The sequence below is a fragment of the Mytilus galloprovincialis genome, chromosome 10, assembly GCF_965363235.1.
Source record: "Mytilus galloprovincialis chromosome 10, xbMytGall1.hap1.1, whole genome shotgun sequence".
NCBI lineage: Eukaryota > Metazoa > Mollusca > Bivalvia > Mytilida > Mytilidae > Mytilus > Mytilus galloprovincialis.
Genome location: NC_134847.1, coordinates 73,307,278 through 73,379,366, shown reverse-complemented (window position 1 = coordinate 73,379,366; position 72,089 = coordinate 73,307,278). Strand labels below are relative to the sequence as shown.

General features: G+C 31.8%; 4 protein-coding genes across 7 annotated transcripts in view; 2 read left to right on the top strand and 2 right to left on the bottom strand.

The window, feature by feature from the left end:
- Nucleotides 1-863, top strand: part of LOC143049331 (cornifelin homolog B-like) — a 3,025-nt gene extending 2,162 nt beyond the window's left edge. Inside the window, exon 3 of the mRNA XM_076223002.1 lies at nucleotides 597-863. Coding sequence (XP_076079117.1) covers nucleotides 597-689 — 93 coding nt within the window. The 3' untranslated portion in view covers nucleotides 690-863. The remainder of the gene's footprint in view (nucleotides 1-596) is intronic.
- Nucleotides 864-24,093: 23,230 nt separating this feature from the next.
- LOC143049330 (placenta-specific gene 8 protein-like) lies at nucleotides 24,094-31,901 on the top strand. Its single transcript, XM_076223000.1, has 4 exons — nucleotides 24,094-24,166; nucleotides 26,532-26,801; nucleotides 28,959-29,098; nucleotides 31,610-31,901. The coding sequence occupies exons 2-4, from the start codon at nucleotides 26,546-26,548 to the stop codon at nucleotides 31,700-31,702; spliced, it is 489 nt and encodes a 162-aa protein (XP_076079115.1). The 5' UTR covers nucleotides 24,094-24,166; nucleotides 26,532-26,545; the 3' UTR covers nucleotides 31,703-31,901.
- A 2,126-nt stretch (nucleotides 31,902-34,027) lies between these two features.
- On the bottom strand, nucleotides 34,028-44,733 carry LOC143048341 (putative glutamate receptor). Of its 4 annotated transcripts, none has more exons than XM_076221983.1 (4): nucleotides 44,585-44,732; nucleotides 44,141-44,173; nucleotides 41,805-41,996; nucleotides 34,028-34,192 (listed from the first exon to the last, which is right to left on the bottom strand). In XM_076221983.1, exons 1-4 carry the CDS (start codon nucleotides 44,648-44,650, stop codon nucleotides 34,175-34,177), a joined length of 309 nt encoding a protein of 102 aa, XP_076078098.1. In that variant the 5' UTR covers nucleotides 44,651-44,732; the 3' UTR covers nucleotides 34,028-34,174. The 4 variants fall into 4 exon arrangements, 3 of the variants coding, with proteins under 3 accessions (XP_076078098.1, XP_076078097.1, XP_076078099.1); XM_076221982.1 differs by lacking the exon at nucleotides 34,028-34,192 and adding an exon at nucleotides 37,177-37,301 and having other exon boundaries at nucleotides 44,585-44,733; XM_076221984.1 differs by lacking the exon at nucleotides 34,028-34,192 and adding an exon at nucleotides 40,545-40,664.
- Nucleotides 44,734-58,979: 14,246 nt separating this feature from the next.
- The window catches only part of LOC143049329 (perlucin-like protein), a 19,217-nt gene continuing 6,107 nt past the window's right edge, over nucleotides 58,980-72,089 (bottom strand). The window contains exons 3-5 of the mRNA XM_076222999.1: nucleotides 69,504-69,583; nucleotides 67,265-67,346; nucleotides 58,980-62,154 (exon numbers count right to left, since the gene is read on the bottom strand). Coding sequence (XP_076079114.1) covers nucleotides 61,928-62,154; nucleotides 67,265-67,346; nucleotides 69,504-69,583 — 389 coding nt within the window. The 3' untranslated portion in view covers nucleotides 58,980-61,927. The remainder of the gene's footprint in view (nucleotides 62,155-67,264; nucleotides 67,347-69,503; nucleotides 69,584-72,089) is intronic.

Sequence of the window (72,089 nt, the reverse complement as noted above, 5' to 3'; positions counted from 1 at the left end):
CTTCGTTGAGAGTTCACGACAGTCTATTTATTCCTTTTCTAATAACATGTTGATACGACTATTTGCTTTTTGTCGTCGATAAGGAAAGGCTTTAAAAATACAATTTTAGTTACAATCAAAAGTGAATAATGTTTGTTATAAAAAGGACATAGTTCAAGTAAAATCAACAATAGTATAACGATGTTCAAAACGCATAAATCGATAGAAAAAAACAAATCCGGGTCACAAACCAAAACCGAGGGAAACGCATTAAATATAAGAGGAGAATGACGACACAACATTAAAATGTAACACACACAGAAACGAACTAAGCATTAGACAAAATTCGATGAGAATAACAAATATAACATCAAAACTAAATACATGAATTTGGGATCTTTTCTCTAATGATTGGATAGAAAAAATGGAGATATGATTCAAAAGAGATCTGACAGGTTAACCAAAATCATCGTGTGGTGTATGATGACGTTGTCGTTTTCGTCAATTTGAGGGTAATACTTTTATCAACTTTTTTGGTTTTATCAAAAATAGATCTTTCATGCAGTTTAACAAGTGCAGATATTACTTGATATATACTTATGTAATGTACTTTGTAGGGCGACATGTGTAATGATTGTTTGACAGTTTCGTGCTGTTATATGTGTGCAGCATGTCAAGAAGCCAGGGAACTGAAGAATATGGGATTATAAGAAATGTTTTAGAAGTGTTGTTTTTTAAGCAGAATACTATTGTATTACATTCAAAAATTTAAACTCGTTTATTTGTTGCTTTATTATTTAAGTCTTTACCTACATAGATGTATTTTTTGCTAAGGTTTTTTTTTATCTAATGATCAATTTGAAATAAAATAAGATTTGTTATAATTGTCAAAAAAATATTTACAAAACACCGAATTCCTGACAAAATCAAATATTGCACTATATCCGCCCAAAGAAAATATGGAAAACCCCCTTTATATTTCTGACTTGTTATATACATTTTCAGGTTTTATAGCTGGCGAAAGCTCGAAACACAATTGTTGATCGTTTTCTTATATTGACAAAATTAAAAACAGACAGAATTGTACAAAATTCAAATCCTGCAACTAAAAGAAATGTATATATACAAAGACAACTGACTTCAGACACACATATAAATCAACCTGACAAGATGCCAACCAAGAAACGTTTTTGTAGCTGATATTACATACAATGTACAGTACAGTAAAAACATTTTTATATACATATTCCCGATATTAATGATTAAGTAAATAAAGGCAACTTATAGTTATCAAAGGTATCAGGATTATGATTTAGTACGCCAGACGCGTGTTTCGTCTAAATAAGACTCATCAGTGACGCTCATATTAAAATATTTATAACGCCAAATAAGTACAAAGTTGAAGAGCATTTAGGATTCAAAATTCCAAAAAAACAATAGTTTATCGGTGTTCAAATGTCATAAATCGATTGATAGAAAACAAACGAGGGAAACACATTAAATATAAGTCGACACAACATGCAACCTGTAGGACAACAACAAACATATTCCACCACGGACAAATACTACAGAATATTAAAAACCAGTGACGTGCTAACGTAATTAACATGCAGCCTCGAACGTTATACAATTATTTTCACAATATAAAACTTTAGATATTTTTTAATTCAAAATTGAAGTCAGTTTATAAGCTATAAAAGGCACCATGTAATAAGATATAAATCAATATAAAAGAGAAAAATTAGCGGCCTTGTTGATGAATTAAACAATAAACGAAAGCAAATTGATATACAACGATTAACGAAAACAAGTAAATTACAGCCTCCTAACTATAAATAGCCATATGCAGAATGTTATGAGATTAAAGATATCTGCGAGCATTCAATGTATAATAAGAAACACAAATTGTCGATATAAGAGTACGTGCAATTACTGAAAGCTAGTTGAAAGTCAATTTTAAATAATAATCGTACATAGTTTTTACGCGATGGTGAAACATTCGGCCAGTAATTTTACTTGGGCATCGACAGTTATTGTAATAGCTCATCAAAAATACAAAGCTTATTCTTTTGTAATTCAGCTATGCGTAAATATTGTTGCTTCTAGGACCAAAACATTGTGCCAAATACTGTTAAGACAATCTATGGAGGGGAATAGAAAACCTAAGTGTTTGAATAATCGAACCAATGAACTAAAATGAACAACGTTATAAACTTTTAATATCCTAAATGAGCACGTTGCATTACACATTTGAGATCAATTTCTGTTGATATAGAGTTCAGGTATGATGATGGGAATGCTTTACGACCTTTACTGGTAGTACAGCTCATGCACGGTCGGTAAATTTCAGGTATAATGATGAACGATTTTAACGTACTTGACTGGCTATGCAGCTCTTGCATGGTCGGTAATTTTAGGTAGATTAGCTGTATACCACTATCCTTGTTTCAAAAATAAAAATACACATCAGTGTAGTTTTACGTTAAAATCTGCAAAATTTGAGATAGCAATTTAAATATAAAACTGTTTATTCAAATAAGACAATACGGGATTTATTGAATAATGTAAAGATTGTTTTTCCAAATACCAAATATAAGAGTTGTTATGTTAAAAATTGCAACTTAGCAATATACTAAAAGACAACTCTTATAGTAACATTTTTATAAAGAAATGTGAATGAATTTTTATTTTTCTACTTGTATCAAGAACACAAGTTAGGTGACACCACTTTTTCTTTTAATTTCTAAAAGCATACTGGGAAACATATCTCTCACATTTTATTTTGATGTTATATCTGATAGATTTCCTTCTATTCACAAAAAGTATTTTTTTAAAGAATAATCTATAAAAATGGTGAATTCTGCAAAACGTTTAGCTTGAAAATACAGCACGTTAACCCAGATTTGTTTTTAAATATTTTGGTGAAAAGAAGCACGGTGAAATTTTCATTTTTACAAAATGAACGATTTATGTCAGAGGAAACATTTAGCGATTATCCACCTTAATTAAGATAGTTGGTAAGTTGCCACTAGCTGAAAACGACAGACAGTAAATGGATATAAGAAGATGTGGTATGAGTGCAAAAGAGTCAAGTCTCCATCTAAGTCACAATTTGTAGAAGAAAATCATTTAATTTCAAATGCAGTCTTCAACACGGAGCATGTGCTCACACCGAACAGCAAGCTGTAAAGATCCCCAAAATGATATGTGTACAACAGTTCAAACGAGGAAAAAAACGGCCCAATTTACATAAACTAGAGGCTCTAAAGAGCCTGTATCGCTCACCTGATTCTAATATGGGTGCCAATGAGACAACCCTCCATCCAAGTCACAATTTATAAGACATGCATTTGTGTTGGAGGCCGTATTTCGACATTAAATGTTTTACTTTTACAAATTGTGACTTGAATGGAGAATTGTCTCAGTGGAATCCATACCACATTTTTTATAGATATTTTTATAGATATATTTTACTTTAACTGTCTTTTAGATATTTTAAGTAAAAACGTTTTGTTGCATTAACTTGAACATTCCTTAAAATACAGAAACCAAATGATTTGAGCGACTTACTGACGGATAGTACAAATGCTATCGTAGATATCTTAGATAGCTAGAATGCTAGTTACATTACTAGTTGCCAACTTTATAGGGCTTATATCGGCACATGAATTATTTTGTCAAAAATGAAAATAAAACTAATCCAATTTTTTAAACTTCTTTGTCATGCTCGGAAGTATACATTTGTTAAAGTATTTCTTCTCTCAATAATTTCGAAAACGTTCAAATTATATACGACACAATTGTCTAAGTGATCATGACATTAACAACTGTTAATGAAACAATGGTATTTTTGTTGAATGATTAAATCATCAAGGAATTCCTTATTAAATAGAAAAAGGAAGGCATTCCATGCATCACTTTTCGGAATCTTTTCGTCAATTTTGACATAACAGAATATCTCTTATCACCATATAACGTATCTGCAAGTACATCAGGAACACAGTACTATTCCGGAGCACTCGAGTTAACCAGGGAACTTATTGGGTTCTTGTTACTCAATCTTTTTTCTCTCCCTTTTTAATATGCATGTTTTGTAATTGTTTTGTCTCTTTATAACAATTTTCGTTTTTGGCTTTTTTTAATCGCATTATCAATATGTGTTTCCATCTTCTGATCTTTTCATATCGATCACTAATTTGATTACATAAGATTATGCCACGAGATTCAAACATATCACACTGTCGATAAATTTATCGAAAACGATAATATAATCGACGAAACACAACATTGAAACGACTTACGTCAGCGGTAACTAATTTCAGGAGAACCGATTAATATAAAAATGGAGCAGAAACTACAAATGGAACAGTTCAACTTTTTGCTGAAGATGCACAGAAAACAACATTGAAAAAACGACCATAAAAACAAATACATCAAACTAGATTTCGAAGGGTTGACTTTAACTTTACACTAGGATCTTAAGTTTATTAGCATGATTGTAGGTACTAACTCTCTCTCTCTCTGGGGGAAATAGTGCATGGGAAGAAATGCAAACTATAGAATATCGTATCAAATTGGATTATTAATCTCCATATGCAAAAGCTGCCGGAATATTGTTGTAAGAAATTGTAAGTTACAAAATGGGACATTGAAATCATCCCTTTGTCGTAAAGGTTTTTCCTGACCTGACATTCATGGTAAACTTTTAGATTTAAGTTAAGATATGAGGTTTACCTTAGGATCGCTAATAGTTTAGTAAAAGAATCATTTGAAAGTTCAGTGGATGCCGTTATGTTTCACTTTGCCGTTGTAGAATATTGTTAATCGAGAATATGTACAAATAGTTGCAAATTCCGTGGACTTTCAATTACAAACAATAAAACGTTAAAAATTGATGTTTTGCAAAAATCCATATGAAGTTGGCGAATGATAATGTAGTAAAACGTATATGTTTTTTGTATTACTATCTCTATTTTTCAAAAGGTTGCTCATAACCATCAAATGTGATTGATAAAAGCTATTTCTTTTGACATGATCAATTCGATAGATGCTCCTAGAGGGACATCAGCTGCTTACCCATTTGTATCACCTGATTATATCTCTAGTTTTGAAAGTTCTCTAAAGCTAGCATTTCAAGAAAACATCGATGATGAAATCGCATATGATAATTAAACATCAAATCATATACCAGTTAACTAAAACCTGATTGTATCCGTATAATTTTTAAATGTATGACGTCAACCAAACTTTTGACAATCCTTAAGTGCATATGTTGTATCTATTATTCCAATTTCAAGGGGATTGATGCTTTCAACAAAGTAACAAAACTTTGAACTGCTAGCATCGATATAACTTAACCAAATACATATATAAAAAAAGAAGATGGGGTATGATTGCCAATGAGTCACTTTCTGTAGGAGAACAAAATGACACAGAAATTAACAACTATAGGTCACCGTACGGCCTTCAACAATATGCAAAGTTCATACCGCACAGTCAGCTATAAAAGGCCCGAAATGACAATGTAAAACAATTCAAACGAGATTTTGTTTTGTTTATACCATTTGAAATGGTTTACATTAAGAATTATTTTAAGTGAAATCGTGATATGCAGTTATAAATGTCTCACACAATTAAGATGATAATGAACATCATTATATCTTGTTTTGCTCGTTTGTTTTTTTGTTCTTTTTGGTCTAAAAATTACATTTATATACTGTCATTCATAGGTATTATTTATACCAATTAACGAGTTCTTGTCATTCATAGGTATTATCTATACCTGTTAAAGAGTTCTTGATCGAAATTACCTTACATTTTATTGGTTGCTTTAAAAATACGTCTGTTAAAACTTAACTTGAACATTTATATCTATATATGGATCAGAAACAGCATAATTGCGTTTAGAATATTGAGTTGTTATAGCGGGTATGTCATTTGAAGGCTAAGTTCTTTGCATATTTTGTTTATAATGTTGGCTTGCAAATAATTTTGGTTTTAGAAATATTTACATTGGGAAATATATGAAGATCCGTTATAAATCATCTTACATTATTTAACTTTTAAAGAAGAAAAAAGAGTGCAACTTGTAACTCAATGTTTAAATTTGTTTTTGCATTTGACCTGTAGCAATCAAAGTGCTACTAACGAGTCTTATGTATATTGAACGCGGGTCTAGCTTACAAAATTATATTTTTAATATCTTAATTAGTTTTTAAAGCTTTTTGTTTTTATTATCGAATACATTTTTTGCTTGTCTTTTGGAATTGAAGAATACATATTCAATTGTGATAAGTTGTTTCATTGCATACGAGTTTTGATTAAAATCCTTATAAGATGTAGCAGAAGTCATTAATGCTTGTATGCAAACGTTCTGATAATGGTTATCGGTACAACAAAATACTGATATATCGCTCATATTGATACGTATATTTAAGGATGTTTGCATGTCATGTTTTTTATTTATTTTTTTTTTTAAATTTATCATATTTTATTGAAATCTGTACATTTGTTAGTTTAAAACATCAAGTACCGGTATCTTATCCCGGCCTCGTTAATATTAGTAAATAAAGATATTTATACAGTTGTTAGTTTTTGTTAGTATTTAACTACAATAATAATCAAGTATAACAAATGCACATGTTTTGAAAAAGTATATATATATAGTTTTTTTTATATTAAATTTCATTTTTTTTTCTTTTTTACACATGAACATAATGAGTTATACACACTTGTATGCATAATAGTTTTATACTCTAAACAGAAGATATATAATATATGTCATAGACACAGCTGTTTGATACATTGCACAAAATGAGTTTAAGACATAGGCTGTTTGGATATGAAATGTATATACATTATATGTAGAGTCTATTTGGTTTTTTTTTTGTTTTTATGAAAGTAAAGGAGTCCAGGGGTTCTAGCAGTTTTCTGCCCTACTGAGTAATTTATTTTTATAGAATTATTTTTTTTCTATTAATAAGTTTTCTTTTAAATATTTTTTTAGTGCTATTATATTGGTTTGTTTCATAGATAGTTTGCTTCTATAAATGTAGAATTTTGTTAACAGAAGTATTAAGTTTCTTATATCATTTTTAACTGTTTTTGTTAGAATACCAAATAAAATCAAATCAATATTTAAAGTTAGTTCTATTTCTGTCTTCTCAAATATCCAGGAGTTAAGGTCTTCCCATAGTTTAAACATATATGGACAGGTCCAGAATATATGTTCTATTGTTTCAACCCCGCCGCACCCAATCTTTATCTTTAATTTTTATTTTAAGGAGAAGTTCATTCGTGCCTATATTTGGAAATTTTGTCAGAATTTCGTAATTCTCTGGTTTTATTCATTTGAATGCGTGAACAAATTTTGCCCATGGACCCCCATTTTTCTTATTATAAATCTTTTACATGTATAATTATAAGCCATTTGTAAATAAATAAAGGCAACAGTAGTATACCGCTGTTCAAAACTCATAAATACATGGACAAAAAACAAAATCGGGGTAACAAACCAAAACCGAGGGAAACGCATTAAATATAAGAGGAGAACAACGACACAACACTAAAATGTAACACACACAGAAACGGACCAAGCATCAGACAAAATCCCATGAGAATAACAAATATAACATCTTATAAAGTCTTATAAAATCTTATTTATTTTTCATATATAATATAAATTTTTTTCTGAACTTTAACCGGTCAATGATAAAGCTATAAAAATTCAAGAAAGAACATTTTCCCGCCACAATTTCAATGGCTAATATTTCGAAAACAAGCACATTGACCCCTATACTCTTTTTGCTTTTTTGATTCCTCAATTAATCCCCTATCAATATATACTAGTGTTATGGAAAGCTATTAATTTTGAAACTAAGCAGCGAACTTCCTTAATGCATGCACTTGGTGAACTATTATTTTTTAATAGCCACCTTAAAGAATTACTTTTAACAATTTCCTGTGCGTATTGGCGTTGCAGTAGGGTTGTACAAATATAAGTGATCAGTTTCTGGATCCATTTAAGATAAAGATGGATTTTTTCTATACAGTGCTAAAAACCAAATCTGTGATAACTAGACGCCTTTCTATCCTCAAAAGAAACGCACAAAAAAGAACGAATGCATATACAATCAACAATATATCTTTGGCAGACAGTTATAATCTAATTTACAATAAAAGTGATTTAGAAGAAAAAGAAAATTCATCTATGACTTTCATATTCTAACATATTTCGAAATAGTTATCAAAGGTACCAAGATTATAATTTAGTACGCCTTTACGCGCGTTTCGTCTACATAACACTCATCATTGAAGTTCATATCAAAATATTAATAAAGCCAAACAAATATAAAGTTGAAGAGCATAGAAGATCCAAAATTCCGAAAGGTTGTGCCAAATACGTCTAAGGTAATCTATGCCTGGGATAAAAAAAAAAATCCTTAGTTTTTCGAAAAAAATTCAAAGTTTTGTAAACAGAAAATTTATAAAAATGACCACATTATTGATATTCATGTCAACACCGAAGTGTTGACTCCTGGGCTGGTGATACTCTCGGGGACGTAACGTCCACCAGCAGTGGCATCGACCCAGTGGTGTAAATAGTTATCAAAGGTACCAGGATTATAATTAAGTATGCCAGATGCGCGTTTCGTCTACATAAGACTCATCAGTGACGCTCATATCAAAATATTTGTAAAGCCAAACAAGTATAAAGTTGAAGAGCATTGAGGATCCAAACTGCCAAATACGTCTTAGGTAATGCCTGGGATAAGAAAATCTTTAGTTTTTCGAAAACTTTAAAGTTTTGTAAACAGGAAATGTATAAAAAAAATGAGAAATGTTCAATTGTTAATTATTATTAGTCATGGATCCAGCAAATAACCAAATCCACCCACACAACCAGTTCAATCCTCAAGTTGGAAATCCATTACCAATGCAAAACCAAGTAACTACTATTGTCATCGCACAACCACAACAACTGAAAAATCCCCTACTTCTTGTTGACGTTCAATGTCGCAGAGAGTGGTCTACCGGCTTGTGTGACTGTTTTTCTGACATTGGAAATTGTAAGTATAGTATAATGTTAGAGTTGTTAGAGCTACTACAGAGACATTATTTAATTTAGTACCCCCGTCGGCAAACTAACTTAATGTAAATCAAAACGCAAACTGAATTGAAGGATTTGGGTTCTGTAGTTATATCCCTTTTACCTTTTTAAGGGATAAACCATTAAACTCTAAAGCATATAATATAGTAAATTACCAAGACGTAGATGAAAGCAACAGTAGTATACCGGTGTTCTATGGTCATAGATCGAATAAGCGAAAACAAATAAGGATAACAAACCAAAACCGAGTGTAACCTGATATTGGTTAAGGACAATTTAAAACAAAGGGGGTTGAACCTGGTTTTATGGCTACCCAAAGCTCCAATATATGGTAATGTTAGACATACTGCCAAAACGATAACATTACGTGACAGGAATACAGTACAAATAAACAAAAACGTAGAATTTTGTTAACAGAAGTATTAAGTTTCTTATATCATTTTTAACTGTTTTTGTTAGAATACCAAATAAAATCAAATCAATATTTAAAGTTAGTTCTATTTCTGTCTTCTCAAATATCCAGGAGTTAAGGTCTTCCCATAGTTTAAACATATATGGACAGGTCCAGAATATATGTTCTATTGTTTCAACCCCGCCGCACCCAATCTTTATCTTTAATTTTTATTTTAAGGAGAAGTTCATTCGTGCCTATATTTGGAAATTTTGTCAGAATTTCGTAATTCTCTGGTTTTATTCATTTGAATGCGTGAACAAATTTTGCCCATGGACCCCCATTTTTCTTATTATAAATCTTTTACATGTATAATTATAAGCCATTTGTAAATAAATAAAGGCAACAGTAGTATACCGCTGTTCAAAACTCATAAATACATGGACAAAAAACAAAATCGGGGTAACAAACCAAAACCGAGGGAAACGCATTAAATATAAGAGGAGAACAACGACACAACACTAAAATGTAACACACACAGAAACGGACCAAGCATCAGACAAAATCCCATGAGAATAACAAATATAACATCTTATAAAGTCTTATAAAATCTTATTTATTTTTCATATATAATATAAATTTTTTTCTGAACTTTAACCGGTCAATGATAAAGCTATAAAAATTCAAGAAAGAACATTTTCCCGCCACAATTTCAATGGCTAATATTTCGAAAACAAGCACATTGACCCCTATACTCTTTTTGCTTTTTTGATTCCTCAATTAATCCCCTATCAATATATACTAGTGTTATGGAAAGCTATTAATTTTGAAACTAAGCAGCGAACTTCCTTAATGCATGCACTTGGTGAACTATTATTTTTTAATAGCCACCTTAAAGAATTACTTTTAACAATTTCCTGTGCGTATTGGCGTTGCAGTAGGGTTGTACAAATATAAGTGATCAGTTTCTGGATCCATTTAAGATAAAGATGGATTTTTTCTATACAGTGCTAAAAACCAAATCTGTGATAACTAGACGCCTTTCTATCCTCAAAAGAAACGCACAAAAAAGAACGAATGCATATACAATCAACAATATATCTTTGGCAGACAGTTATAATCTAATTTACAATAAAAGTGATTTAGAAGAAAAAGAAAATTCATCTATGACTTTCATATTCTAACATATTTCGAAATAGTTATCAAAGGTACCAAGATTATAATTTAGTACGCCTTTACGCGCGTTTCGTCTACATAACACTCATCATTGAAGTTCATATCAAAATATTAATAAAGCCAAACAAATATAAAGTTGAAGAGCATAGAAGATCCAAAATTCCGAAAGGTTGTGCCAAATACGTCTAAGGTAATCTATGCCTGGGATAAAAAAAAAAAATCCTTAGTTTTTCGAAAAAAATTCAAAGTTTTGTAAACAGAAAATTTATAAAAATGACCACATTATTGATATTCATGTCAACACCGAAGTGTTGACTCCTGGGCTGGTGATACTCTCGGGGACGTAACGTCCACCAGCAGTGGCATCGACCCAGTGGTGTAAATAGTTATCAAAGGTACCAGGATTATAATTAAGTATGCCAGATGCGCGTTTCGTCTACATAAGACTCATCAGTGACGCTCATATCAAAATATTTGTAAAGCCAAACAAGTATAAAGTTGAAGAGCATTGAGGATCCAAACTGCCAAATACGTCTTAGGTAATGCCTGGGATAAGAAAATCTTTAGTTTTTCGAAAACTTTAAAGTTTTGTAAACAGGAAATGTATAAAAAAAATGAGAAATGTTCAATTGTTAATTATTATTAGTCATGGATCCAGCAAATAACCAAATCCACCCACACAACCAGTTCAATCCTCAAGTTGGAAATCCATTACCAATGCAAAACCAAGTAACTACTATTGTCATCGCACAACCACAACAACTGAAAAATCCCCTACTTCTTGTTGACGTTCAATGTCGCAGAGAGTGGTCTACCGGCTTGTGTGACTGTTTTTCTGACATTGGAAATTGTAAGTATAGTATAATGTTAGAGTTGTTAGAGCTACTACAGAGACATTATTTAATTTAGTACCCCCGTCGGCAAACTAACTTAATGTAAATCAAAACGCAAACTGAATTGAAGGATTTGGGTTCTGTAGTTATATCCCTTTTACCTTTTTAAGGGATAAACCATTAAACTCTAAAGCATATAATATAGTAAATTACCAAGACGTAGATGAAAGCAACAGTAGTATACCGGTGTTCTATGGTCATAGATCGAATAAGCGAAAACAAATAAGGATAACAAACCAAAACCGAGTGTAACCTGATATTGGTTAAGGACAATTTAAAACAAAGGGGGTTGAACCTGGTTTTATGGCTACCCAAAGCTCCAATATATGGTAATGTTAGACATACTGCCAAAACGATAACATTACGTGACAGGAATACAGTACAAATAAACAAAAACGTAGAATTTTGTTAACAGAAGTATTAAGTTTCTTATATCATTTTTAACTGTTTTTGTTAGAATACCAAATAAAATCAAATCAATATTTAAAGTTAGTTCTATTTCTGTCTTCTCAAATATCCAGGAGTTAAGGTCTTCCCATAGTTTAAACATATATGGACAGGTCCAGAATATATGTTCTATTGTTTCAACCCCGCCGCACCCAATCTTTATCTTTAATTTTTATTTTAAGGAGAAGTTCATTCGTGCCTATATTTGGAAATTTTGTCAGAATTTCGTAATTCTCTGGTTTTATTCATTTGAATGCGTGAACAAATTTTGCCCATGGACCCCCATTTTTCTTATTATAAATCTTTTACATGTATAATTATAAGCCATTTGTAAATAAATAAAGGCAACAGTAGTATACCGCTGTTCAAAACTCATAAATACATGGACAAAAAACAAAATCGGGGTAACAAACCAAAACCGAGGGAAACGCATTAAATATAAGAGGAGAACAACGACACAACACTAAAATGTAACACACACAGAAACGGACCAAGCATCAGACAAAATCCCATGAGAATAACAAATATAACATCTTATAAAGTCTTATAAAATCTTATTTATTTTTCATATATAATATAAATTTTTTTCTGAACTTTAACCGGTCAATGATAAAGCTATAAAAATTCAAGAAAGAACATTTTCCCGCCACAATTTCAATGGCTAATATTTCGAAAACAAGCACATTGACCCCTATACTCTTTTTGCTTTTTTGATTCCTCAATTAATCCCCTATCAATATATACTAGTGTTATGGAAAGCTATTAATTTTGAAACTAAGCAGCGAACTTCCTTAATGCATGCACTTGGTGAACTATTATTTTTTAATAGCCACCTTAAAGAATTACTTTTAACAATTTCCTGTGCGTATTGGCGTTGCAGTAGGGTTGTACAAATATAAGTGATCAGTTTCTGGATCCATTTAAGATAAAGATGGATTTTTTCTATACAGTGCTAAAAACCAAATCTGTGATAACTAGACGCCTTTCTATCCTCAAAAGAAACGCACAAAAAAGAACGAATGCATATACAATCAACAATATATCTTTGGCAGACAGTTATAATCTAATTTACAATAAAAGTGATTTAGAAGAAAAAGAAAATTCATCTATGACTTTCATATTCTAACATATTTCGAAATAGTTATCAAAGGTACCAAGATTATAATTTAGTACGCCTTTACGCGCGTTTCGTCTACATAACACTCATCATTGAAGTTCATATCAAAATATTAATAAAGCCAAACAAATATAAAATTGAAGAGCATAGAAGATCCAAAATTCCGAAAGGTTGTGCCAAATACGTCTAAGGTAATCTATGCCTGGGATAAAAAAAAAATCCTTAGTTTTTCGAAAAAAAATTCAAAGTTTTGTAAACAGAAAATTTATAAAAATGACCACATTATTGATATTCATGTCAACACCGAAGTGTTGACTCCTGGGCTGGTGATACTCTCGGGGACGTAACGTCCACCAGCAGTGGCATCGACCCAGTGGTGTAAATAGTTATCAAAGGTACCAGGATTATAATTAAGTATGCCAGATGCGCGTTTCGTCTACATAAGACTCATCAGTGACGCTCATATCAAAATATTTGTAAAGCCAAACAAGTATAAAGTTGAAGAGCATTGAGGATCCAAACTGCCAAATACGTCTTAGGTAATGCCTGGGATAAGAAAATCTTTAGTTTTTCGAAAACTTTAAAGTTTTGTAAACAGGAAATGTATAAAAAAAATGAGAAATGTTCAATTGTTAATTATTATTAGTCATGGATCCAGCAAATAACCAAATCCACCCACACAACCAGTTCAATCCTCAAGTTGGAAATCCATTACCAATGCAAAACCAAGTAACTACTATTGTCATCGCACAACCACAACAACTGAAAAATCCCCTACTTCTTGTTGACGTTCAATGTCGCAGAGAGTGGTCTACCGGCTTGTGTGACTGTTTTTCTGACATTGGAAATTGTAAGTATAGTATAATGTTAGAGTTGTTAGAGCTACTACAGAGACATTATTTAATTTAGTACCCCCGTCGGAAAACTAACTTAATGTAAATCAAAACGCAAACTGAATTGAAGGATTTGGGTTCTGTAGTTATATCCCTTTTACCTTTTTAAGGGATAAACCATTAAACTCTAAAGCATATAATATAGTAAATTACCAAGACGTAGATGAAAGCAACAGTAGTATACCGGTGTTCTATGATCATAGATCGAATAAGCGAAAACAAATAAGGATAACAAACCAAAACCGAGTGTAACCTGATATTGGTTAAGGACAATTTAAAACAAAGGGGGTTGAACCTGGTTTTATGGCTACCCAAAGCTCCAATATATGGAAATGTTAGACATACTGCCAAAACGATAACATTACGTGACAGGAATACAGTACAAATAAACAAAAACGTTCAGGACAGAGAAATACATAGAGAAATAATATAATAGTACATTACAACATGTTAACCACAGAATAACAGCGGCCACCTTCCATACACAGTGCACCACAATAGAATTTTGAACTGTGCGTTACACCAATGTATCAACCCAACCAAAAAGTGACGTCAGTGATAAATTTGGAAAGAGCTTTTGTTTGTTATGGTGTTATTTATATGTTTTCTAAACATTCCAATAATATTGATATATAACTATGTGTATTTATTTGAACTTTCTGTCATGTCGATTTTTTTTCTAAATGATAACTGTGTGAAAAGTTAATCATATGCGTATCGTTTTTAAAAATCCTATTACTGAACAAAATGATTAATTATAGTAAATTGTACATACACATAGAAATTAAAAATAAAATGCAAACAAAAACGATAAGACATAATACAATATCGAAACAGACTTACGAATGACAAATCGGACACGAATGATGGGTGTATAAATACCGAGACTTGTCTTCTAACAATGCGAATTCACACTCGACAAAACTGTCATATTCGGGAATAAGTCACAATTGGAACTTAGCAGAGCAGACGAAGTAGATTGTAAACTAGAATATAAGATGTGAGAAAAATTCGTTTAGTTAGTTTAGACACAAACATATCGAATATGGTCTAATTCGGGAGGTCTCGTAATTAGAAAAAACGACGGGAAACTTAATGGAAAAATTTCGTATCAACCTTGATATATACTGTCAATATTTGTATTCTCTCAATCGATTTATGTCTGTTGAACAGCAGTATACTATTGTTGTCTGTATTTTTATGACTTTCTAGCGAAGTTGAGAAGAACCTTATTTTGTTTTGCTTGGTATTGGAGAGGTAGTTTAATGGCTGTGGTCTGCTATCCAATCAATATCATTATTTGTTTTAAAACATTACGTTTAGAGTTATAAGAATCCCAAAATTTTGACAAACAAGGCTTATAATCTGTTCTGCCAGATGTGTGTTTCGCCTACAAAAGACTTATCATTTGCACTCAATTTGAAAAAAGTAAAATCACAAAAATACTGAACTTAGAGGAAAATCAATGCGGAAAGTCCATAATCACATGGCAAAATCAAATAACAAAACGCATCAAAAACGAATGGATAAGAACTGTCATATTCCTGACTTGGTACAGACATTTTCAAATGTAGAAATGGTGGATTAAACCTGGTTTTATAGCGCTAACCCTCTCACTTTGATGACAGTCTCATCAAATTCCGTTATATTTACATTGATGCGTTAACTAAACAGACACAATAAATAAAATAGTCAAAATATGGGTACATCAGTCAACATCGTATAACAATTTTAAAAGGAACAATTTAACAGAACACAAAAACATCTATCTACAAACAAATTCATTGATTTTTGTGTCTGACGTCAGAATATTTTATACGTCACATAGATTTGTCGTTCAATGTGCATACAAACAATTTTAAAATTTACATAGGCAATGTTAGCATATAGGGTTGAAAAATCAAAAGTATGTAAGAATAAATTTCAGAAATAGACCGAGATTGAAAATAGTCCAAAAGTTATATATATAATTTATAAGAATCCACAAATAGTTAATTCCACTACGCGATTGAAGGATTTTGACGTTTATGGTTCAACGTATTTGGAAATTCATAATAGAAATATATCTTAATGACATAAAATAGAACAAAAACGGTTGGAAAGAATTTCAAATTGAAGAGGTTCAAAACTAAAATATTCCAGAAAGTTGTGCAAAAAACGACTCAGGCAAAATATGCCTAAGAGTAGAAAAAAATAGTATTTTGAATAATTAAACATAGCAATGATATTCCATGTCTACTAGTTATCAAAGGTACCAGGATTATAATTTAGTACGCCAGACGCGCATTTCGTCTACACAAGACTCGTCAGTGACGCTCATATCAAAATATTTATAAAGCCAAACAAGTACAAAGTTGAAGAACATTTATCCAAAATTCCAAAAAGTTATGCCAAATATGGCTAAGGTAATCTATGCCTGGGATAAGAAAATCCTTAGTTTTTCGAAAAATTCAAAGTTTAGTAAACAGAAAATTTATAAAAATGACCACATTATTGATATTCATGTCAACACCGAAGTATTGACTACTGGGCTGGTGATACCCTCGGGGACGAAACGTCCACCAGCAGTGGCATCGACCCAGTGGTGTAAATAGTTATCAAAGGTACCAGGATTATAATTTAGTACGCCAGACGTGCGTTTCGTCTACACAAGACTCATCAGTGACGCTCATATCAAAATATTTATAAAGCCAAACAAGTACAAAGTTGAAGAGCATTTATCCAAAATTCCCAAAAGTTATTCCAAATACGGCTAAGGTAATCTATGCCTGGGATAAGAAAATCCTTAGTTTTTCGAAAAATTCAAAGTTTAGTAAACAGAAAATTTATAAAAATGACCACATTATTGATATTCATGTCAACACCGAAGTATTGACTACTGGGCTGGTGTTACCCTTGGGAACGAAACGTCCACCAGCAGTGGCATCGACCCAGTGGTGTAAATAGTTATCAAAGGTCCTAGGATTATAATTTAGTACGCCAGACGCGCGTTTCGTCTACACAAGACTCATCAGTGACGCTCATATCAAAATATTTATAAAGCCAAACAAGTACAAAGTTGAAGAGCATTTATCCAAAATTCCAAAAAGTTATTCCAAATACGGCTAAGGTAATCTATGCCTGGGATAAGAAAATCCTTAGTTTTTCGAAAAATTCAAAGTTTAGTAAACAGAAAATTTATAAAAATGACCACATTATTGATATTCATGTCAACACCGAAGTATTGACTACTGGGCTGGTGATACCCTCGGGGACGAAACGTCCACCAGCAGTGGCATCGACAAAACGTCATCCAGTAGTTGTATCATCCTAGTACTTGATAAATAACTCGTGAATTTTTTTACCAATCTTAGAATTTGTTACCTAGACGTGAGTTGTGACTACATAAGACTCTTTTCTATCGGATGGAAGTTAAATCAAATTTAATATTAAAGAGCCTTTAAAACCGAACATTGCGAAAATTTGTGCCAAATCCTCAAAAGTAATCTCTGACTTGGTTAAAAAAAAATTTAATAAGCAAAACATGTGTGTTGCAGGTTTGTTTACTTGGTGTTGTTACTGTTGTGCTGTGTCGTCATTGGCGTCACGTATTGGAGAATGCTGCTGTACTACATGTTGTGCTCCTGCTGCAGAAATCAATATAAGGACCAGAATAAGGACAATGGTTGGAATACGGGTAATCTCACTGTGTTTTTCATCTTTGATAGAGTGTTTCTCTTCTGAAATTAAGGGGCTTTTTTTCTACATGCACAAGTATCAGCTACATGTTAAATTGGTAATGGATCCGGTAAAACCATCATACCTGGTTAGAATGGTACAAATATTCAAATCTCAACATTTGAAACCATAGCCGTTTATCTCCTGCTTTCTTAAACAATTCGTTTGCCGTAAGAACTGCTGATGTTTATCTGTGCTCCCTTAAACAATTCGTTTGCCGTAAGAACTGCTGATGTTTATCTGTGCTCCCTTAAACAATTCGTTTGCCGTAAGAACTGCTGATGTTTACCTGTGCTCCCTTAAACAATTCGTTTGCCGTAAGAACTGCTGATGTTTATCTGTGTTCCCTTTCATTTTGAATCATGAACGATGAAAATCATAGAGTTTTTTTATTTTGTGTAATATATTGCAATAAAAAATTATCAAACAGAAAAAAAATCAAAGAAAAGAAATGCAACATATTAGAACAAAACATTTGATTAAATCATACAGCACGCTATAACGGGTCCCGAAATAACTAGTGTAAAAAATATCAAACAGGAAAACCACAGGTCTAATCCATTAGTAAAAATAGAAAACCAAAAAATATTTAGGAACCACCTCAAAAAAACGGCATCCACTCAACAACAGGCTCCTGGTTTGGTTAAGAAGCATAACAATGCATTGGGTTTAAACGTTTAGTATGCACCAGAATCACCCTAAGCTGAGAGAGCTATAGTGTAACAATACAACATAAAAAATTACACTATAAAATATCAATTTAAATGATTTCACTCGATTAAAACAAACCCAAGTATTAGTATTATGATTATAATGTATAATTATTGTAGGGCGACATGTGTAACGACTGTATGACTGTTTGTTGTTGTGGTCCATGTGCAGCATGTCAAGAAGGAAGAGAACTGAAAAACATGGGAATCTAAAATAAACGTATGCCTTAAGACTATTAGGAACGGACCAATACTTATACTTATTATCAACATTAAAATTCTTATTACATAGAAACTATGTACATTAAAATTGCAGTTTTAGTCATATGATATACCTGTTTGATTAAAAGGTTTTTTAACAAATGTTTTAATCATCATAAATATATATGTTACTTGTCGGCAAACAATGGTAATAACTGATCCAAATATCATATAAATCAATAGGCTAACTTTCTAAAAACTGTTATATATCGGAATGAAGACTCTTTCATTGTCAGAAAAAAAAAGCCCATATTTTTTTTATTAATTATCCTCCCTTATAAAGTAAATAAATTACACTGTACATATTTAAAAATTCATAACTGACAAATTCATTTTTTAAATCCTGTTGTCAGTCAATATAGATCAAATAAATATGTTTATACAATTCCGTAATATAAACAGCCTTGCTTAATTTTCCAATATTCCAAAGTAGTTTGTTTTATAAATATTAAATATATCAAATTGACAGCATTTATGTGATAGAAATATATGGTCTAATTTCGAGGTACTAGCTTTTGAAATGTTAATTCATTTGTGTTACAAAATGTATTTCTAAATAAACTACTTTGCAATACAAATGTCGATATTGATCTTGAAAAACTTACTTGTAATGATGTAATAAGATTTATTAGGACATAATAAAGAAATACTAGCAAATTACGACTGATTTTTATAGTATGTTTCTACATTGTACTGTAACACCACTCTCCCAGGTTTGGGGAGAGTTGAGCTTTCACAAATATATTAAGCCCCACCACATTCTGTATATGCCTGTCCCAAGTCAGGAGCCTGTAATTCAGTAGTTATCGTGGTACATATCTGTTCAAGATTGTTTTTGCTTAAATATTTCTTTATAAATAAGGCTGTCAGTTTTTTAAGTTGAATTGTTTAATATGTTTCTGTATCGGTGCCTTTTATAGCTGACCATACAGTATGAGTTTTTCTTATTGTTGAAGGCCGAACGGTGATCTATAAAAGCTCACATCCACTTAATTTGAACTTTGGTGAATATTTGTCTCATTGATGTTCATTCAACATCTTATTTTCTTATATACCATACCAACTCGAGTCATTTTTATGAATATTCTCTTCGCCTTTATGAAATGAGACAGTATACTGTATTGAATACAACATGTAATAATATTGTATTATCTCCCGTACTCCATTATCCCTGTGCATGTATGTTTACAACTTATTGTTTCCTGACTCGTGATCTACACAAGCAACAAGTGCAATAACCGAAGACAAAAGGAAAAAAATAATTCCTTGAACGATTGAATACCACAGTCACTGGGATATGAAATATTTTCAAATATAGCACGGACAACTAAGGCAGATAAATGCAAAATGCATAAGGTAGCACTCCACAGTTAGAAAATGAAATTAAAAATGAGCCACAAAATGATTTATCATCTCCTATTCCTGGATTTCTAATACATTAACCTAACTGTTTGTGTTGTACATGTGCATATGTATGTAATCAGTATGTTCCATAGATTTGATTTTCAAAAGTTAAAAGAGTGAAAATAAATTCCTTTTATGTGTATCCATGGCAACATTCTGCATTTATTTACCAGAAAATATTGCAAAAAGGGGGGTGGACATGTCACATATCCCCCCAAAATTTGGATCAAACTAGAATTTCAATGCCTTTGAGTAATACCTTTTTAGAAACTGTTTTCATAAATCTTCCTAGTGATCAAATAAAAAATGGGTGTCTTTCGCCTCATTTTTTCGTAAAATCCAATCACAAAGTTCGTGCGATAAAAAGTTGGAAAAAAACATTACAATAATTGCCGGACCAATGTATGGTAGGGACATGCAAATACGGACTGTCATACAGAAAACAGCCTATATTACATACATTACATACTCTTGGTGTTCATATAAACCCAATACAAAGGCTATTTTAATACTCAGCTATCCAAAAATGAATTTTATTGCACACTAGCTCTCATATTTGAAAAATCCACAGGGGCCAAAATGCGAAACTACACACCTAACTGTGGAGTGCTACCTAAGGTGAATTCAATTGATCTAAATGTGTTTGCAGTTCCTATATAACTAAGGGTCCTCGTCGTGTATAACCTAGTCATGATGGTATTCGTGAAACTTTCAAAAAGATGACATTAACTATATGAAAGTTATGGAATTTTGTATCAACTAGAAAGGGACACTTCTTATGCAAGTGATACTGGGGTATTTTACCCATACACAAATTTACTCATTTCGATAGTAAACATTATCTTGTCATTGATTGAACCTTGCTTTCATTTACTAGATGTTTCAGGGTATTGAACAGATTTAGCTGTATCATTGATATATAGTTATTAAGCCAAACAAGTTCAAAGTTGAAGAGCATTGATGACCAACAATTCCAAAAAAATGTGCAAAAGGCGGCTAAGGTAATCTATGCCTGGGATAAAAAAAAATCCTTTGTATTTCGAATAATTCATACTTTTGATAACCGGAAATTTATAAAAATGACCACATAATTGATATTCATATCAACACCGAAGTGCTCAATGCTAAATATAACTTAAAGTCATAAGAAACGAGTGACCAGTGAAAAATAATGTTCTTCAAATTCTTGAACCAATGCATTCAAACATCATAAACTTAGTCTTCTGTGCACGAATTTTTCATTTTTTTCGCATAAATTTCATATAATCGTCAATTTTTTTTTCAATCGGTTTGTGTTGTTGTGAAAATATGGCAGGCAATTAAAGTTCGTGTTTTGAAGCCGAAGTTTAACGATTGTCACCTGTTTGTCAACAATCAACAAAATATCAACAAAAAAGCATGGAAATTGAGCACGTGTTTAACATGTAAATTCAGATAATAGTTTATTTTAAGGACATCCATGTGTATTACGATCACCGGATTTTTACGAGATGGGTCACACTGGGGTCACTTTGCATACGGAGAATATGTCGGGGGGATTGCTTCCTGAACATAATAAAAGTACATATACTTTTTTTCTGAAAAAAATTCTTTAATTTATTCATATTTAGAAGAAGTTTACTTTATTTTAATTGCTTCCTATATACGTCAGACGCGCGTTTCGTCTACAAAAGACTCATCAGTGACGCTCGAATACAAAAAAGTTTAAAAGGCCAAATTAAGAACAAACATCATATTATTTGACCGTTTAGCATCAACCTAAAGCATTCTCTTGCAAAAATGTTCAATATTGCGGACTTCAAGCTATCAAAACATTTTGTTGGAGTAAACTACCTGTCAGGTTTATGACAGTTATTATCCATTCGTTTATGTTCCAACGCTTTTGATTTTCCCATTTGATAAGAGCTTTCAGTTTGTTTCGGAGTACGGTATTTTTGTTATTTTTACTTTTTGGTAGACAACAATTACCTTTGTTAACCCCTTAACTTTATGCGTCGTCTGCAATCAATTTTATCAAATCGCGATTTTCAAAATCAGACACGATAATCAATGTCAAAGATGATTATGTTATAATAATTCTTACAACAATAAGTGCAGATAATAAAATTATGTTAGAGATACCACACTATTATAAGGAAATCCAAAGACTATATTAGGTAATCAATAACTATGTATTTCTCATTAACAGTTTAATCCCGCTGTAATTGTTTACACCTGTCCTAAGTCAGGCATCTGATGTTCAGTGGTTGTTGTATGTTTATGTGGTTCATAAGTGTTTCTTGTTTACAGCTTTTATATAGATTAGACTGCTGGTTTTCCCGTTTGAATGGTTTTACACTAGTAATTATTGGGGCCTTTATAGCTTGCTGTTTGGTGTGAGCTAAGGCTCCGTGTTGAAGGTCGTACCTTGACCTATAATGGTTTACTTTTATAAATTGTTACTTGGATGAATAGTTGTATTTTTAGCACTCATACCACATCTTCCTATATCTATATATGTATTCATAGAAAAAACTTAGATTTAAACTAGCAGATAATGATCCAACAACCAAACATATGATTATATAAAGATATGTAAGATTTTTACCAAAACTAAATTCTTGTATACGTAAAATTGAGAATGGGAATGGGGAATGCATTAAAATGACAACAACTTGACCAAAAGGCAGAGTGTTTCTCTCTAGAGTGAATTTGATAATAGGGTTTGGAAAAGTGTGTAAAATGAAATAAGCTTCAATCTAACTAAAGTACTTGCACAAAACATGTTTAACTAAACTATGTTTGCTCCTGTCCTGGCCTTTGTTACTCTTGCATGTTTTTTTTTTTTATTGTTTTAGTTCATTTATGTTTTGGAGTTTAGTGTGACGTACATTTTTCACTGAACTAGAAAACTTGTTTTTAATAGGGGACAGCTAAAGCCCGCCTCTCTGAGTGTGGGATTTTCTCGCTGTATTTAAGACCCATTACATTTTGGTGTCCTGTCGCTGTTTTCTGCTCTTTGGTCGAATTGTTGTCTCTGTGACCCATTTCTCATGTCCTTTCTAAATTTGACACATAGGAAATTGTGGTATCCATTTTGAAATGTTTCATTATGATATAGATATTCAACGATGTCATATTGGAATGTATCTATAACTTAATGGATTGACAAAATACGAAGTTTGTTTATATTGTACTGAATAGGTTTTAACATATCGGCAAGTGAGTTGCTAATAAATATAATGATTGCATATACCTGCCTTTTTCAAAATTGTACCAGGTCGCAGAGGTGTAAGCTAGTTTGCAAACTCACCATTTATCTTCTTCTTTTCTTTTTTTTTTTTTAAAGATAATCGCAATATGCTGTTTTCCAGTTCGTACATTTCACGGAACTGTTTGGTTAATAGCAAGTTGGTATTTTAAAGGGTTATCCATTTGCTTTTTACGAACTATAAAGTTGGTGTAACATGAATATCGATGCATGTTCTAAACAGCATACTTTTGACCTACTTTAACAATAACAGGGTAACACACACGAGTTATTTCTGTTCATTATTTTCACCGGTTTCATGTTTTTGTCGTCATAAGTTTTCTATTAATCTCTTGTTGGAGGAGAGCTTACAGTATATATTGAAAAAAATTCATTATAGGCCTTCATTCCGTGAGTTTCGGTATATCCCGAGATGGGTTTTTTTTTGTATTTTAAATGCAAAGTTCCCAAAAACAGTTGGAAATATATATAACGAAATAAGGTACAAAAGTTAATTAACAGTAAATGAGAAAAATATGTTTGTTTTTTAATTATAAGTATATTGACATTACTTGCATTTAGCAAATTATTCTATATTGTGAGCTGACGCAATTTGTTTTTTTTCTAATATCAACAATTTAGCAACTTATAAATTTTCTATTGATTTACTTGTATCATATGTTCTTGTGTATGAATAATATATCAGAAGTTTATGTTTTCCCTGTCGCAATTTGATAACTATTGTCAAGTGCATTTATCAATTACCACATGTTTGTATTTAGTATTGGTTCACTCTAGCTACTACACATGCTACAATAGGACATATTTTTCTGTCAAAAGGTATGTTTTTTTCCTTTAAAAAAAAGCAAATAAAAAACATACTCGCATACAAACCTTATGAGAAAAGTAGTATGCATATTCGCTCTTTCTGTCTGCGTCCATTTATTTTCACGATACGAAACTTTGATACTTTATCACATAGCAGAAAAGCCTCTAGAAATTTAGAAAACTTTGGGACATTTCAGCAAAAAACATTTCTCGTTGCTCCGTATTTTTTTTTGTCCTTATAAAAGTATTAATTGATATTTTCCGAAATATTTGTTAATTCAAATTGTCGAGAGCTGTAAAGCCAGTTAAGGTCGGTAAACACTTCCACCATCGATACTGCGTCATAGGATGTTATAATCCCGAATCGGTTGATCGATACAGTTTGTCGGTGTCCTTACTAACTTGTGACATGTATTCTGTCTTTTAAGTAGACGGGTTGCTAAAGCATCAAATTGGTCCCATTCAGACCAAACCAATTATTTTCCCATACAATGAGGGAAGGTAATAGTTTCTGTCTGAACATTTTGAAATTTTGTTAAGCTACAGTTAGAACGTATAAGTTAGAAATTTTATTCAATAGGCTGTATCAGTCCCAAACCGTTGTAGAACCATCTATACAAATAGACAGATTCGAATAAATCACCTTTTTAAAAATCTTTAAGTTCAGAAAAATACCATATCAAGTCTCATATGACGAACGTTTTTACAATTTATGTACATAAGTCACATCTATGATGATCAAAGCAAAATAATTGGAAAGTATATTAGAAAGTTGAAAAGAAAAGTTCTAAAAGTTTTGTCATGATTTGCCTAGGTTATCTACTTTTTCGTGTGTTGGGAATAATTCATCATTTTATTAAAAATGAATTATCTGATTTTCTTTTATATTGCCTAAAAATTGGTCAATATAATAATATAATAATATAAACTATAAAAATTTGAATTTGTCTTGATAGAAGGCTAAATGTAACAAAATAATATTTAGTTAAATTGTCTATTGATGTCCTTTATACTTGTTGGAAACACTCCTATCCAATCTTGTACACGATAAAATCAATGTTCCACGAATGATTTACACGACGTTTCCTAGAAATTAAACTTTAAAAGAGGATATTTACATGTTCCAGCTAACATTTTATGCTTTCAGGTAATCAGTGAAAGACTCGTATATTCGCAGTGAAACCTTATAATCGAAATCGTTCAAATTTGTTAACCCGTTTATCGAGTTATACATGTAGTGCTATTGTTGTTACCAGGATGTGGTACTGACACAACAACATTAAAAAAAATCCCCATCACAATTATAAGGAAGAACGATTGAAATCGATACTGCTTATGTTATCGACCGTGCGAGGGCTGTAAAGCCAGTCAAGGCCGGTAAACACTTCCATCATCGATACTGCGTAATATGGTGTTATAATCACGAATTGGATGATCGTTACAATTGTTCGATTTGTGATATTTAATTATCGGTAACAAAATGCCATCCTAATTGTAATACTGTGATGTTGGTATAGAGGTACTTTAAGCTAGTTTAACAAAATGCAGTTTTTAAAAAGTTTATGTCTTCTGTCATATCTTAATGGTCTTTGTTATTTCCATGCTTTAGATGTCATGGCAGATATTTGATTGGTTCTTTTAATTTATTCATAGCTTTTGACTCTAAACTGTTGAGAACGTACGGTATTATTTCATCTCTTCCCTTTTTCTCCTGTTGTTGATGTGTTTCCGTCGGTTTTCGTTTGTTACCTTGATTTTGTTTCTTTCAATCGATTTATGACTTATGAACAGCGGTAAACTACTGTTTCCTTTTTTTACGACGAATGTTGACCACTTAGTGTCTTTTGATTGGTCATCTTGGTGGTCGTATTTGCGTTTGGCTAGAATAAAATGAACCCCTTACGTCCCAATTCATTTCTGTTCTCGCATTCATCCTACAATAGTGTTTTTTTTTATTTCTTGGAAATGACAACGATTCAACTTCTATCGGAGCAGGTATATATGTTTCAAAATAAATTACTGTAATTACTCCCTAATTTGAAAAGAATTTGTTTTGCTAAAAGCAGTCAATTTAAGTTTGATTTTTTTTTTGCATTTGCTGTAAGTAGTTTACGGTTTTTCGTGTTTGTTTTTATACCTCTCTGGAAGCCTTTTTTGCAATCATCTTATAAGAATTCTCGGATTTCAAAGTTGTTCGGACGACAAAAGTCTTTTCTTAATGCACTTTATAACTTTTTGTGTGTCTGGTTCAAATATTGATTTTATTTGATTGAAACAACACTGAAACAACTTGGCGTAAAATTCTGATCATATAAATAATAGAAGAATACGTGTGCCATAGATAAGAGTTATAGAACTATTTATTATTTTCAAATAGGTTGTTATTAAAAGATGGATCCCAATAACGATAGCAAAACAGAAATGTATCCTGAAGTTCACGTCCCTCCACCAGCTGGACAGATTCATGGCCAGCCTGTGTCAAATTACGGTCAACCAATGGGAGGTTACAGTGGACAACAACAGTCAACAACCACAGTAATAGTTCAGCAACCACACGCACAACAAAATCCATTAAAGCTCGTGGATATTTATGGAACAAGGGAATGGTCAACAGGAATTTGCGACTGTTTTTCAGATATAGGAAATTGTGAGAATAATTTCATTTATAAATAAAATGCAAAAAGCAATAAGGAGTATCAAATTTATAATAAAAAACCCAGACTGTCACAAATATCGAATTTACCATTCAACTTCCTCCTATTTATATATAACAAAATAGAAACATGTTGCAGCTAAGAATAAAGAAGAAATTGTAATCTAAAATACGCTCTACATTTAAGTAAAAAATAATAACAAAAACCTCGTGGCTATTGGTTACTATTATATCCACTTACAATTTTTAACAACAGCCGTGTTCTAATCAGCACAAAATATATTTGTTACATGCGCACAAACTTACAGTAAATATTCTCGAAATTTCATTTTTATTCTTCTAAAATATATCCATTCTATCAGTTTCCATTAACTTTTATTACATATTGTTTATACTAACCCTGCTTTTAGTTTTTTTAACTGATTAGATATGATAATGTACTGTACAGACTACTATCAGCCAAATATTTTTAAAGATTTTTCGAACGCTTGACCTATAAAAGTACTGTATTTGTCATATTCGAATCGATATAATTTTTTCACGTCGTTTTCGATGCACATGTTAACATGGGTAGGCATTATATTTGACTATGGTTTTTTTTTAAATATCGACAAATATAACGCCTACTCATTTTAAAATGAGCAGAGATCATGACAAGGAGGAATTAATTCATTACTTGAAAGTGTTCCTGTCAGCTCAGAGGATCCAGATTACAAAGTATTAAACATGGTTGCTATCGATTGTCGTGCACGATATGTTCATCAATTATCCTTTCGCTTTGAAAAAAGATAAATAACACAGCTAAGAGCAAAAGCAGCAAGACGTTTGAAGGACAGCCAAATTTGTCTAAAGTCATTCCCAGTTTCATGTTGTTTTTTTTTGTAAACTTAAATTATAAAAACATACAAAGCTGCAATGTTTCAATTCCTGCACAGAACAAATGTAATAACTGTGATAAATTTATTTCAAATAGTATTATCAAGCAAATTGTGTATTGATTTTGAAAATAAATAAGATGTGCAAATATCTGTTTTCTTTAAACTCTATCTTTCAATGTTTTTGATTTCTCTTCAACGTTTTATATTTTTGGCTGGCCATAATTATGGTCTCGTGATTAAAAGTTAACGCCGGAAATACGTATAATGCTACTTATAAATCATGTCATACGTTTGTGTAAGCTGACAAATTGGGTAAAACAATTTCATATCTATGAAATTGTGTGAATGTGAAATTGTGTGGTGTTTTGAAGCCATGGTTTAATCTGATTTAGACATTGCACAAACACGGTTTTATCTTTGTTGTTTAAACAATTTAAGATTTTGCTTACTCCAATACTTCATACGTGTAGTTTTTAAATGATGGCCTGGGTGTGTGTGTGTGTGGGGGGGGGGGGTCTGTTATTCTGTAAACATTCATTTTCACCCCTTTTTTCTCTAATCTTCAAAACATTAACCCCTTTTTTCTCTCATCTTCAAAAAATTAACCCCTTTTTTTCTAATCTTCATTCTTTTTGCCCGTTATTCTCTAATCTTCATTTTTAAGGGCATTATTCTTTAATCATTTAACCCCATCCAAACCCTCTTAAATGAGTATGTATATATTTTAACTTTTCGTTTGTTGAAAACATATATCTAAGCTTTCATTTCGTACATATTGTAATTTGATTTAACACGATTTGCAAACATTGAATTACATTAAATGGTATTCTACAATTATTGCCGTAGAAAAAATTAATATTCAAAATTTTTAACACGAAAAGGTACTGAAAAGTACAAGAGATATAATCGGCACTAGATGCAATTCCAAAACCTTGTTTCCTCGTCATTCGTCGCTCGTCACTCGTCACTTGTCACTCGATGGTCTTCCTGTAACGTGAATGTTTCCATTTTGTTTACTTACGTCTGTGACGTCAATCATTTGAGATAATTCGTGTCCAAATCATGAAACACAAAAGGTTATTCTCCGGTGAATAATATGGTAACTGGTATTCATTCTGGTTTAAATTTTTAAGGTTATTCATTATTCCTTGCAATTTACCGTATAAAACCATGTCACCTGTAACGTGTAACCCAATATACTTGTTTATAATAACTGAATTATGATAATATATATTTCATAACAATAGGTTAATTCTTTGGTTTCTGATTTTAGGTTTATTTACTTGGTGTTGCTATCCATGTGCCGTTTGTCAGTTGGCTAGTCGAACTGGTGAATGCTTGTGTACGCCGTGTTGTGTACCAGGCACAGAAATTATTTTAAGAGCCAGAATTAGAACAATCGGTGGAATAAGGGTAAGGACCTATCGCATCATATGGTATCAAACACTTGGTGTGAGATGACTTATACCTTACATAGTGTATTAAAAATTCATTTGGCTTTTAATCCCAAACATGTTTTGTATCGCCTGCTATGAATGTTGCAAAGGCGATGCATAGTGATCCTTGATTATATCGGTATCGTCAGCAGAGCCATTAGCCAAGAGTTGGACAACATTTGAATATTTTTAAAAACACGATATTAAAATCATCATTCGCAAAAAGCAGTCAGATTAGTTCAATGTTTTAAAATTAGGCCCCAAAACTCACTGATGAATAACAGGGCTTGGAATTTAGCAATTCAACCAAATGGAATCAAAATTCATGCAACCCTTGATTTAAACTGTGTTTGTACTTGGGTGCGCATGCCAGATGACGAAAATGATTGCCAGCCAAAAAAGCAATAACAAGGGAAGGAAGAATCAAGAATCTTGGTTGATTCATTAGGCAAACAAATAATGTAGTACAGGTTATTGATAAAGATTTACAATTTATTTGTATATAATTGTTACTATGAAAATTGTTGGTTTTAAATTTGTCCGTTAATATCCCCCAAAATTCATACGAAACAAGTGTCAACTAATAATGATAGTGTAACTAGCAAATATTTTCCCATTCTCTTTATTTTATTGCTGGATAATGGACGATGTCCAACTGATATGTTCAAATAGAAAATGCATGATGACCATCATATAAATAGGTAAAGCCGAACGTGCCAATTGAACATCGCCTTATATCAACTCTCGTTATTTATTCAAAAAATAATTACCAGATCTCAAAAGGCTATTAATATTATAGTGAAGTAAATTATGTAACTCAATTGATATCAATAAAGTCAACAGTAGTTTACCGCTGTTTAGAATTCATAAATCGATTGAGAGAAAAAATCTCGGATACAAACTAAAAATGTTGGAAACACATCAACTATAAGAGGAAAACAAAGGAACAACAGAAACACTGAAGTGCAACAAAAAAAAACATAAACATATATAGTAACGAACTATTTTATAACATTTGCCATATTCTGATCTGGTTCAGGATATGGTAAGACAAAAATTGTGGGTTGAACCTCTGACCTCGTTTTATCAAGCGATATCATTATTCCCACTCGTTATGATAACTACGAATATATCAATGAAAACACGTATTTCTATGTTGCAGTTTTATCCAGAAAATTCTTTATTCGATAGATGCGATGTCTAATATTATTAGTTACATGCTGTGATACTAACCTAATACGATATATATGGGGTCAGAAAATTCCATATAAGGTGAGAGCGAAGCTCGAATCCCCATATGAAATTTACTGACCCCATATATATCGTATTAGGTCACTAGCACACCGTGTAACGAATTCATCTTACCGACTTTCTTCACATATGGTATTTTGACTAGCGGCCTATCAAAGTGATCAAGTTTACAATACTTAGTATTAAGATCCTACTTCCATTTGTCTATACAGAAAAAAATGCCAACAATATCAACTCTTTAGCTTTAAATTTGTATTATGAATTTATTTCAATCGTTCATTACATTTACTTTAATTACTCCGTCTGTTGAATTTTTTGGTTTTTGTTTTGAAAGGGAAGTAATCCCGTTATGCCAACAATAACAACTTGTTAGCTTTAATTATGTTTTATAAACTTATTTCAACCTTACATCATCAATTTCTTCGTCTGTTGAATCCTTTCAGACTTTTTCTCAACACCGTGTTGTTTTTATGAAGGGTTGTGGCATCATATTTTTTTAAACTTAAGGAAGTAACTCCTTACTAACCCCATATGGAAACTAACCATGTATGGTTGCTAGCGCTATATTTTTCATGACACCCTATATCAAATATTCATCGTCACCACGTGTAGTCCTTTAACCAATCATATATCTATAAATTTACAGGAGGTAAGATAAATTTATATATAATTAATGAAATAAATAGACTAATCTTAAACCATATACAACTGAGATTCAAGCTAGCAGATAATGATACAACGGCCAAACTATATGAATATAAGGAGATATTGAATGATTGTCAATGAGACCACCATCCACCAAAGTTAAGTTAGGTGGATGTAAGCAATTATAGTCAAAAGGATTAATTGCAATAATTGAGCGAAATAATTTAGTTTAAATGTAAATTTTACACCATACATTTCGAAATTCCTTCAGAATTGTTTTATACTTCTCATTCATTTAGTGGTACGTATTATGTGTCATCACAAAATTTCTGCCGTAATAGGTATTTATTTGCATACTTTCCAAAATTTATTGTACTTTGAACCATATTATAACAATCAACACGTATCATTAATTTCAATTGTATATCTACAGGTCGTATATAAGATACATGTAGTTGTTGAATGCGTGTGACAATTAAGGTAGTTAGAAATTATGCAAAAACTGCATGTATTACCAAAACCTTATTCTCAAATATATTTTGGTACAACGAACGAGTTGTCTTGTTATTAATGAATTCCTGTATCTTTGTAGGGAAACGTTTGCAATGATTGTCTGACAGTCAATTGTTGTGGACCATGTGCAGCCTGTCAAGAACACAGAGAACTGAGAAATATGGGACTGTAATGACACATAGTACTCTTTGGTATAGCGTTTGTCCTTACCAATTGATCGAGAAAATGTATAAAAATAAAACTTTAAAAAAATTATTCTCGTGTAAATTCTAAAAGCTACAATACCGAATCAAGCGCCTTTTCTAAATATGATGAAGTTTAATTTTTAATGATTGAGAACCAAAGAATAAATATCTGGATGTTACATTGGATGTATATTTTGTGTTCAATCATTCAGATAAAGAGTTATTTGTATTCTTTTCGATGCTAGATATTGAAGTAGATATCAATTAACTAAGAAGTTTGTGTGATTACCATGTTGAAATATTATGTCCGTATTACTATTACTACTATAGTTTTCCAACTAAATATGTATAATCTGAACATGCTTATAAATTGCATTACATAAGCGCTAAACGACTGTGTAGAGATTATGTTACTGCTGAGAAATGAAAAGTTGACAATAGGAAAACTGATTTCTGCAAGTTCTTGTTCTGATGTACCAGTCGGTGTCAAAATTAAGGAAAATATATAGATATAAATCGGACACTCAAGTTTAGGTTTTTCCTTGATCGCAAAAGCACTTGAATATATGAGATGCAGGCTCAAAAATGAACTGTGGATATTTTTGGTTTGCATAACACCATCAATATGATTATGAAAGTGAAACTATAGAATTTTGCAAGAGGCTTTTCTATTTGTCCTTCAAACAGATAAGTTTGCATTCTTTCATATGAGTTCAAAATCAAATCGGTCACTGTAAGTGCAGTTAACTTTCCATTGGAATACCGATTTTCTGGTAGTATACCAATTCACTAAACTCAACAAATATTTTATGGATAAAAAATAGTTTGTTTTATTCATAAGTACAATTTCATCTGTAACTGAAGAAATCAAACCATTGTTTAAAGGGGATTGATTATACATGATATTTATTTCATGATGATATGAAACTAAGGACTTATAATAAATCGAATGTAAGTGAAGCACTTTTATAAATGTCAATCGTCTGACCTTTAACAAATCAAATTATTTGTATTTAAGTCCATTACCTGTCATGTTCATCGAATTGACTCATCATACTTGAATTATAACGTACTAAATCGTATATCCAAATTATGAAAATCGAAAATTTATTAACAATTAACATTTCAAAGACTTGATAACATGTATCAGCATTTCGAATGAATTTAGACTAGACGCCATCTAATTAACTATTGCATTGACCTCCAAAGACTGCCACCCTTCATAAAACCGGATATAAATATAATATAGATACAAAATGATAGCGAAATCGTGCAATTAGATTTTTAGACGTCAGTTTAATTTATTATAGATTAAACATATATGTTAATTCATCGTTTTTACATGTAAAAAAAAGAGTTTCTGCGTATCTAATCAGTCAATGAAATGGTTCACCCTTTTTCACTTTCAATTTTGTCATTCTCTTCCTTTAATTACTGAATACGACTAATTTATACATAATTCATCTCTAACTAAGGATTCAAAAATAAAAAGCTTAAAAACAAGATTTATTTTTTAGGCCATCAAAGGTGGGGATGGGCGCGTGCGACCTATACGCCGCCTAGATTCGTCACAAATGTAATATGATTAATCGTGTACCAACTTAGAATTTTATAACTTATAAGAAATAAGAAAACAGTGACACCCGCGAAATTGGATGTATGTGAGAGGGGTAATAATGTTTAGTCTAAAAATTCACATTGATCTTTTAGAATCTTCATAATGCGAGACCAAAGGTTGCAAATTAATGGCGACTTGAACTATTTGTATGATGATCTCCGTGTCAATATCTTTCATTTCATACCTTTCTTCCCGTACCATGTTTAGTTTAAATATATTTATTTATAGTGGATTGGGAAACAAGTTTTGAAACATATAGTAATCCCTTTCCACTTTGCGGGTGCGATTGCTGCCTTGTAGCGGCATTAGCTTGCTCTTTTTCGAAATCTACAAGGGTGTCTTTAACGTGGAAGAGATATGGCTCTCTCTTAACACGGGTCAGCCATTTATCGTCCCCTTCCGACGGACTATCATCGTTTCCTCAAGACCATACTCGCAAATGATGTCAAGGGAGAGCCGAAAATTAAGTCCCTGAAATTTTCATCCCAGACGGGAATCGAATCAGGAACCCTTGTGTTAGTAGTCCGATGCAATAACCACTACACCAAGGCTCTCGATAACCGTACAATGTGACAAATTTAACGAGATATTAAACAAATTCGAGGCAAGGTTCACTCAATTCTTCATTTAGACGTGCATTTTTACCTCTTTCTCCGTTAACATAGAACGGTTGTAGAAAATATTACACCTCACAATAGAAAATAGTTGTATATGTGTACAAATTCTTCGATATCATAGAAATAACAAATAAATAAACAGAAGTCAACCTTTTCTTTGTCTATTAATGTGCCGTCACCGTACCGGATATTAGATACCATCGAGTCCAAACATTTGCTGTGGTTTACACAGTGATGAAACCCTATAAAATAAATATAGATACAAAAAGATAGTAAACTCGTGCGATAGGATTTTTGGAGATCAGTTTATTTCTTATTATAGGTTAAGAATATACGTTAACTCATCATTTTTACCTGAGTCAATCTAATGGTTCACCCTTGTTTCACTTTCAATATTGACATTCTTTTTCTTTAATAACTAAACACGACTTATTTATACGTAACTACTCTCTAGCTATTGGGATGAATTGAAGGTGACATAAATCGGATTCAATGTGTCGAATTATTCAATTACAACTGAATAATTCATCAGTGATTTTTTAAGCTAATTTTGTTTTTTTCCAAACTGGCTGTTAAAATCGAATGATTATTTGACCATCACACCTAAAATAATGATTTAACAAACAAAATCATATTTTATATCTCGTAGCTAATGCCCATTTAAGTAGTACGCTGTATCAAACTGCATATCACAGCTGCTTTCAAGATATAAAATTAAAAATGTATAACAGACATCGTGATCTGAGTATAGCTATGTCACATGTTACATTATCATTTGACACTCATATGAAACATAAGACATTACGTGACATTACTTTTCGAACTGTTCATCTGTTGTAGAAAAAAACTAGAACCTTTAATAATATTACTACCACTGGGTCTATCCTGGTTGACCGATAGTCCGAGAATTAAGGTACCAGCAGTTAAGAAGATATAACTTCAGTACAGCATTAACATACTGGTTTTATTGTATTGCACTCTACTGATTTATTTTTTTGGGAATCTCATTTAATCAAGTAAAGTGTCTCTGTTATGTATAGTTTTGATTCCTACCCCGAGCAATATGGTAGCACTTCAAATTGCTCAGAGTCTGAAAGACCATATTATATGCTCGACCATTAAAGTCGAGCACATATTTTACTCGACTAGTCTCGACAGTACTTAACTGTACTTAACTGTACTCGACTAGGTCTTGACTTTACTAAATAAATCTGTTTCAGTACTTGATGGTCTTTGTGTGGTCTCAATTGTCTCGACCAAGGCTCGACCAGTCTCATAATGTCTCTACCAGTCACGACACAATCTCGACTCAGTCTCGACTTGTCTCGACTAGTCTGGACCTTCAAATTTAGTCTTAATTGGTGTAAATGAGCCCATCTAACTAAATTAAATATAGATCTAACAAAATTCAGGTTTATTTGGGAGTTGATTTTCATTGCTGTGAAATTAAAGAGTTTAATTAATAGGTAAAACAAAAGTTGATTGTCATCTTTAATTATTTCTATAACTTTTTTCAAATCAACTTGGATTTTCTTAAAACTCTACAGCTATCTCAATTATACTTTGATCTTACAGAATGTCAGGTTGTTTGGTAGTTTGATTAATTGCTGTCAAATTTGAGGATTCAATCTAAAAGATAGAAAAAGCTAGAATTTTCAGTCATACTTAATTCAGATAGTCAACTTTAAATTTGTTTATTACTTTTTCAAATCAACTAGGATTTTCAAAAGACTACACAGCCATCTCAGTTACATATTGACCTTACTGAATCCGAGGTCGTTATGTATTTTGGTGTATTGCTGTCAAATTTAAGCATTAAATTAATCTAGGTAAAAAAAAGCTAGAATTTGCCGTTCGACTAAATACAGATAATTTTCAGTAAGATCAATATATAACTGAGATAGCTCTATATTTTGAGAAAATCCAAGTTAATTTGAAAAAAGTTATAAAAAATCAAAAGTAAATTATCTGAATTTAGACAGGTCGAGACTGGTCCAGATAGGTCCAGATTGGTCCAGCCTTGGTCAATCACATTTCAAACTACACAATGTCGAGACCAGTACAGTTAAGTACAGTTTAGTACTGTCGAGACAATTTGAAACTCATCTAGTAAAATGTGTGCTCAACTTAACGGGTCGAGCACAAAACCTGTTTTTTTAGACTCTGGGCAGTTTGCTGTGTAGGTTTTTATGGAGTGGTTATTTGCCTTTCAAGTTTTTGATTTTTAAAATATTTTTGCCTCGAGCATCACTGCATTTATATTTATAGTCAAAAATATTGTCGTTATTTTTATCATAATTAATCATTCATAACACTTAACCTAACAGATAATTTGTATCGTGTATCTGTGTTTGGATTGTTGTGTGAACCTCACTTGACAACGAAACTATACAATAAGAAGGTATGGTAAAAGTGTCATTAAGATAATTCTACATTCAAGTCATAATGTGTAAAAATATAACAGTTTTAGGCCAAAGTACTGCTTTCAGCACTAAGTATTGGCCCCAAAATGACCAATGAACAAACATATTCAACCTCGCCTTATTCTGTTTGTGAGAGTTCGAAATAAAGGCAGCAGAAGTATACCGCTGTTAGAAAGTCATAAATCCATTTAGGGTAAACAAATCCGGATTACAAACTAAAACTGAGGGAAGTACACCAATTATAAGAAGAAAACAATGAAACAATAGAAACACTAAGTGCAAAACAAAAACAAATAAAAAATTAGCAACACACGAAGAAACAAATTATAAGATAGCAGCTGCCATTTGCCGGTTTTGTGTCTAGTCAAACCAAATAAGGAGCGTGAAATTTAAAGAATATTGATTGTTGTTGTTTGTCACATTTGTTATTTTTTTCATTAATTGTTTTGTACATAAATCTGATTATAGTTATCATTGGTACCAGGCTTATAATATGAAACGCCAGACAGACGCGCATTTCGTCTACTTAAGATTCATCAGTGACGCTCAGATCAAAATAGTTAGACAGCGAAAACAATTACAAAGATGAAGAGTATTGATGGACCCAAAATTCTCGAAAGTTATGTCAAATACGGCTAAGGTAATCCATGCCTTGGATAGGAAAATCCTTAGTATTTCGAATAATGCATACTTTTGCAAACAGTAAATTCCTTAAAACAATTACCATATAATTGATATTCATGACTACTGGGCTTGTGATACTCTTGGGGACGAAACGTTGCGTTATAGATTTTACTCACCTGAAGACCTTAAAGTGAACTCTGCTTGTTAATACCTGTGTCTTTTTGTCTCTTATGGAGAATTGTCACATTGGTAATCATACCACAGCTTCATATTATATATGTTTTAAGAGGCGCCTTATTCGTTTCTGAAAAGAAGGATATGTTTTACATTATATAACATGTTTTTCCTTAATGTTATCTTTGTGTATTGGTTAAAAATCAATTCATTTGTTTATTAGTTCACGTGTTCTCCTTTTGAATACCTCTAGCATTAAAAAGAAGAGAATGAATGAACACTTAGCAAACAAATTGAAATATGATATGACATCTAATTGTTAAAACGTTATATAAATGATTGTACATTAAATCAAGGATAAATATTTTTCGATTTACACTTTATTGTCCTATTAGAAACATCTGGATTTAAATCAACACACATAACAAACCTATCAGACCAATGTGGTCTTAAACGTAAAGATAAAGCAATTAAAAAAGGCGACGAGACTTCAAAATTATTTGTCAGTTATGTTTCCAGTACACGGGAATTAATCTTATGTTATTCATGTTTCATTGCCATTGCAATTGTATTCTGTGTACGTCTAATAGGGACGACATTGTCCTTACAAATGCATTATATGTATGTATAATAGGGACGACATTGTCCTTGCAAATGCCTGATATGTATGTCTAGTAGGGACGACATTGTCTTTGCAAATGCAATATATATGTATGCCTTATATGAACGACATTGTCCTAGCAAATGTGTTATGGGTATGTCTAATTGTGACGAAATTGTCCCTACAAATGTATTATATGTATGTCTAATTGGGACGAAATTGTCCTTACAAATGTGTTAAATGTATGTTTAATTGTGACGACATTGTCCTTACAAATGTGTTATATGTATGTCTAATGGGGACGGCATTGTCCTTACAAGTGTATTAAATGTGTGTGTAAAAGGGACTGTGTTGTCCTTACAAATGTATTACAAATGTATATGTATGTCTAATTGGGACAACATTGTCCTTACACATGCATTATAGGTATGTCTAAAAAAGGAACGACATTGTCCTAAAAAATGTATAATGGGGCGAAATAGTATGAGTAATATTAAATTTCGGATGCCTCTTTAAACATGTTTAAGACAGTGGATTTTTTTGTCGTTCATATCTATAGCACTAATTTTACATATGTTATAAACCATACTTCATTTCTAATAAATGAAAACAAATGAATAGTAAACAGTAACATATACAAATCAAGGTAAAAACTTTCGGAGGCATCACCCGAACACAAAAGGGAGTCAGACAGGTTTGTCGACGGGATAGGTACTCTGCTATGCACGCATCGTTCACCAAGCGAATATATACATTTAGTATAAATATCACATACGGGAATAGGAAAAAAATGGAAAAAGTTAAAGATCCGACGACTTTTCTAGTATCTGTAGTACCAAGACCACGAAAAAATTAAAATAGTAATTGCGAAATAGACACATCGAATACGTTAATCCTATTCGTTTTTGTAATGGTAAAACTAATATCGATTTTAATTGTTACCCATTTGAATCTATTGCTACATTTTTTAGTGTCATTAGTAAAAGTTTGTTGATAATATGTATAACGTGAGCATGCATAACCTATATGTATTAATTGAGTTATAAAGAAGGCTATACGATTAATCAAAGGGTAATGTGGACAATTTGACTATTGGTAAGCTGAATATAGAAATATTGTTTAACATTGTAGTTTGTAGTCGTCCAAATATGCCAATACGAAGTAATTTAACAAAATTTGAAGCTATCGAGGGAGGATCGTCAATTTGTCTGAAAGTGAAATTATTGAACTTTCCAAACTGCTTTAACTTTTTGTATGTTTGTATTTGAATATTGGTTCGGTTTCATACGAGTTCAAAAGAGTCATGGGATAGTGGTGCAAAGTAAGTACCTATAGGAATACCGAATGTCTGTAAAAATATCAAAATAACCGAACTCACCAAATATGTTATCGATAAAAAAAAAATCCGAATCAGATCATCTCCGATTCATTTGTTGTTAATACAGTGTGATTCCTAAAAGAGTAAGATTTGTTTTGACTTTTAACAAGTAATTTTTTTTGCGCTTCTCTTGATTGTAAAAACCAGCTTGAAAATGCCTGTATTAAGTCAGGAATATGACAGTTGTTGTCTATTCGTTTGATGTGTTTTATCATTTGATTTTATCATTTGATTAGGAACTTTCCGTAACAATTTTTTCTCAGAGTTCAGAATTTTTGTGATTTTACTTTTTTGAAATAGAATTACCAGATTTGTTGATACACCAGTTATTGAGTTTGTAACATCAGTGATTATTTTATGCTTAAACAATATTTTTTTAACCATTAGCTGCTTAATTATTTTATTGCATGAGAAAAGTTGATCAAGCAGGGTGCGTTCATAATGGTTTTGGTGAGTGGATGTTGTTTCCTTTACTACTTTTCACAACGGCTTTTTGTCCGAGCCTGTCCAAGTCGTTTGTTAGCCTGCTAACGACGTTGATGTAGTAACAGTCGACAAGTAGCAGTCATAGTATTTGTGATTTCGGGAATCGTAATCAGGACCAGTGGTGTGTGACAAAATGAAATGAATGTATATTACGCAACATCCAAATACAGTCAAACCTCGTTGTGTCCAAATCTTAGAGACCACACCAAGGCATTCGATTAATCCGGGGTTCTATTCATCCGATGTCGAAGGTGTCGTCATATATTTATAATATAAGAAATAGTGCATGAGGATTGTAAGAACTATATACTTTGTAGACACACATTCTGCGGACGTTTTTACCATTTCACACATTGTCGCCAATATAATGGAATAATTTTATGTGACTGTCATATAAGTGAGAGGTTTAGATAGCTGTAAAACCAGATTTAATCCACCATTTTCTACACGAGGAAATGCCTGTACAAAGTAAGGAATATGACAGTGGCTTTTTTTCGTTTGAAGTGTTTGAGTGCTGATTTTGCAATTTGATAAAGAACTTTCCGATTTGAGTTTTCCTTGTTGACTTGCATTATACTGACTGTTTTTTTTTTTTAACAGAGTAATAAGTCGTTGTGTCATACATTCAGTAATTACACGTTGTATTTTGCAGGTTATTATGAGCTGAACCAGCAAACCCGTTCAGCTGTAATGACTGAGGCGTGACTGATGATAATGTCCAGCGGTACAATATTTGAATCGGGGCAACCAGGAGGTTAGAATTTTACATCATATATTGTAAGGGTCTGTAATAACCTGATGTCTTTGACGCAACGTGTTCTGTGTATGGTCTGTATATGAAAGAACAGGTGTAATTTTATATTGATATAAGACTGGGGATAATTCATTGGTAAATGTACAGCATGGCCATCTGTGTAGATATTTATTCCAATAAATAATATCCATTTAAGGATCGATAACTATAAACACTGGTATGACATTTAAGATGAAAAAGTAATGAATGTATGTTTGTTTCAGCGAAATAACCTCTGAAATGGAAAGGTTTAAGCTAAAAGTAATATTTATAGTGATAACGATAGTTGTATTTATAAACAGGAATAAAATTCAAAACTATCTTAAATATAATTGGAAAGTGAAAGACGATGTTCTCATGTTAACACCACATGAAATTAGAATTCTAACCCGAGACAGAGCACCACGCACGTGTCCAATTGTACTTCCTTCATACAAACTTATCTTTTTTTATAATCAAAAATCGGCGTCAACTTATTGGAGATATCTGCTGCATTATATTCAGAATATTTCCACAGTTCGGAAACCATTCATATTACAGGATCCTAAAAAAAGCGGATTTACGTTTTTAAGGGATTTTAATGCCACTGAAATTACTTATATGATGTACAGTAAAAATTGGACAAAGGCCACATTTGTCAGAGAGCCTCGGGAGAGATTGCTATCACTTTACCTTGACAAAGTAGTAAGATCACCTTTTACTCAAAAATTGTGTAGAGTAAATATCAGTTCGTTTGAAGAATTGTTTAAAGTGATAAAAACATGTAAAAGAAATTCTCACTGGGAATCTCAAGTACGAGCACCTCTTCATTTTTACAAGGAGATGATGATAGGAAAATTTGGAAATATTTCAAAGTTTACAAAAGCTTTGTTGACAAAGATTGGAGCATGGAATTCAAAAGTAGAAACATGGCTTAAGTCAGACGAATTATCACAAAGATACAGAAACCATACTGTAGGAACAGCAAACAAACTACATTTGTTTTATAACAGGCATCTTGAAAATGAGATATTTCAAATGTACAGTTGGGATTATAAGGTTTTTGGATTTAAACAGCATTACATAACGTGATCTAACACAATTCTTCTGTTTAGAAATTTCTATTTCAAAGTGTGAAACTTACGAATATATATATATATATATATATATATATATATATATATATATATATATATATATATATATATATATATATATATATATATACGCATGCATTGGTTCAATAAATTCGAGAACATTTTGGTTACATGTACAAGAAATTGGTTTAATAAGTGTCTAATGAAAGGAAACTAATCTGACGTGTTTTTTTTTTGTTTTGTTTGTTTTTGTTTGTTTACTTTTTTTTATTTATACCACCGCATTAAATAATACTTACTTTATTTACAAGCTCTCCTATCATCCCGGTCCAATTTCCGGTGTTGTCTAACGTTCCATATCTGCTATCTTGCACGTGATTCAGGGAAAATGTGGCATTCATCATTGGACCTATTTTGTCCAGAAGGTCTGGTAAAAGACCAACAAACTTTCTGCTATTACCATCACCTTGAGACATGACAAGTGGTGGATGCTGTAAACAATATTTAAAATGGTTTTAAAATGATAGATCCCTTTTTAAAAAAAATGATGGGTCCATTCACCAACAACGAGGCCATACATACAAAAAGAATTGACCGCCAATGTAAAACTTTGAATTTTCAAATCGACTTTTAAAATGTGCACTTTAGTATAAAAATTAGTCCCAGTTGTTCTCAGGGTGTTAATATTTCCCCAAGTGTTTTCGTTTTGCTGTTTGTGATGTATAAATACGCAGTCAGGTCCGTTCGTATTGGAACGTTATATCGATGAAGAGAGAAAAAAATATTACATATTTTAAAAATATTGCGTAGAAGCATTTTTATAGGTTTGCAAATCTCCTGTTGTATGACAAAATGTTCGTCCCTGTCTGACATACCGTTGTTTTAAAGAATTAAAGTTACTGTAGAAAATCCCGCCCATCGTCCTCGTAGATATATTATACTGTTCCTGTTTATGTATCGCGCCATGAATACAAATGTTTTTTTTTTGCCACACTAGAATTATAGTAAACGATAAACATTTGTTTTTTTTTAAGAGAAAAGGTTACGTAAGGGGGCTTCCAACTTTTAATACTTATCTCACCCTGATGACTCTAGTCTATATCGTACTCATTATTGACACTCAGATCAAAATAGAAATAAAGTACAAAGGTAAAAAGCATTGTGGACCCGAAATTCCTAAAAGTTGCGCCAAATACGGCTAAGGTAATATATACCTGGGATATGATAATCCTTAGTTTTCGAAAAATTCATGGTTTTTTAAACAGGAATATTTGATAATGATTATAGATAGATAAAGTGTTTGAAAACTACATGATGCATTCATTTCACATCTGAGAGAAAAAATAGGCACGATTGCGGATCCAGGAATTTTCGTAAGAGGAGGACCATATTATATTATAGCTCATATCGTGACATTATGATGACATGGTAAGTCCCCCCCCCCCTTTCCCCGGCTTGAAAATTTGAATATACTACAATAAATAGACAGTAGCTAAAATTAGAAATTCAATTAAATGCACACAAGTTATTAACTCGATCTTGTGTAATGAATAAGTCGGTAACATTTTCATTTAAACTTTAAAAAAATCGTCAGCTGACAGCACAAAAGGTGCATGATGCATGCACAAAAGGTGTGATCTTATCACATATTCTTTTCTAAATTGCAATACATTACAATATTCGAATTAAGGTCACGCTTTTATTTGCAAGCTTGTAGTTTTATAAATATCAAGGTCATTCTGGTTACGAAAATCATAATATGTGTCTGCGTGAATTGTGCATGATCTAGATCTTACTGTAATCTGGTGTACCATAACTGTTCCTAATGAGAATAGTTTTTGATTATTCTGCCTACAATTATGATAGTGGTAATTAAATTATCTTTTTCTGTCTCATGATTCATATACGTGTAATTGGAGTTATGAAGGATGTGACAAATTAAATTGTTACATTTTGACATTTATAAAAATGCATATATAGGTTAAATATACCAACTTTATGGTGTTCCTCCTTTTAATAGAAAATAGGTATAAAATCGTAAAAAATCAATATTTATCGTAACGGACATTTAGACTGGTTCGCCTATCTACATTTAGATCAATGTGCATATTACATTATAGAACAAGGTGATTATATATAGCGGGATCCCAGTCTAAACGGACCTTTACACCCCTTTTATTCTTTGCTTTAACCCTAGGAACCCTAGGTCCCTCCGTCTTTCACCGGTGCTTGTTGTATGAGCACTAATTGTCCTTTTCCAGTTTTGGTCTGTTTTGGTGGGGTTTATTTTTCGTAGAAAAAGGATAAACGGGTATCATATTATTATATTAGTAAACTAATGTTATTGTATTTCGATTGGATAAAAGCAAGAGTACATTAAGTAAACATATCCTATTGGTAACGAATATTTACTAAAAGAAATTATATAAACACAAGTTAAAAAGAAATAAAGAGGGGACAATACCATATGCGATGTTGCCTCTTGTATATTGTAATAATATGCCCTTTTGTCTTCGAAAACCACTCTAATGGTACAATATAGATGTCTAGTTCATTATTTTGTTCTCGATTTTGTTTGTTTTTCGGCGGTATGTGTGACTTTATATGTGTATTGCAAAAAATAGGTAACACTTACCAGAATTGTAGTAACTCGGTAATCAGTCAAACCCTGTTAAAATAAATATGTATTGCCATAACTTTTTCAACATCAAACTGTTTCTAAAAAAAATCGATCATAAAAGGGAACATAAAGAAAAGGCAAGCAAAAACAATAATATATAATTTTAACTTTACATATATATAAGATACTTGAATTGAAAAGCAGAGGCATCACAATAATAGTAAAAGAGGAGGGTGTAAAGATATAGAAAAATAAAAAAATACTAGATTATTTGAAAATTAACACGATAAAACAAATAAATGAACCACTCCAGACACAATTTCAAAAAGAAAAAGACCATCAAAAGGGGCGTGAAATATCCCAAGGTTAAACGTTTTATTTATAATAAAATAAATGTTCAATATTATCCTTGAAATGATATAATAAAATAAATCAAGAAAATTTAGAAAATATCCTTACCTCGGTCGCAGAGGTGTAAAAAACAGAGACGAGTAAAAACGCTGTGTATCCATACCACATATCCATGTTCAAGCAGTCACACGTATACGATTATTTATTGACACACACATATAATTCCCATAACCAAAAAAGTATCACATGTCGTTATTTAAATTTTTAAGCGTATCTCTTATTTAGTAGTACTTTAAATTTAAAAATCAATATATGCACACCATCACGTGGTTCTTATCTAACCGTTTCATTTTATTTTTTTAAATGTTCAAAATTTATTTAGAAGCAATTTTTATTCTCACAAGTTGAAAGAAAGGTTATATTTCCCAACATTTGGTAATATATTTTTTTTACCGAACATTTATGCAAAGCAATACACTTTGAACGGATCAAAATGACGGTATGGGCAAAAAAGGATAAAAAAGGGGAGAAAGGGGGGGGGGGCGTGTAATATATGTTTTCTTTATTTTATGCCGTTTTTCTGTATTCTGTTTTTGTCCGTGATCTCCTTACCATGTAGTCTATAGTCTATGCTTTAAAAAATCTAATAAACCATGCAATTCAAATCCGGGTAGCACATCAGATAATCCGGAAGAATATACTGTTCTGCTTTCCTGGTAACAACCCTCGTGTTGCTCGTAATGAGCAAAAATTTGACGATAAGTTAAATTTAGGATAAAATTTGTGTTACAACACATATTTAAAGTAAAAGTCAACAAAGTCAAGTCGGCGATCTTAAACGTTTCAAACTTTTTTTAGACGTCCTGGAAAACAGCGACTCTTTTTCTAGAGAATGTAGCTAATCTCTAGTTTAACTAAGTTTGTGTTCGCGATTGAATACCTTGTGAATAGGATGTATATTCCATGTATGAACATGCTGCCGGAATAATGCTCGAAAGACTTTAAACATGACTGTATACAAATTGAGCGAATTTCTAGATATGAAAATATATAAAGTTTGTAATGCCAAATTTGAAGTTTTCCGTCTTGTTGTTTAAAAATAGCATGAAACACACATAACTGTATGCAATTTCAATTCTGTTTTGCGAAATTGCAATTTATTATATCTATATATATATATATACACACTTTTTTTTATTATTATTATTCAGTATGTGGAGATGATTTGTTAAATTGACAATGACGGATATAACTATCTTCTCCTTATTTACATAGAAGCCTTTGGTATATATATTTTCGTTATAAATAATGGTTGCTAGTTCACAGTCTGGTATCTGTATCCTTCCGGAATCGGAAAGGGTTATTCCGTATCCGGACTGATGTTAGCTCTCTCTCTCTCTCTCTCTCTCTCTCTCTTGTTAATTGCGGATAGCAGACGTAATTTAATGATTAAAATATAACAACTAAATCTATTTTATACGTACACGCATTTGTTTGTGTCCTTTATATACAAAAGTCCCCCAAGGATACAGAACCTTACATGTTTAACTCTCCCCAGCCGCATTCTGTATGTACATGTATGTGCCTGTCCCAAGTCAGGAGCCTGTAATTCAGTGGTTGTCAGGGCTATTTCTAGCCAACTAAACGGTATGGGAATTTTTCATTTTTGAAGACCAAACGGTTGCCCATAATTGCTTACAACCACTTCATTTGAACTTTAATGGATAATTGTCTCATTTGCAATCAGACCACATCTCCTTATTTTTATATACAGGAAATAAGTGATCATAAGTCTGTAGTTTTTTTATGATCACACATTAAGTTTTCCAGTGTTCATGAGTACGTCAGAGCCACTGCTCACAAGTCTCGTGTCAAAACAGACTGTTGGTTCCATGTCAGTGTATAGCGCTCTCTTTTAGATTTTATAATAATGTTAAATAACAGAGCTGTGTTTTAACATTATCAGGAAAAGTCTTATTTATTAAGAACGTATAATGATTTCAATATGGTTACGTTGACTGATTTCGGAGGGATATGTAGTATTATGCAACCACAAACTGCATGTGTTTTAAGTTACAATTTAAAGTTTTTTTGCATTAACTATTTTTATTCTATTTACCTGTCCTCTTGGCGCGAACGACATATTTTATTTTGGTGCAAATGAAATATATCTCCGGTATTTGTTTCTGTATGGTGCTCGTTCTTATCAACTGAACAAAGTTAAAACTTATCTTTCTTTACATTTCAATAAGGAATATTGGGATGGACGGGGTGTAGTACACAAGTGTTTCAAAGCTCTCGTTTTTTTGTTCTTTTAGATACCTATCACATTTTTAACAACCCGTGTCTAATTCACATCTAATCTAGAGAAGTCTCATTGTACGTACTAAAACCACCAAACAAGTTTTGTAAAGAAGCAGTAGAATTGCAAACAATAAATTCCGTACATTGCAGCAGCGCCTGCATACGGAGTTTATATCTCCAACTTGATACGATACTCCCGGGCTTCTATTTCCTATCATGATATTCTTGATAGAGGTTTGTTGCTCGCAAGGAAGCTATTTAATCAAGAGTTCCAAATGGTGAGGTTGAAATCATCCCTTCATTAATTTTACGGACGACATCTTGAGTTGGTTGACCATTATGGAAAATCCGTTTCGCAGATGAAATCGGATATGTTCCTTATTTCGTAACTACAATCCTGTTCTCTTTTCATGAATGTGACCTACCGAATTAGACTATTTACCGGATTTGTATTCACATGAGCAACACGACGGGTGCAACATGTGGAGCAGGATCTGCTTACCGTATTGGAGCACATGAGATCACCCCATTTTTTAGGTGAGGTTCGTGTTCTTTAGTCTTTAGTTTTCTATACTGTTTAATGTGTATATATTTTGTCTGTTTGTCCTTTTCTTTTTCAGCCAGATGACGTTATCAGTTTTTTTTTTCTAGCTATCATAATTATAATGAGTTTAAATGTCCCTCTGGTATCTTTCGCCCCTCTTTTATACGTAATTTGGTTCCTGATGAAAAGTATAATAGGCGATCATACCCCATTTTCTTATTTTTAGATAAATAAGAAAAAAAGATGTCAACGAGTAAACGACACATGGGTTTGTTAATAAAATATATTAATATATCATGAATAAATCAACCGAAGCAATAAATAATCTGCATTATATCGTGAATATAAAAAGATGTGGTACAATTCTCCACAAAAGACCAGATAACACAGAAATTAACAACTAGTATGGGTCACCTACAGCCTTCAACAATGAACAAAGCCCATACCGCATAGGCAGCTTTAAAAGTCCTCGAAATGACTAATATATATAACAAATATAGAAATTGGTTGTATAATAACAAACTTTTTTTTTTAGTTTTGGAAATGAGGAGTAAGATATGCTGAACTCTCGTTTTATTTTATCATTTTTGTCGACTTGTAGTGGTCGTGTTGATGTTTCCTCCCATCTCGTGTTGTACTTACAACGCTTAGTTATAGGGAGCTAAATCTAAAGTCTAGGCTTTTTTTTGCATTTACAAAATAAAGCGGGAAATAATGTTATACCTGTCACTTTCATTAATTATGTCTTTATTAGAATTTCAAAGGATTGTGCATAAAAAAAGAATCTTTACAACAAAACAAAAAACGACAACACAACAAAAAGTTACATTGTATTAATTTGAATAAGAAAACACTTAATGTTTATTTTAGTTCAGTAATTTCAACGATTTTTTGTAATGTTAAAGAGAGAATTCCGGGTCCAAAATCCTTACACACAGCTGACAATACTAAAGCAAAGAAACACACTGTTATTGCTGCATGTAATATTCAATTTCTGTTCACTTACTTGGATTTAATAAATCGACAATATTTAAAATAAATTTTACGGACGCCATCACCAGTTGGTTGCATTTTGACCGTTATGGAATAACCGTTTCACAGATGATAGCGGATATGTTCCTTATGTGTTGTATACAATCCTTGTCCCTTTTCATGATTATAACCTACCGAATTAGACTATTTACCGGGTTTGTAATATCATAGGCAACACGACGGGTCCCACATGTGGAGCAGGATCTGATTACCCTTCCGGAGCATCTGACATCACCCCCAGTCGTTGATGGGGTTCGTGTTGCTTAGTCTTTCGTTTTCTATGTTGTATGTTGTGTTCCAATGTTTGTCTATTTGTCTTTCTCTTTTTGAGTTTATTCTCAATCTATGAGTTTGACTGTCTCTCTGGTATCTTTCGCCCCTCTTTTAAAAGATTTGAACAACTTAAAAAACATAAGACAAGTGACACGTTACATCAAAACTTTTTGGTATACATTGCCTCTCAGATATATGACTGTCAGTTCTCCTCTGCTGAGTGATGTTTCTTTTATGTGTCTTCTTGCTTTTTCTTTTTTTGTATCTAATAGTGGCCTTTTTGTCATAACCTATTGGAGCACGATAGTCGTATTCAGACTCATAGTTTAACCAATTAAATTCTGGATTTGGTGTTTTGGGCACACAAATTTTACTTCGAGTAATGGTAAAGCTTAGTATGTATGTTCCGGACCAAATGAGTAATAGGATAATTACGCGTATGGTCATGACAATATGGGTATATACGCATATGGTCCGACCGTACGCGTATAGTCGGGATAACTACCACGTTTACTTTAAATACTTAACTCTACATAACTAAGGTATTATCCTTCTAGTTGTCTCGTCATTTAAAAGACGTTATCAAGGGTCATTTTACTATATTGAAATAATAACAAGAATGACTAAATAATAAATTAGAAGTATAACAAAGTTAGTTTTACCTACTAGTCAATTACAATTTTAAATGTATGGTCATTACTGATTCGTTATAACAATCCAAATTAAGATTTTTGTGAACTGTCAAACAAGAAGTCAACTGTTTTACTAACGGACAAACAGTCACCAGTATGAAGAGTAAACACGTTGCAATCATGTTACGATATTAGAGATCTAGAGCTTCTTAAAAAGACAGTAGACACATCGGAATGCATGGCCCATGGTCTCACGGCACGCAGGAGGTTAGATTATCACTCGCAAGCACAACGTGTACAGAACTGCAAAGGATTGTGCACAACAAAGACGTGCAAATGCCGAAAAGCTATTGTACCGTGTGGAAGTAAATGTTACCCTAAGCATACATGCAAGAATATAGTTAACGATAAAAACTAACTGCGTCTTCAATATTTAATATGTGGGGCATTTGAGTCCATACATATGCATATGCATGTTACAACCAATATGTTTTTTTTTAGATACAGTTAATCATTCAAGTTGAAACGTTTCTATAGCATATTTGAAAAAAAAATTATATTTATGGTCCAATTACTCATATGGTCTGGTCTGTTAATACCCAAACGTGTATATACTCATATGGTCCAACCATATAAGTATATACGCGTATGGTCCAAATAATTATATGCTCTGGAACATATGAATACATTCACAATGACAAATGTTCTGCTCATATATGTTATGATGGTATGATACTAAATCCCTAACGGGAAGGATTGTGCCTGATGTTCATATGATGAAATCATAATCTTTCAGTCAGTTTAATTGAAGTCTGGAGCTAGCATGTCACTTAACTGCTAGTAATCTGTTGTTATTTATGTATTATAGTCATTTTGTTTATTTTCTTTGGTTACATCTTCTGACATCAGACTCGGACTTCTCTTGAACTGAATTTTAATGTGCGTATTGTTATGCGTTTACGTTTCTACATTGGCTAGAGGTATAGGGGGAGGGTTGAGATCTCACAAACATGTTTAACCCCGCCGCATTTTTGCGCCTGTCCCAAGTCAGGAGCCTCTGGCCTTTGTTAGTCTTGTATTATTTTAATTTTAGTTTCTTGTGTACAATTTGGAAATTAGTATGGCGTTCACTGTCACTGAACTAGTATATATTTGTTTAGGGGCAAGCTGAAGGACGCCTCCGGGTGCTGGAATTTCTCGCTACATTGAAGACCTGTTGGTGACCTTCTGCTGTTGTTTTTTCTTTCTATGGCCGGGTTATTGTCTCTTTGGCACATTCCCCATTTCCATTCTCAATTTTATTCACAATGACAAACTATTAAATCTACAATTACCATTTAAGAAATTCAGCATAAATTCCATTTTTTTCTACGTTGCTATATTGACTTATTCTGGTCCAAGTACTCATATTATCCGGAACATGTACATTTATATAGTTTTGTTAATTTCGATCCCAATTTACAAGCTCATTCGTCTTCTTCTAATTTTTTCAGAACGGGAATTATAAAGTTAAGATATCCTGCGCTTAAATGTGCATGATGTGAGCGGAGTATTTAATATTTTGGGTTGGAAATTTTAGATAAAGTTTATTAAACTATTATATCCCAAATATATTAGCCCGAAGACCAATATTCGGTAATATTTCTTATGTCTCTAAATACTTTTTACGAATACTTTAAACCAAATAAATATTAACTAGTCCGGGGCAGTGGACTAGTGGTTAAAATAGGGTAAACAAATATTTACTTCTCACAGGAAATTCAGGACCTCAAATCAACCAAAATTCAAATACTTTTTGACTGCTGTACACATACAACTCCATATAACTTTTCCGTACTGCCTCCATCTTACCCTGTGTCGTAACTTTTAGCCTTTAGTGTAAGACGGAAAAAAAGTTGTAGTACATATACACGTTTATTAAAAAGTTAAAAAGTAAGCAAAAACGTTGATCAATCTAACACACAATATATCAGCAGCCTCACTTATGTAAATTAAGAATTCCAAACATGAAATTAAACAAAGGACATGCCTTTATCATTAATTTTACCATTTAATCGGTATCTGACCAAAATTAGGTTCACAAAGTGAAACCGCTTTATATAATTTTACAATCAAACTAAAATGTATACATATATACATATCAAAGTAAGAAAAACCGTATCCTTAATCTTTTTTTGGCTTATTACAATCGTGTCTATTTTTCGTCGTTTTGTATATAAATATGGTCATTGATTTACATCTTGTTCGAATTGTATAACACTGTGATCAAGATTGCTTACACATATGAGATTTAATCTTTGATCAAAAGTTGTCTCATTGGCAAGCATACGAAAATATTATATAACCATTTCAGTCGCAGAAAAATTCGATTATAAAGAATTGCGGTTCCTTCAACCAACATACGTAATAAAAATCAAGACTTAACACTGTGTTTGCTAACTTATGTTTGTTGCCTATAATTTAGAATGTTTACAGGGTTTAAGGATTTTTTGTTTTAAACTGTTAAAACATGGCTTTTGTTTTCAATAGTCTCCTAACTGCTACCTTGACTTCGCAGTTGCGTTTATATGCTATGATAGAAACCTGGGAGAAAAGTTCTCTGTATTGTTTGTCTTTTTGCAGATGGGTCCAATGTTTTCAATGTTTTCTTATAATTTTTACTCAGGTTTTTCATCATTGGGTTATACTTTGTATTGAGAGTACGTGGTTAATTCATTACTTTTGTTGGTCTTTATTAAGGTTTTTTGTCTATCCGTTGCATATTTAACGTTTTTATTACAAATAATTTAAATCGTTATCACAAATTACAAAAAAATACGTGATTACGAACTTAGAGGTAATAACGAATTACAAAATCTGTTATAACGATTTTCAGTAACTCGTTATCACATATTAAATCTGTTATAATGAATAATACAATTCCTGATAACGATTTCAATTCGTAATTTCGAATTCAAATTATTGTTTTTTTGGAGGTCTAAGTGGGCGTCCGTATATTAAAGATATATTTAAAACGTCGCAATAGAGAAATTTTCACAGATCGCTATTTCACTTATGATATCAGCTATATTATAATAAAAGATATAGTTCAACATCTATTATATAGAGAAAAAAAAAAGAAATAGATTCCCAGACGTAAACTTTCAAAAAGAATAATAAGGACATAAACACGGAACGGTACCTGCTTATGAAAATTCATAAAATTTATCTAGAATTAATTAATGAGACATGGCGAACTAATCAACTAGTAGGAGAGATTAATTGCTCGTAGTTGCAGGAAGCTGATGAGCAGATGAGAAAAATAAATGTTCCGAATGAATAATAATTAAGCTTCCGATTATTCCCCCATAGACCATCAGGGGTTCACGCAATAAGAATAGTTATTGTCCCAATTGAGGACTTTTGGTGCATAGCATGACATTCGCACACAGAAAAAGTTTTGTAAAAAATGGTTTTCCCAATTGAGATGATATATGAATTTTTTATTAAACTATCAAGCATCCTTTATTTCTTTTCTGAAGTAAACCATTAAAGAATGCATTCAATATATATGCCGTTTGTTCTCATATTTTTCAATAATGTTTACATAATACTTTGGCAGCACCTACAGTATTGTATCATATGCAAACATTGATGAATACTTCTTTCAAAGTAACACTGACTTTGTATGAAATACAAATCAATGTAAGAAAGGTATCCTTAAAAGTAAACTGAAAGATTGAATTGTTTCTGTAAACAAGAGTCTGTAATTCCAAATTGGACTATAAGGCCAGTAACACAATGTTCCGGAATATTGACTTAGATATATCTACTGCGATATATCCACATTTCATTTATATATCTTAAAACAATTATAATAAGTTAAAATTTAACAACAAAAATACCGACCTCCGATAGAAATTCCAAACGGAAAGCACATAAAAGAAAAGCAAAGTCAAAAACTCAAACTCATCAAACGAATGGATAAAAACTGTCATACTCCTGACTATAGGTATTTTCGTATGTAGAAAATGGTGGACTAAACCTGGTTTTTGTGACTAGTTATATTAATTCCATATAAAAACAATACAGAATGCATAATGCTTATATTATCTTAAATACCAAGCATAAATTTAGTATTTTTGACAACAATGTATATGAAAACATAAGGAAACAAATATTACATTAGAAATGACTACCATTAAGAACCATAAAATTTATTTGCACATTAAATTATGTATTACAAAGGATGATTAAAATATGTTGTTTTGAATATTTTATTTGGATTTCGATTTCACATTTAGAATTATTATCTCTTATTTGATTTTGTAAACAAACAAATGTCCATTGTTCTACCTACTTGAACACATACAGTCGTTTTTGCTGTCTTGTCCGTTATAATGTCATACACGTGATAGGTGTTGTAGACACGTGAAAGTAAAAAATGTATTGTAAACAAAATCTTGAACGAAGTTATCTTCTTACAGTCAAATGACCATGCGAGTTCTTCGAAATTCTAAGGAATATCCACCCCCCTCCCCCCCAAAACAAATACCCTAATTTTAATTGGCAAAACCTTTCGGAATTTTGGGTCATCAATGCTCTTCAACTTCGTACGTTATTTAGCCTTTGAACCTGTCTATCAAAAACCTTTGTTCGCCCCCTATTTCTCACATCCCAATAGCGTGTCATATACGTGTATATAGTTTACAATTATTTGTTGTGATTTGTTTATACAAATGTTAACAATAATGTCAATGAATATCATTGGAATGCATGATTGATTGATTTTTTTGCATCTTATGCTGGCCTTTTGGTCATAAAAGAATAATTGGAGCACGATAGTTGTATTCAGATTCAAAATTCCGGATTTGGTGTTTTTAGCACGAAGAATTTACTTCGAGTAATAAGTAAATCTTAGTTTGTACATTAATATAATTTTGTTAATTTCGATTTCAATTTACAAGTTCATTTGTCTTCTTCAGATTTTTTCAAAGTGGGATTATTTAGTTAAAATATCTTTAGTGTTATCATGTATATTTAGTATATAGTCATTTTTTTAAATTGACTGTTTGCAAAAGTATGAATATGCCTAATTACTAATGATGTTCTTTTCCCAGGCAGATAACCGTCGCCGTATTAGGCACAATGTTTTGGAACTTTTGGTCCTCAATGCTCTTCAACTTTGTACTTGTTTTGGATTTCGAACTTTTTTATCTGAGCGTCATTGATAAGTCTTGTGTAGACGAAACGTGCTTCTGGCGTATCAAATTATAAACCTGATACCTTTTGATAGCTATTATTTGTGTGTTTCTCTTTCCTATATGTTCTCTCATTAATTTGTATTGTAGTCCTGTCATGTAATGTTGTCATTTTAATTACATTTAACATTGCCATAAAAGCGGAAGGTTTAGCTAGCCACAAAACCAGATTCAACCCACCATTTGTTTCTTGAAATACCCTGTTCCAAGTCAGAAACATGGCCATGGTTATTTTATAGTTCGTTTCGTGTGTGTCACTTTTTAGTGTTGTGTCGTAGTTCTCCTCTTATATTTGATGTTTTCCCCTCAGTTTTAGTTTGTAACCAGGATTTGTTTTTTTTTCTCAATCGATTTATGAATTTCGAAAAGCGGTATACTACTTTTGCTTTTATTTAATGTGAGCCGATTATTGGATTTTTGAGGTTTGAGTTTTTATATAAACTCTTGTCCTAAAAAAAAATTCAACTGTTAGTCCGAAGACCAATATTCAGCTATTTTTCCTATGTGTCTTAACATTTTTTGCTTATAATTTAATCCAAATAAATTTTTACTAGTCTGGGTCAGCGGACTTGTAGCTAACGGAGCAGAGTAGTGACAAAAAAGCAAAACAAATATTTACTCCCCACAGAAAATGCAGGACCTGTAATGAACAAAAGTTCATATACACATTAACAGTTGTACACATAAAACATCATATTATTTGTCGTACTGACTTAGTTAGCGTGTATGTTGACTTTTATCTCATTGTGTAAGGCAGAAAGAAATGTATAGTTCATAAAAACGTTTATTTAAAAGAAAAATAAGTAATAAAAAACAAATTTACACACAAAATACCACCAGTCTCACCTATTTTAGATTTAGAATTTCAAACAAGAATCGAATCAAAAGTAAAAACACAAAAATACTGAACTCCGAGGGAAATTCAAAAAGGAAAGTCCCAAATGGCAAATTCAAAAGTTCAAACAAATCAAACGAATGGATAACAACTGTCATATTCCTGACTTGGTACAGGTATTTTCTTATGTAGAAAATGGAGGATTGAACCTGGTTTTATAGCTAGCTAAGGACATGACTCTTTTCATTAATTGTACCATTTAATCGGTATTTGACCAAAATGAAGTTTTACCTTGTGAAACTGCTTTACATAATTTTACAACCTTACTAAAATAAATATAAACATATCAAAATAAGAAACATAAGAATACGTATTGTCCAAATTAAGGACTATTGATGCACGGCATGACATTTACACACAGAAAACAATACACAATGATTTTTTTTAAACATTTTTGTTTCACATTGCAGTGATATATGCAAAAAGTTTACATAATTTTAAAACCATACTAAAATAAATATAAACATATCAAAATAAGAAAAATAAGAATACTTATTGTCCCAATTAAGGACTATTGATGCATGTCATAACATTTATACACAGAAAACAATAAACAATGATTTTTTTTAAACATTTTTGTTTCACATTGCAGTGATATATGCAAAAAGTAAAATCACAAAAATACTGAACTCCGGAAAAATCAATAAGGAAAGTCCTGAATCAAATGGCAAAAGCAAAAGCTCAAATTGATAACAACTGTCATATTCCTGACATTTTCTTATGTAGAAAATGATGGATTAAACCTGGTTTAAAAGCTAGCTTTAATCTCTCCCTTGTATGACAGTCATATTAAATTCCATTATATTGGCAACGATGTGTGAACAAAACAAACAGACATAACAGGTGAAACTGTCAAAAATAGGGATATCACAATCATTGTGTTATAATCTCAATTACTATAAAAACAAACAAATATGTAACAAAGAAGCTTAACATAGAGTATATACCAAGTATCTAAGCAAACGTTAAGGACAAGAATACACAAATTTACCATAGTGCAATAACAAATAATAACTACAGAGCCACGTCATATATGTATTAAAGAAGCATAAAAAGGTAATGAAAAACTCCTGCCGTTTTGAAATGTTTATATAATTATCAAGCTTCCTATATTGCTTTATCTGATGTAAATCATGAAAAAATCATTCAATTAAAACATGATAGATGCCTCTGTTATTATATTTTAAACTTTAACATAAGACTTGAGTTAGCACATAGTGTAATGCATCATATGCAACAATTAACAAATGCTCGTTTCAAACTGACACCGACTTTGTATGAAATACTGATCAATGTAACAAAAAGGGCCCTTGAACCAATAGAAAGAATCAATTCTTTTTGTGTGGCGTAAACATAATAAAATCATGGAAACTACTGTCGTTTCAAACATTCAATCACATAAATCACAAATGATATCAATCTACCAACATTTAGATTCACGATTTTGGAATTTGAAATTGTACTTTTACGATAGGAACGGAATGGTCCAGAAAAATTAATTGGATATAACTATTGTAATATATCCACATTTCATGTGTAATCTAAAACACTTAGTAATAAATTGAAACCTAGAGTAAATAAACATAGAATGCATATGAAATCTGAAGAAAAATATCTACAAAAGACATGACTACCATAAAATAATAGTACATTTGTTTTTACATTAAACTCCGTGTGAAAAAAATCAATAAACTATGTTTTTTGATATTTTTTCTCTGATTATTTTTCATTGGAATAATAAATTCTTAATGGATTTCGTTATAATAGAAATAAGAAGATATGGTATGAAAGGCCACTGGACAGCTCTCTATCCAAGTCACAATTTGTGAAAGTAAATCATTGTAGGTCAAAGTACGATCCTCAACACGGACCTCACACCGAACATCAAGCTGTAAATGGTCTTAAAAATTACTAGTGTAAAAACCATTTAAACGGGAAAACAACGGTATAATCTGTTAAACCAAGAAACAAGAAAAACTTATGAACTATATTAACAAACGAGAACCACTGAACATCACGTTCCTTTCGTAGCCGTTTTTGGCACAACATTTGTGAATTTTGGGTCCCTAATGCTCTTCAACTTAGTACTTGTTTGGCTTTATAACTATTTTGATCTAAGCATCGCTGATGAGTCTTATGCTGACGAAACGCACGTCTGGCGTTTTCAATTATAAGCCTGGTACCTTTGATAACTATTAGGACAGGTACAAACAAAGGTTTAAACGTTTTGATAGGTACAAACTTTACCCTTACCTGAAGCAATAGTCGTGTTACAGTACATCATAGAAAGACCCATTATAAAATATCAGTTGAAAGGACTTAACTCAATCAAAAGACATAATAACATAAACAAGTGAGCAAACACTGAACAAATAAATTTGACCAATGACACAATGTAGATACAAAATCAATACAATAAGAGGTTTGATGTTAAACAATTTCAGAAAGTCAAACATAACCTTGAACACAATGCCACTTACAACAAGATAATCTACACTGGTAAATGAAAATAATTTTGTTGAAAGATATACAGTAATGGAGAGCGGATTTTTTTTTACAAAATAAATAATTTTGTTACTCATAATACGAGAACAGAAATGAACATTTATAGTTAAACCAAACTCTTATCGAAGCTTATATATTTAAAAAAACCAGAGAAACGAGATATAAATTAAATAAATAAACATTAAATATCATAAAGCATAACAATTGTATCATTGAAGGTGAAATTAACACGAATGGAATGTTTACACGAGTTATAAAGCAGTTCATTTGTGTAAGGTGAAATAAAAAAAAAAACGTATTAACGAAGTGCATATACAGAATAAACGTTCAAAGATGTAATACTTTAAGGCTGTTGCAATTCTTTCAATAAGCGGGAAAATATTAAATATTAATGTTACAACTTGACAGAATAAAAGCGTTCATCTATCATATCGGCAGTTTTAAGAAAAATTTAAACTAAATGATTTTTTACAATCAATAATCTTTGACATTGGATGAAAATGAAAGGTCAGTTGAGCTTAAGTCCAAATAAGATCATGATATCTTTTTCAAATTTTGTTTATAAATACTCACACATTGTGGTTACCTCAAACAGAAATAAAAAAAGGATTAAATTGTTTGTTTTATGATATGGTGGTAAATATCATATAATAATTTTACAGTAAAAACTGCTTCTAAAAGGCAAGTGACTCTAGAACAACCATGTCTTTCAACTATCTTCTCGCCACGAAATTTGCATAAATGAAGTAATCAGAAAAATGTTTTAGCGGATATAGGAAGATGTGGTATCAGTGCGAAGGACACAACTCTCAATCTAAATCACAATTTGTAAAAGTATTCCATTATAGGTCAAGGTATGGTCTTCAACACGGAGCCTAGGTTCACACCGAACAGCAAGATATAAAGAGCTTTAAAAATTACTAATGTAAAACCATTCAAACAGTTAAACCAAACGGTCTAATCTATATGAAAAAAATAGGAAACACATAAACAGACGACAACCATTGAACATCAGTTTCCTGACATAGGACAGATGCAAACAATCGCAGCGGAATTAAACGTTTCAATGATACCAAACATTTTCCCTTTTCTAAAAGAATAGTATAACATCACAATATAGAAAGACACACTATAAAATCAATATCGATTGGAATGGCTTAACTCATTAAAAAAATGTAGTAACGCAAATTAACACACAATGAACGAGTAAATTTAATCTCTGTGTTTGTAAATACATTATTAATAAAAATAAGGAATGAATAATTTAAGTAAAAGTATATAACCGCTGTGAAATGTTAAACATTTTAGAAAAACATAGTAACGAAATAAAAATAAATCAGTTGCAATAGACTTCATACTCTTTACATGCTTTAGATGAATACATATATATAAATACATCAAGCAAAAACACAGAGTAGACGTAGAGAAGTGATATACGTTTTTACAAATCTTTTCCAGAAATGAGGTAAATCAAAACTTGTTGAAAATATTGTGTTCCTTGTTATATCTAGATCACGAAGTATATATCAGAGTTCAAAACTTTTGAGTTAATTCCCATAAAAGAAATCAATTGATTTAAATAGTAACCATATTTCAATCTTTATATTTTTAAACTTTTAATGACGTCAATTATATAATAGAAAAATAATTTACTCTCTGTTAGTTTTGCTTCTATTTTTTTCTTTGCATGCTCTATATGAGATTCTTATTTGTTACTTCATGCTGATATAACTTTGACTGTTTTTATGTTATATGTGGTTATATATATATATATATATTGCCAAAACCAACCTGTACATGCAATTCCAGGATGAGAACAAACAAAAAGTAAACCCTTTAATAACAATGAATACTCAAAAGAAGTCCAGGATGAATGGAGAGTCATTCCAATTTCAATCGAAAATAAGGATATATTGGATAGGCACGGTTTAGCCGTGCAACAGGTCTGCGATGATTCCACCAAACATCTGTGGCACATTGGCACTCTCTTTACAGAAGTCGTCGAGTAAAGACTTCTTTTTTCATATGTTCACATATGATTTCAATATAGATAGATCCTTCAAAGACACGGGCTCTTGTCTCCCCATAAAATGTTCCCATATATAAAGGCAACAGTAGTATACCGCTGTTCAAACTCATAAATCCATGGACAAAAAACAAAATCGGGGTAACAAACTATAACGGAGGGAAACGCATTAAATATAAGAGGAGAACAACGACACAACATTAAAATGTAAAATGTAAAGCATTAGACAAAATCCTATGAGAATAACAAATATAGCATCAAAACCAAATACATGAATTTGGGATAGATAAGTTCCGTGAATTCACACTCAAAAATAAGAGAAAACAAACGACACAACGGAAACACAACGTTAAAATGTAACACACACAGAAACGAACTATAATATAACAATGGCCATATTTCTGACTTGGTATAGGACATTTTTAAAGGAAAAAATGGTGGGTTGAACCTGGTTTTGTGGCATGCCAAACCTCCCTCTTTTATGGCCATGTGAAATTTAACATTAAAATGACAACACAACATTACAGGACTACAATATAAATAAATAGGAGAACACAATTGACAAAGAAGCACACGAATAAAGCTAACAAAAGGCAACAAGTTTAAAATTTTAATACGACAGAAGTGCATTTTGTCCACACAAGACTTACTATTGACGCCCAGATACAAAAGTTTGAAAGCCGAAACAAGTACAAAGTTGAACAGCATAGAGGACCAAAAGTTCAAAACAGTTGTGCCAAAAACGGCAGGGTTTTCTGTTAGGTACCAGAACATCCTATTATTAAGAATAATTTATACTTTTGCAAACAGTAAATTTTATAAAATGACTATACAAAAGATATACATGATAAAACTGAAGTATTAACTACACAATGTAATTACAGGAAACAACCGAAATACATTACATAACCCGACACATCCGAATGAGTCAAAACCTCAACGCCAAGTGACGTCATATTTGAAATTGTAAACAATGACAAAAAATGACGCCACATTTGAATTTGTAAAACAGATCATCAAAAAATGAAAAATGACGTCACATTTGAATGAATAAGATAGAATTAGGATTGATTTAAGATTATATTTGAACTACATACTGATATTACATTTGATAACAATGCACATTTCAATACTTATTAATAACAAACTAAGGTAGCAATTAACTATATTATATAGCTATGTCCAGTTTGTTTTGAATCTAACTTCAAACGTAAAACATCGTACAGATTACGTTGAACAAAATCAAATCTAATAAATGAAGGCGGTGATTAATTTTTTTACCATAACACATGAATAACTGTAGATAACAAGTGCGTGTATTTGTAGAAATTAAATAAAAACTCAATGACTATGGTGGTTCCGACTCTTCTTGAATTTTCAATCTCAAATAGTAAAGCCCAATGATTCATAAATTCTTGAATGACCATAGGAATCTTTAAAGAACATATCTGTTTTAAAATTCAAATGACATTTCACACATGTGCTTAAGAAGTTATGCTACACTTGTTATGATTTTTTGTTAGAAATTTGGTATTATCTAGATTTTAAGCAATAAATAGGCAATAAATACATATTTGGATATACTGTAAAAATCCACAATTGCCCGCTGAATTTTTTTTATTGATTATATTGCATATATTTTTAAAATAAAGTCATAGGTGAACAAATCTAACAAAATGACGTTTTTCTTTCTTTATAGTTTTTAAAATTAAAAAAGATGCCTGTTTTAAATGTATGAAATAAGAGAGAATCCCTTCCCTACACATTTTCAATTAAATGCGTCAGAAAATAAGGACACAAAATCTATAATGTATCATTTTTAAATTCCCTTATTTGCTTATAATCAATTTATAACAGTTTTTTAAAAAGGTTGTAATTTGAAACAGTGGAGAGAACATCTTATACAGTTATTTACTAATGTAATAAACTGACTTACAATGGAAGGAAAGAGTCCAAAATGGACGGTTACGAAATGTTGAGGCTAAACTGAATACCTCTCTTTACAACAGTTTCTCACACACATATCCATATTTAAAATAACATGGAGCATCATTCCATCTGTAACTACTTAACGAGCATGATGCTTTACAAAACATACAACAGCTTTCTTTTTTTCCGCCATTTGGTTCAGAAGGGGACCAATCGTTATACGTGAGTGTTGAATTATCAGAATCCCAAACCCAATGTCCTTCTGTTTGACGATCATTCAATCCTATCCACATTTGATCTAAAAAAAAGTTAGTAGACAAAAAATGATTATGGGTAATATATGTCAATGAGACAACAACCCAATAAGTAAAATTAAAAAAGTAAAAACATCATATGTCAAGAAACCAATATATATAGAGGTCTTAAACAAAATGAGACATTTGGATTCTACCACTGCATCGAGTGTAATACGATATTTATCGACTCGAGACAGTTACATATTCAAATATAAAACGCAAGGCTCGTCGAGCGTTTTAAATAATTAAAATTAAACAATCGAGAGTGGATAAATATCGTATTACACAAGATTTGGTGGTGGATATTTATTCCTTCTTTTCGAATTTTCGGCAAAAAAGATTTGTTCTTTCTATGTGACGTCATCAGGCTTGGTCACCTTTTTCATGCCTTCACAATAGAAATTCGGAGAAAAGCAAGAAAATTCAACGTCATACTTTGATTTTAACCAATGAAGAACTGAGATCAAACGAACCACACGTTGATTTAATTTTCTTATAAGATGGGTGCAGAAAGGGAAAAGTTGACGGAGAATTAGAGAAATATGTTTTTATTCTATGAAAATCTCAAGGCTTTTTTTTTGTGTTGTCGGATTTTTCATAATACCCACATCTCTGTTTTTTTTTAATAGATGCAAACCTGTACATAACATCTCTATCATTTTATGAGAAATGTTTAACAAAATTTTACAAAATTGATTCGAGCTGGAGAAGACTTTATGCAATTTAGAGGTTTACATTTTCAAATTGATTAAAAGGTACATAACTGTAGAAAAGTAAATGACTCAAAACCAAAATTCGAACTCTGTTCGTATGTTGTGGTACTCAGCATTGCGTATAATTGTCATTAATAAAATTTAGAATGGAAATGGGGAATGTGTCAAAGAGACAACAACCCGACCATAGAACAGACAACAGCAGAAGGTCACCAACAGGTCTTTAATGCCTTGATAAATTCCCGCACCCGGAGGCGTCCTTCAATTGGCCCGTAAACAAATATATATACTAGTTCAGTGATAATGAACGTCATACTAAACTCCAAATTGTACACAAGAAACTAAAATTTAAAAAAAATACAAGACTAACAAAGGCCAGAGGCTCCTGACGTGGGACAAGCGCAACAATGCGGTCGGTTTAAACATGTTTAGGAGATCTCAACCCTCCCCTATACCTCTAACCAATGTAGAAAAGTAAACGCATAACAATAAGCAATTTAAAATTCAGTTCAAGAGAAGTCCGAGTCTGATGTCAGAAGATGTAACCAAAGAAATTAAACAAAATAAACAAAATGACAATAATACATAAATAACAACTGACTTCATTTGTACTAGCAGTTATTTAACATGCCAGCTCCAGACAATTAAACTGATTGAAAGATTATGTCTTCATCATATGAATATGAGACATAATCTTTTCCGTTAGGGGTTTAGTATCATACCATTACAACATATATGAGAAGAACATAACCCGTGTCATGCCAACAACTGATTTTAAATAAATGTGTTTAGTTCTGATGAAAAGACCCTACAAGTGAATCACTATTAACGCCAAAACATGCAGTCTTTAATAACCTGACAACAGTATCGTACCTATATGCCTTCTCAATAAATCTATTTAAGGAATTTGTTAGCTATGACGTGAATACTGACATTTTGGTGCTTTATAAAGAATATTTCCATAAAAAAATGAATGTGAAATACCTAAACGTATAAGAAGTCTGCATGTGGAGCTATATTTACGAATGATGATACCGATGATAAAATTTAGTAAATGTTTTGACTAGTTTGTTATATCGAAAACCCTGGTGTGATAATTTTTCAGTAATACATAAATTTCTCTCGTTAAAATCTAAACCATTGTTACATATACGAGTGAAATGAAGCAGGAGTGTGGAATAGGAAATGAGACGAACGAACGGACGGAGGAAAAATGAAAAATTAAAGCTCCCGAGTCATAAAAAAGGTTCACATGTATATCTAGAAGCCAATATGTATAGGTCTTTAACTATCTTTAATAATCTTAGAAACGTGTCTACATGATATCACAATATTTAAATTCATTTTTGTTTTAAGTAGTTGGGTTTATTTGTTCATAATATCCACGTCTCTATTCATTCATTTTTAAGCAATGCTATGCATAATTACATAATATCACTTTCATGTTATTAGAAACATTTAGCATATGTTTGCCTGATTTATTTGCAATATATACAGTATTTAGGCGATTTAGAGGTCAACATTGTTTTCAGACAATGGACACATGCCTTTACATTAAACCATGCACTTAATTGTCTCACATCTAACAAGCAAAGCATATCATCAAAACTGAATAGGAAGGTTCTATCATTTAGCAAAGCACAAACCATTATTCTTTATCTTTTTTAGGGAGGGGGTATTCTGTCAATCAACAATACAAAATTCAACCATTTTTTTAAATTTAGAAAAAAGCTATTTTAGAAAAAAAGAAAAACATGCTACCCCTTCCCCTATCAAATACTAGAGGCTCTCAAGAGCCTGTATTGCGCACCTGTATTTACGGTGGTTTAGGAAATCATTTAAAATAAGATTAAATCATCATAATAAATAGCATTAGATACCATAGTCATGATTGAGACAAAGTTTGGTTTAATTTGGTCTGAAATCAAATTAACAGCAGGTTATTCTATTGTAGTCAGCCAGGAACTTAATGTTCAGTGGCTGTCATTTGTTCATGTGGTTCTTGTTTTTTATATAAACTAACCCGTTGGTTTTCCCGTTGGAATTGTTTTAATTGCTGGGCCTCTTAATTGAGTGCTGTTAGGTGTGAGCCATGGCTCCGTGTTGAAGACCTTATCTTGACCTATAATAGTTTACTTTTACACAGTGTGACTTGGATGGACAGTTGTCTCATTGGCACTCATACCACATCTTCTAATAACTATTTACAATAGTTACTGAAGACCCTTTATGATTATTTAAATTATTTTCCATGTCTTGACCATTAAAAATGGTTTAATTTTTTTTTAATTTATTCATAAACTTCTATAGTAAACCCATATGTTCTATGTTTACCAATGTTAGCTATGATGGTTAAATGACAGAATTATCGAATACATTCAATCATATATGGTCTACTGCAAACCAATTTTTATTCTAATTTGCCCAGTAGTTTTAGTGGAGAAGACTTTATTTGTCCAGAAATTACAACAATTTAAGAAAAATTGTTTAGAAATTACTATAAAGGGCAATAGCTCAATAAGGGGTCAATTGACAGTTTTGGTCGAACTATCATATTTGTAATTCGTAATTTGCTGAACCATGTGAATATTGTTGCTGTATACAGTTTATATTTATGTATAAAAATATTTTTTATAAGAACGAAAAACTGCAAAATTTAGCAGTTCAGGGACAGAGGGTTGTCTGATTTGTCTGAAATTTTCAAAGAATGTTAAATACGTTATTTTACCGTGGAAAAATCAGAAATATAAGCAACAAAATGCGTTTAATGATCTATTTATAGACATTTTGAATAATTTTTGGCGAGCGGTGTAATCAGACATCTTACTAAAACTAGATACCCTAATGATGCTTGTGACAAAATTTAGATATATTTGTCTCAGTAGTTTCAGAGAGGAAGATTTTTGTAAAGGTTATCGACGGACGACGACAAAAGACACCGACGGACTATAGACGACGATGGACGACGACGACGACAGACGACAACAGACGATAACAAACGACGACGGACGAAGACGGACGGCGGTTTCAAAAACATGAAAAAAGTCCACTTGACCCTTTGGGAGAGATGAGCTAAAAGGGACGGCTAATTAATATCTTAAGCAAGCAATTGATTGATTTGGCTGTTTTGCTAGGTCCTTTGTGATATTAAGCTCTTCAGCTGTTTGTTCAATTAAACCTTTTATTCAAATGCTCTATATTGGGAGTCCCGGATATCCCGCTCATTGAATAACATAAAAGAAAAAGGATTTTAATCATTTCAAAAGAGGGGCCAAAGATACCAGAGGAACAGTCAAACTCATAACTCGAAAATAAACTGACAACTAGAAAACTAAAGAATGAGCCACACGAACCCCACCAAAAACTGGGGGTGATCTCAGATGCTTTGGAAGTGTTAGCAGATTCTGCTCCACATGTGGCACCCGTTGTGTTGCTCATGTTATTACAAACCCGGTTAAAAGTCTTATTTGGTAGGTCACATTCATGAAAATGGAAGGGGATTGAAGTTACGACGTAAGAAACATATCTGATATCATCTATGAAACGGTTATTTCATAACGGTCAACCAACTCGTGATGGCATCCGTAAAATTTACGAAGGGAAGTTTTCAATTTTACCATTTGTAACTCTTGGTTTGATAGCTTCTTTGTGAGCATCAATCCTCATCAAGGAAATCGAGCTAGAAAATAAAAGCGCGGGAATATCGTATCAATTTGCAGATATATGCTCCGTATGCAGGCACTACATAGACATGAAAAGTTCACAATTGGGAAGCTGAAAGCATCTCGCTTCAACTTACATCTTAAAGACTTGAAAGATGAAAAAATTCTGAATGTTGACATGGGTAAGAGTGACAGAGGAAGAGGACTATGGTGTGATTTGAATAAATTCTAAATAACATGTTTCTCGCGCTGAATACTCAACATACACAGATACATTAGGTTAGTTTTAAACATATTTATTTAAAGTGGATTGGCAAACAAGTAATCCCTTTCAAGTTGTGGGTGCGAGTGTTGCCTTGTAGCGGCATAAGCCTACTCTTTTTTCGACATCTAAAAGAATGTCGTTTGCGAGGACGGGTCAGCCATTTATCGTCTCCTTCCGACGGTCTATCCTCGGTTCCTGAAGACCATACTCGCAAATGGTAACATACATTTGATTTTGTCATTTGATTAGCAACTTTCCGTTTTGAATTTTTCTCGGAGTTCAGTATTTTTGTTACTTTACCTTATTTATACATCCAGTAGTAAGCTTGATATTAGATTTGGTGTTATTTTCTTACCTTTAAATGGGTTCCGACATTACTGTTGGTTATTTGAATAAAATAAAATGAACAGATATGTCAACGAGACAGCAATATGTCAGTTCTGGTTCATTATATGATAATTACAAGATATACCTTTAACTATTGACTTAATCCATGTGTTCTCCTCACTATTTTCAATTTTCACCAAGTACCCCTCTCCTGTCTGGCATTGAACCTACAACAAACATTAGCATATGTTAACATTTCTCTGTCAAAGCTGATCTGGAATCACATTACACTAGTAAGATCTGTAACGATTATGCATGATATAAGATCTCTGTCATAACGATAACACTTAGATATATTGCTGCCATTAAAATTGGCGACCGATTGTAATATTGATAGTCACTGCTTAAATAAAGTAAAAAAAAATCCCTTCCCACAATAACAGCGCTCGGTTTGTTGTATTGTATTCTATATTCATTATCCAGTTGGCTACTCATATCAATTTAACATAGGTCTTTTTTTAGTTATTTTTCTAAGGACCAAATATCATATAATAATTTAATACATGTACTTATATTGGATGTTACAATTTTATTTACCATTTTTTCATAAAATGTCATGTTCCAAGTCATGAATATAACAGTTGTTATTACACAATCAGTTTCTATTTGTGTTGAAGTTTACTTTAGTTCCAGTTCAGTGAATATGTTTTTCTGTAATGTTCCTCTAATAGTTGATTTGTTTCAGTTTGTAACCCGGATTTGTTTTTGCTTAATCAAATTATGGCTATTGAACAGCGGTATACTACTGCTGCCTTTGTTTAACACTTTAGGTAGTAGCAGACACTTTTACGTACATTAGTTTTGCTCGTGTAATTTAGGAAGAAATAGACAAAAAAATTTACCTTGATCCTTCGAACAAAAATATAAAAATTTAAAAATAAATTGAACCACAGTTTTATTGAATATAAATCAGTTTGAAAAAACTTTTTTTTATCCTCAAGTAGCCAAATACACCCTTACAATAGAACACTATTTAAAAGTTCAGTTAATATTACAGCTACATCTCTCTTGTATGTGTTGCTGATCTACTTTGTACAACATATGCATTGCATTTATTGATAACTTGTTCTCGTCATGAATGAGAAGTGTATATTACAAACACAGATATACAATAGTCGGACACAAAAGTACTCAATTTATTTCACTTGACTGGGCGGAGTTTGTCCGGTTCGCTCAAAAATAAACCAGTCTATCTATAGATAGGTGTTTTAGGATAAACTCATCAATGAAGTGTCCGGTCATTATTTTTTTTAATTCCTTTGACACAAATGTTTGATGACACTGATAGGTGATTATAAATCAGTGATAATTATAACCGCAATGATCCTAATTATCACACACATTTTCAAATAGACTGTTCTTATGCAAATTAAACGTAAGCTCCGCCCGATCAGTTGAAATAACATTGGTAATACGTTATAAGAAATCGAATTATTTTAATCTTTCGAAAAAAAAAACTTGTTTACTATTTATGATAAAAGTTACAGGAGATACCTATAAGTCGAAGAGAAATCGACAAAATCATTGTCAAAAAACGGATACAAAAAACCACGATAAGACAGAACAGCAGTTCAACCAAACATAGGAGTAGTATTTCTAGGATTATTGATATCAATTTCACTAATGACCACAATTTTAACAGGCCAATACAGAGAGCATATAAGAAATCAAAACAACTGAAACGTAACTGTTAAATCAAATCTCAGATTTGACTTAGAAGTAAACTATTAGTTTTGCGCAATTAAAAAGCTACGTTACCAAATTTATTATGGGTAATATTTTTCAAAAGCGTTTATCAAAACGTGTTTTTTGTATAATAGCGTAGTAAACAATAGAAATTTAGCCAATGAAGTGACGATATTTTCGGGTCAATATCTTTGACATTAACCATGATCCTTTAGATTTTGAAACGGCGAATACAAAAGCACTGTATCATATGTGGACTGAGCAGCGTATCGACACAGTTGTAGTAAAACAACCTGTATGTTTCTATGCTCAAAACACGTATTTTAGGAACAACCTTCAACATATCTATACGGTTGTGACCAACAATAAAACCAAATGATATCAATTACTGCAAATTAATGTTAAGTATTGCCAAATTTTGTCACATGTCATAAGCAGCATGACACGTAACAAAATTATAAAAACTCGAAAATGACCTGAGATTTGTTTTTGATTTGTCAGAAGTTCCTGTCGATTAGCGATACCTACCGTGTTATTCCTGTAAACTATGTTTTCATTTTATATAACCCTTACTCGGGTACATCATTTTAGATATTTACCTCTACAGCGGGCCATAATTGTATATTGTTATTAATTACCTTTGCATTTTCCCAAGACATCTTCGTATACACAAACAAATAACAGTGATTCGAAAACGATATCCAATCATTCAAGCATTCTGTAAATTGAAACACATGTTGTAAAATGTAATGTAGAATTGATATATCAGTGAATTGATTTAAGAATAAGAATATCAATAATGATCATTTTATGGCACAGAAAGACAAAAAGTAAAGGAAAATACTTATATTGACGTTTGTTTATGTGCATAAGCTAAAGCAACTTGATTATGTTATGAAAGCTCTATGATGATTTGTCTACCTGGGTAAAATGGGTACAAGAAAGACAAAAAAATAAAGAAACATACTAATATGACATTTGTATATGCACATAAGCTAATGCAACTGGATTATGATGTTTTGTCGAGATCGGTAAATTGTGGCAGATACGAACGTCCCATTTCGTATATTTTATAGACTCTAATATGATGTACGCGTCAAAATAAGTTAGGTAAAGTTAAAATGAGATACCGTTGCTACAAATATTCAGTAGAAATTGAAAAAACTAAACGCAAAAGACAAGAAGCTACAAAGACCGGAAAGATTGAAATTTTTTTTCGATATGTTGTTTTTTCCCCCATTCATAAAACTGTAATCTTTTACATTCATGCTCTTCTGAGAAATACTTTTTATTTGCGATGGAAGATTATTTCTTTCAGTTCAAATGAAAATTGTTAAATTGTTAAATATAGACCTGTAGACGTCTGTTCCTGTTGATTTGTTCTATGTGTTTACTGTATTCAAGGCCCGTTAAATCGCTCTTAATAAAATTGCCATTAACATGCATGTAACATTTAAAAATTAATTGTCTATGTCTACCTTTCATTTCAACTTCCTTCGATTTTTTATATCTAAAAATTATGCATCTACAAATGAGATGGAATAGCTTTTACACGCCCGACTAAGTCAGAAAGTTGTGTGGTATAAACTACTCCGTCCTTAAACACTATATAGTCTTAAATTATAATAAGAAGATGTGATATGATTGCCAATGAGACAACTATCCACCCGAGACCAAATGAAACAGAAGGTTACCGTATACACAATGGCAGTGGCAGTGTCATCTGCCATTTTCATTTTTTTACTTTCAATATTTTTTTTCAAAGAGAAGGAGGAGAAATAACAAATAATTTTTAAAGCGGAGTAAAAGGAGATTTAAAAAAATATGACGTTTCAAGGAAGGTTTTCCCGAAAGCTGAGATGCTCGGTTTATAAAATGACAAAAAATGATGCATACATGCGTTTTCTTGTATTATACATGTTATCCTATAGATAATAGAATAGATCTATATTGCTGCAGCGACAACTATTACAATAGTTTAAATATGTTTCAAACGTCATGTAATACTAATTTGCGAAAATTACTGGAAACTTGTACTTTCAGATTCAGTGTTCTATAGAAAAACAAACTCTTTTTCTAAAAAAAAAAACAAATGAAAAAAACATGAAAATTACTCATAACTTTCTTAAAAGGTCGGTGACATAAAGTTTTAGTGACTTTATTTAAAAGATAACAGAAATGACTTTCTTTGTTGAACTGTTTAGAAGAAATCATTGGTAGTTAATAATGGAAACATTTTTCATTCGTATGTTTACTTTTAGAATGTAACCACCAAGAATCTTTAACTCTATAATCTAAAATCGATAGATACAAATCTACAGTTCAATGTGGAAAAGAATTATGCTTGTAGGTTCGGTATTATTGAATTATTTGAAAATATAAACAACAACCTAAAATTGTACATATTGCAGAAACACACAAAACTGGGATTGCCATAGTGACAAAACAAAGTCGGTAACCTCAAGTTTTTTCTCATATTTTATTCCTAAATATATGAAATATCTTCTGTCAAAAGTTTAAGAAAAAATCACAGGTAGAAATTAATAGGCTGTTTGGTCTTTAAGAATATTTATGCTATCTAATTTATATTTACTAGGGTCTAGATGGGGTTTCTCATTTTTGCATTCTTTAATTTTTTACACCATGTTTTTAATCATTTATGTATTTTGACAATTATTATCTATTTTTTTTTTCAAATCCGATTATAATCAATTCTTTAAATTTTAGCACCCTATTATTTAGTTTATAAAGGAAGATGTGGTATGAGTGCCAATGAGACAACTCTCCTTCCAAGTACCAGTTTATTAAAGTAGAGTCAAGGTACGGCCTTTAACACGGAACGTTGGCTCACACCGAACAGCAAGCTATTAACAGCCCAACAAATACTTGTGTAAACCAATTCAAACGAGATAACCAACGGTCTAATCTATATGAAAACAAGAAACGAGAAACAATTGTAAACCATATAAACAGACGACAACCACAGAACATCAGATTCCTGACTTTGGACAGGTGCAAACAAATGCAGCGGGATTAAAAGTTTTACTGGTACCAAACCTTCTCCCTTTTCTAAAATCATTGTTTGTTCCTTATTTCTTATTTGTTTAATTTTCATTGGTCTATATAATTGAATAGTATGAGACTGTCATACTAGAAGGAGGTCTAGCTAGCTATAAAACCAGATTTATTCCACCATTTTCATTTCCAAGTCGGAAATATAATAG

Excerpts from the sequence above, each read along its gene's own strand:
- LOC143049330 (XM_076223000.1), top strand. The coding sequence starts at position 26,546 with ATGGATCCCAATAACGATAGCAAAACAGAAATGTATCCTGAAGTTCAC. Across the intron at positions 26,802-28,958 it reads TTTTTCAGATATAGGAAATT|GTTTATTTACTTGGTGTTGC; the intron begins GTGAGAATAATT and ends TTCTGATTTTAG. Across the intron at positions 29,099-31,609 it reads GAACAATCGGTGGAATAAGG|GGAAACGTTTGCAATGATTG; the intron begins GTAAGGACCTAT and ends GTATCTTTGTAG.
- LOC143048341 (XM_076221982.1), bottom strand. The coding sequence starts at position 44,650 with ATGGATATGTGGTATGGATACACAGCGTTTTTACTCGTCTCTGTTTTT. Across the intron at positions 44,174-44,584 it reads TTTACACCTCTGCGACCGAG|GGTTTGACTGATTACCGAGT; the intron begins GTAAGGATATTT and ends TTATTTTAACAG. Across the intron at positions 41,997-44,140 it reads ACCGAGTTACTACAATTCTG|CATCCACCACTTGTCATGTC; the intron begins GTAAGTGTTACC and ends TATTGTTTACAG.